The 72,089-nt window shown below is 38.2% G+C and overlaps 1 protein-coding gene across 2 annotated transcripts; it reads left to right on the top strand.

The window, feature by feature from the left end:
• The first annotated feature begins 25,537 nt into the window (after positions 1 to 25,537).
• Positions 25,538 to 47,171, top strand: LOC131906153 (T-cell surface glycoprotein YE1/48-like). 2 transcript variants are annotated; one of them, XM_059256949.1, is made up of 6 exons: positions 25,538 to 25,649; positions 27,125 to 27,205; positions 28,086 to 28,307; positions 30,280 to 30,422; positions 31,984 to 32,087; positions 47,018 to 47,171. In XM_059256949.1, exons 1-6 carry the CDS (start codon positions 25,538 to 25,540, stop codon positions 47,169 to 47,171), a joined length of 816 nt encoding a protein of 271 aa, XP_059112932.1. The 2 variants fall into 2 exon arrangements, with proteins under 2 accessions (XP_059112932.1, XP_059112931.1); XM_059256948.1 differs by having other exon boundaries at positions 27,116 to 27,205.
• The last annotated feature ends 24,918 nt before the right edge of the window (positions 47,172 to 72,089 follow it).

Genomic DNA, 72,089 nt, shown 5'->3' with positions numbered 1-72,089 from the left:
TGGTCTGGGGGTGGGTAATGGAGGGCAAGGAACAGGGTATGAGAGCTTAGGGGAGCAGGAGATGAGATGGAAGGGGAACGGAGTGGGAGAGCAAAGAAAGAGATACCATGATAAATGAAGACACCATGAGATTAGGGAGAAGCAGAGTGCTAGGGAGGTGCCCAGGAATCCACAAGGATGAATTCCACGATAGATCACTGACAATAGTTGAGAGAGTGCCTGAGCTGGCCTGCTCTGGTGATCGGATGGCTGAATACTCTGTCATCATAGAACCCTCATCCAGTGACCCATGGAAGCAGATGCAGAGATCCACGGCTGGGTCTCAGACGGAGCTCCAGGAGTCCAATCAATGAGAGAGAGGAAGGATTCTATGAGCAAGGGACATCAAGACCATGATGGGAAAAAGTACACAGACAACTAGTCAAACTAGTGGAAACACATGTACTGTGGACCAGTAGCCGAGGAGCCCCCATGGAGACCTTGCCTTGGAGCAAGTAGGAATGGGGGGTGGGAGGACAGAGGACATGGAAATCTGTGGTTGATATGTAAAATGAATAGAAAAATCTCTTAATAAAAAAGAAATAAATAAATAAAAATGAAGGCTACTCACAGACACCTTTGAGATGATTGTAGGCTTAGGTCCCGATTTCGGAGTTTGTCTTTGTTACATGGGCATTTTGTTCCTTGGTTTCTGTTTCTGTTTTTGGTCTTCTCATTTTTGTTTTCTGGATTTCTGGTGGCCAGTGAGACCTCTGATCTAATAGGGAGTCTCTGCCCTAGTTGGGATCTGGCCTTCTGGTGCTTAGGTTTCCCTTTGCTGTAGCACGGGGTGGGGGAGTCTCTGTTCTGACTAGTGCAGCCTGATTTTCTGACGGGTAGGGTCTACACCTCAGCAGTGGGATTCTGCCAGAGTTGGAGGCAGGGCTCCACAGTAGTGCTGCTGAATAGGTGGGCGGGAGAGGACCTCAGGAACAGAATCTGGGAAGTGGTGCAATCCAGCCGGCAAGAAGGTCACTCATCTGTTCTTCAGACTGGTGTGGACTATACCTGAGCCAATGAATTCTGATGGTGTTGGCAAGGATTTTCATCTTAATGAATTTGGCTTGAAAACAGAGGGGGTCACTGAAGATGAACACTTTCCACATGCCTCTGTAGTCTTCTGGAATGTGCACTTGAATAATTTCACAGAATGTCAGACTTACGTAAGGAGTCAAGTATGCAATGTGAATTTAAGGGTCTGAAACAGGAAGATTGTGAATTCAAGGTCAGCCTCGGCTACACAGTGTGACTTTTTCTGAAAAACACAGTCACAAAACATTTCATGAATCCAGTATATCTAGCCACATAAAGTTTCCTTTTTAAATAACATGAAACTGACATTGGTTTTGGCATAAATGAGCTACTAGTGGGAAATCACTTTAAAAATGAACTTGGAGGAACTGAAGAGTTGGAGGACAGGACAGCAGAGAACTGACATAAGAATAGCTAGGACCTGTTGTATTGTTCTTTACACACAAAACAGAGGGAAATTTTATCATCAGATGTGTTTTTTTCCCTTACAGAAGTTCCTTCAGCCCAAAATTAAGCCAAACAGTTACTGGATTGGATTATCATATAACAAAACAAAACAAACAAACAAACAAAGCAAACGGCAATGGATTGGTGACGGCCCATCTAAACTGTGAGTTTCCTGAGCCCTGACTCTCTAACACTAGGGCACAGTTGGGAGGATTGTGTGCAGAGGCTTTTCTCTCATTTCACAATGCTTTTCTCTTTGTCAATGGAGCTCACAGGTAAGGACAAGATGCACAAGGTAATGTTTGAGCAAGCATTAGACAGGGAAGAGGAGTGGTCAAAAAACTGACTGCTATAGATGTAATCCTGAGCACAGCTCAGGATTGTGTGCTCTAAGATGCACAGGGCATCAGCAAATCAATAGCTTAAGATGACATGATGTGACTGGATCATCCTGACAGATACTATGAGTATCTCAAACTTTTACTTGACTTGTTTCTGTAGTTAGTGTATATGAATGTTTGTTACTTATAAATATAAGAACATATTAACATGTATATATGTATAGCCACTTTCTATTTCAAAGTGTTGTAGTGTATAATTAGCTCTAAGGTTATTGATTTCTAGTCTAGTAGAAAGCTATTCACTGATTTTCTTAATTAATAATATTTCTTGAAAATATCATAACATACAGAATGAAATATGATCATATCCACCTTCTACTCCCAACCTTTCCCCTACTGTACCCTAATGTGTTCACTTTTAACTCAAGTTTTCTTAATTGATACTGTCCGTTGGTGCATGGTTATAGGCCATTCACTGGAGCAAGCAATCCAACCACTGACCACACCCCTAATAAAGAATAAATCTTCCATATCCAACAGCTGTCATCTAACAATAGTGATTATTAAAGGGTAGAAGGCAGCTCCCCATCTATGCTGGAATTTTGACTTTCTTAATCTTGTTTGGGTTGCATATAGGTAACCACAGCTGCTGTGAGTTTGTTAGTGAGATAGCCTTGTCATGTTCAGAAGACAGCATTTCACAGAGCTTTTCCACATCAACTGGGTCTTGTATTTTTTCCATTTCCTCTTCCCTGACGTTCCCTGAGTCTTGGGAGTGGTGCTGAGGGGAGGGAGTTGATGAAGATGTCACCGTAGGGCTGAACACATATTTCTCTTCTTCAGCACTTTGAGCAGTCCTGCCTCTCTGTACCGCCCACTGAATAAACTTCTCTGACCAAGGTTGAGAGAAGTCCTGATATAGGGCATAAACACAAATGTCAGAAGTGCAAATTGAGCACCTGACTGCTTAGTAAAGTGATTGTAGCAGCTTCTACCCTAGGCCCTGTGACCTCCCCAGCCATGCACTTTTAATTTGGATTATAATACCGAACATGACATCCTTCGTGTGGTAAAGACCTCATGTCCAAAATGAAAGTAATTAGTCATCCTATAAGAATAGCTTGATGGGGCACATCTTGCCTAGCATGTCAGTATTGCGGCGTGCAGGATCTAGTGCTGGGAAAGACCATTCATATCTTTTCTCCCTTTGAAGCCTGTAAAGCACCTTCTGACTGTTTGAAAGCTAGCCCAAGGGAAGATATTTCTTGATTGGCTTGAGATTGATTTCTCTATGTCCTGATGTCAAGGTGTATGGTCTCTTCAGCACTAGGGGCTTACCATGTACTTATGGTGAATAACCAAGGGCAGTAGCAGCAGCTAGTACTGTTTTGAACACTTCTGTGTTCTCCCTGACCAGTAATTCCTGCCTTGTACTTTGATTTTCATTTAAAACTCACTCATGTCTTCTTTGGTTCTTTTCTTATAGTTACATTTTGATTTTTAATTACACTTTCCATAGAATATACTTTGATCAGATTTCCCACCTCTAACACCTCTAAGATCCTCCACACCTCCCTACTCACCTAATTTCATGTTCTTTATCTTTCTCTCTCCCCAAAATAAAAACAAAAGTGAAAAATCAAATCAAACATCCAATCAGAGAAAAAAGGCTAATAGCAAACAAATATATATATAAAGATCTCATCATAGAAACATGGAGCCCGTTTTGTGTTATCAACTACAAGCTTACTATACATTTTTAATTTTGTTTAATACACACTTGATCCTCTCCTGCCCCTTATTTCCCAATACTATCCCCATTTGATCTTTAATCCTCAGAATTTCCCCTCTGTTTTCATATTCCTCCTGCTTACTGAAGTTTTTGGAAATATGAAATACTGAAATTTCCCCCATAGGAATTCTATGTTTGTCCACAAATAACTTTGATAACTAGTTCTACTTTTAAGTTATCTTTTATATTATTTAAAAATCACTTTAATTTTTATTGTTCTTTGTTGTTTTTAATAGAGATTTATGTCAGCAAGGCTTGCCTTGAAATCCTGATCCTTATGTCTCTATCTCTCAGATGCAGGGACTACAAGTGCCTGTCCTGTCCCTTTTCTACTGAAAGATATCGACCACACTTACTTTACACACATAGGTGGTTATCCTAATGTCTGAGGTTCTGTGGTTTAATGTACTGTTTCTGTGGATGTTGCTCATGATGCCATTTTCTTCGTGATATCTCTTGAATTTCTTCTTCAGCAGCTGCAGAAACTATCTGAAGCTTAGTATTCACAGTGGTAACTTTCATTCTCTGTCTGGGAACAAAGCAAGTCTGACACACTTCAGTTCTCAATGTGACCCCATGTGGATGACAGCTAGGTATCAAATATTCAGGAAAATAACTTCCTTTCTCTTCTCCAAGGGAATTCTCAAATAGGCTGTCACAGAGGTGGCCAAGCTGTAACACAGGTGGTCAGAAAACAGAAGGCCTTATAGGTTATATCTATATGTTCAAAGCACACACATTATTATTATTAATTCTGTTTTTCTCTATGTAGTATCACTTCATAATGGCTAGCTCAACTACTCCTGCCTCTACCTCTCAAGGACTAGAATTGATGGCATTCACCATGAATGACCACAGAGTTAATAAATTTGTTTGTATCCTACAGCACCGTACAGAGTGAAATGGGCAGGTGGTGACATTTAAAGTGAGGTGCAGGGGCTGAGAGGATGCCTGCATCCAGGTTAAGTGATCTTTGTAGACCTTGACTATGCTGCGGAACTGTTTTCTGATGGTGGTATGATTACTAGGGCCAGGCATGAGGATTCAGTAAGAGAGTCTGGTGTTCAGAAGGTTTCTGTGGATTCAACGAGCATATTCTCCAGTGGGAAAATGCAGTAGCTTGGACACTTGCTTATAATGTTAGCTTCTAATGAACCTAATGAGTTGCTGTGAGATTAACTTGTGTTTCTTGGTTAGAGGACTAAATGGGCATCAACATGGAGGTAAAAGATAAGAGCTCATGATGCATAATATGAGTTTTATGTATATTTTGTGTATAGTTAATTGCTGTGGATATCACTCTATATGCTGTGAATGTGTTGCTCTGATTTGGTTGATAAATAAAACGTTGATTGGCCAGTAGCCAGGCAGGAAGTATATTATGGGCAGGACAAGCAGAGAGAAGAATTCTGGGAACAGGAAGGCTGAGTCAGGAGATGCTGCCAGCTGCCGCCTGCTGGGTCCTTTCCTCTTTGCCCATGTTCAACACGCAAGCTTTATTGTTTGTATCCATAATCCTATCTCATGGCTAGCCAACATGCATACTCATTTCTACTGTACATTATCTGTTCTGTCTGTGATCCATGGGCCATGTACTTTCATTTATCTTTCTTTTCTGTTCCTAGGGTAAATCTGAATACTCTATTTCCATATAACTTAAATTCAGGGCTCAAAGAAAGTTATCTTTTGTTGAAGATTTATCTGTTTGCACTCTCAGCCCCAAGGGGCTCTATGGATTTTATTCTCTTTCTGCTATTCTTTGATGCAGATTCTCATCAGGCTAGCCAGGATAAAACTCTCTATATTGCCCAAGCCATGATACCTTAACCTGTGTGCCACATATGTTCGAGTCTCTTATCAGTTTTCTGCAGGAAATCACAGCCAGGCCTAACATCAACTGAAGTCTCCAGGAAGAAGATGGGGCCCCACAACAACAACAATTCCACGTGGACAATAATAACATCACTAAGCTGACAAACATCATCTACAGATCATCTTTGAACTACAAAGTGCTCAGAGCAATTTTGAGAGGGCTAGCTGAAATGATCCAGTCTCAAAGACTACTTGAATAAGGATTTGAGATAAACCCTGAACTTTGGCATTATACACAGACTGGATAACGAAGGATATAGTTACCTTTCCTAGAATTTGACAATTAACCTAAAATTTTTCTTTTCAGGATAAAGATACCTTCGCCCATATCCAGCAGGAAGCAATTTTAAGAATACGATGCCCACATTCCCAAAGAGGTGGTGTGGGGTGGGTGTTTTTTTTTTTGTGTGTCTGGGATAATTTTCATTGACTACGGGGGTCAGTTACAAGTTGTTGTCAAGGGTTAGGAAAAGGGCTAAGCAAAGGAGATTAGATTTAAGGTTCTTGTTTAAAAAAAAAGAAAGAAAAGAAAAGAAAAGAAAAAGACAATTACTAGTTTTAAATACTTTACATTGGATTGGATTGTTTTATATTGTATACAAAATACATATATTGAAATTTATATTGTTAGAAAATGCTATATGTGTATTTCTAACTGTATTTATACCATTCATTTAACAATGTAATACAATTTTCTGATCCTTGAATGTTATTATTACCAACTATTAGAATATAAAGAAATGAAAGTTAGTAGTTAGACATTATAATAGAACTTGTAGTCATCTTAGGTATGTTTTCAAGATTGAGCAGATATATTTTAGATAGACAGGTCATCTTCAAAACCTTCAGAGATCTACAGAATATGACATTTAAAATGTTTTAATAACTTAGAAAATTTTTCTTTTTTGTTATTACTATGAGACATGTCCGCTCCTGGCAGTACCAATCTACTTCAGAGAAAATATGGGCATTGAAGAAACTGCAATTGGAGTTAACTTTCATTGTGGCAAAAGTTAGCCACTGGACAACAAAGTATCCTCGACTTTGTATCAACTACTGACAAACAGGACAGACAGGACATGAAACAAAGGACTACTGATTCTTGCCAAAACAAGTGTGGTTATGGCTTTATCAAAAGGCATCTTCTGAGGCCAGGACAATATGGCACCATCCCTGAAGTGGCCTTCTCAATCCAGAAAAGGTACAGTGCCCTTTTCTTCGAAGGCAGCTGAACAGGCAGTGGGCCAATGGCTTATGATGTGCAATGGAACAGCAGCTGAAACAGTTATTCTTGAAGAGTAACTGAGCTCACACCACTCAATAGTAGACTGGCATTTAATAGAGGGATGTGGAGAAGAACGGGATGCTGAGATGAAGCCACAGACACACATAGCCAAGAAGAATGGACAGCTGATTTCAAAAAAACATCAACAATTTCCAGAATTTAAAATCTTGAATCATGACATGACACTAGTGGAATTCAGGTGTTTCTGGTATATAGACTGCTGTCACCCAATGTGAGGTTGAACTGTTGACCTGTGTACATCCTACTTCACAAATGAGTCTGTCAGATACGCTAAGCCTATAGGCTGAAGATGATGCCCCAACACTGTGGAGAAACCTCAGATGACTGTCCAAGCAGTTGGTTGTTTCTCTCAACTCACAATTTTTTGGAAGTTACTTGCATGCACTTCCTGTTTTTATTTTTGTTAGGTAATATTATTTCCTTCTTGGGTCTCTGAGGGAGTTGAAGATTAGTTAGTTATAGTTAAAGATTAATCAGGATAGAAAGTGAATTAGATACAATAGGATAGATAATGGAATTATTTTCTCTGAATTTGTCAAATACAAATGAACTATACATTGTTTAGGTATTTATTACTTGTATATATTGTATATAGTTATTGTACTTTTGTATATAGTTTTTCTTATGTAGTTATAAGCTTTTTCCTTTTTTCTTTTTATTAAGATAGAAAAGGGGAAATATGGTGATATTTTATTTATACTAAAATGTTATTTGTATGTTAATAAATAAAGTTGCCCAGGGGTCAGAGCTATTAGCAAGCCATAGGAAAGCCAGGCGGTGGTGGCGCATGCCTTTAATCCCAGCACTTGGTAGGCAGAGCTAGGTAAGTCTCTGTGTGTTCAGGGATACAGCCAGCATTGGATACATACGCCTTTAATCTCAATACCAACCATAGAAGACCTGGAGGTCTATACAGACAGACAGTGATGAGGCGGTCATGTGGTTGGGTTTACAATCAATGAGAAGGCAGAACAGAAAGTCTATTTAGACTCTAACACAGGAAGTAGCTCTCTTTCAGAGAGGTAGGACCACCGCAGGAGGAAGGGTAAAGTTTTAGCTCTTAGCTCTGACCTCTTGGCTTTCTTCTTTGCATTGGTTCTGTGTTTCTTATTTAATAAGACGGTATTGGTGAAATTATTAAGGCTACTCCACATAGTTAAAATGAGATTTATTTAATGGCGTAACTTACAAGTTAAGGGATAGGTAGGTCACAGGGTCTGGGGAAGGTGTATCGCAGTCCAGCGGTGTTCTCTGGAGCTCTGCTTGGCCCACCTCCACCATCCAGGGTCCCAGACCAGAGAGAGCGCTGGTCCATCCAGATCTCGGGTCTCCAGGCTCTCCCTTGGCCCCGCCTTGTAGGTGTGACAGTTGCCGAAGTCTCAATGGGGGTTGGAACTTCCAGATCAAAGCTGGAATGGCTACCCACTACAAGACGGTTGGTTACATCTACACACATACATTCATTTTTTCTTGTTTTTTAAAGTGTCTTCATAGAAAAAGTATTGTAGTAAATCAACCTTTTTTATATGTATTTTTATTTTATAATTAACTTAATTTCACATATCAGCCATGGATTCCCCCGTCCTCCCTCCTGCCACCCCCAGCCCTTCCCCCATATCTACCCCCATTCCCACCTCCTCCAAGGCAAGGTCTCTTCTGGGGAGTCAGCCCAGCCTGGTAGACTCAGCTGAGGAAGGTCCAGTTCCCTCCTCCCTATACCAAGGCTGAGCAAAGTGTCCCACCATAGGCCCCAGGCTCCAAAAAGCCAGCCCATGCACCAAGGACAGGTGCTGGCTCCACTGCCTGGGGGCCTCCCAAACAAGCTAATCAATAGTCCCACTTATCCAGAGCACACAGTCCAGTTCCATGGGTGCTTCTCAGCCATTGGTTCACAATTCATTCATTTCCACTAGTTTGGATATTTGTCCCTGTGATTTTTCCAGTCAGGAAATCAACTTTAGTGTAAAAATATTCCTTAGCAATCTCAAAACTTAATTTTACTTAATGATGAAAAATTAACAGTGTAGAACATATAAAGATTACTCAAGAAAATTATCAAGTGATAAATTGTGATCAAGAAATGATTTTCCTGTTTATTTCTTATTACTTTTAAAAAGTTTTCTGTGAATGTATGCACATTTGTGTGACCATGTTACAGCATATCCATAGCCAGAGGGCATTTGAAGGAGTCACTTCACTCCTTCTACTTGTGGTGTATGAGGGTTAAATTCAGGTTGGCAGGTTTCATGGCAATGGCTTCTACCCACTGAACCATGTCACTGGCCCAAGATCATTTTCTTTGAGTTCTGAGAAAACAAAACCCTTTAGTAAAACACAATTGGTTCTATATTCTGTATATTTTGGCAAATAAACTTTGTTTTTAAAGTCATGGTTTGCATCAATATAAGCTTCAAATATTAATAACTGTCCATTATATGTTTTGTTTTATAGTAATATGATGACAGTGAAATCATTGAAGGAAAGTGGAGGCTGTGCATATCTCAGTTTTACAGGTATACATCATGATGACTGTGATAGAATCCACCTTTGTATCTGTGAAAGAGAATGGATAAATTCCTTGATTCAGTGTGCAATATGAAGGAAAAGTAAAAATGGAATACTTTGCCATCTTTGATGGTTTCCTGGGATGATTTCTGTCTACTTAGTGAATGAATGTATTAACTACAGGACTCCATCAACCAAGCAAACAGGGTAAGGAATGGCAAAGGGAAGAAATATTCTTCTGAAACCTGACTTAAAACAGCAGAAGCCATCTTACTTCTTGTGAACACAGCAGCTTATGTCTGTAGAATGGATTCCATTTGTTCGAAGCCTGCAGTATCATTCTCTTTGTTTCCTGGATGACACACAGATCCAAATACAGAACCATAAAAAACAGCACACACATCTCCTTCTCACTAGGATAATCCATATCTATACTCCATTGCTCTGACTCCACAATTAAGGACTGAGGTGCAGCTGTAGGTTTCTGTTTGTTAGTTGGTTGGTGTTCATTATTTTTTGTATGTAGAGGAATTTATTTTTAAGAAGCATTCTTTTGCTGTAAAATATATTTCCAGATTTGGTGAATAGTTCCTAGGCTAATTCAAGGAACTCATACAACTATCCATAGCCCATATGTGTTCTCATCCTCGCTCTGTCTTATTAATTTGCTGTTAAGTTGAGACCACATAGATACAGTAATATTAATTGAAGACAGATGGATGTCTTGGCTCAAACTTATAATCTTATAGGTATATGAGTTGTGATGTAGCCTAATCTGCATAATAAGTTTGAGGTTATTGTGGGCTAGAGTGATACTTTCTCATTAAGCATGATAATAATGATGATGACAATAATTAAACTATCCATAGATATTTCCTAGGGACAAGCAGTTTCTTTTATAGCATCATACTAAAACTATAAAACTAGAGAAATTTAGTGTTGACTAAGTAATATGCTCTATTCCATAACCCATATTCATATTTGTCAGTTTTCTGCATCATATCACTGTCAATATTTCCTCATATTCACTATTGTCAATGAATTCACTTGTAATGTCCTTTAGATCTAAAATTGTTATTGACTTATGATGTCTGTTTTTGGACCTTGATATTAAAAAAATAAAATTTTACCTTGTAGTATGTAGGTAACAAAACATACCTACTCTAAGTCATCAGCAATATGTTTTAAAAACTATGTACATTTCTTCAAGAACCATGTGCAGGCTATTTTTATGTCAACTTGACACAAGTTAGATATATCTGAGAGGGGGAACCTCAATTGAGAAAATGCATCAATAAAATCTGGCTGTAGGCAAGACTATAGGAAATTTTATCAATTAGCAGTTGATTGGGTGGACCCAGGTTATTGTGGGTGGAGTAAACCCTGGGCTGGTGTTCTTGGGTTCCATAAGAAATGAGGCTGAGCAAACCATGGGAATCTTCCAGTAACCAGTACTCCTACATGGTCTCTGAATCAGCTTCTGCCTCGTGGTTCCTGCCAGGTTTTAGTGCCTGTCCTGACTTCTTTCAGTGATGGTCTGTTATTTGGAATGTTAACAAAACAATCACTTTTCTCTCCAAGTTGTTTTGGTTATGGTGTTTCATCACAGCAATAGACACACTAAAAGAACAATAAAACCCTGAGGGACATTTTTTTTAACCACCCAAAGTTCTTTTCTGCCCCTTTGCCTCCCCACCTGTGCCCAGGTAAGCAGGTATATGCTCTTGTACTGTGAATTAATAAGGAACATTCCATAGTTTCATATACTAAATTGAGATTTGTGATTAACTCCATATTTTTTTGCATCTCTTTTTTTTTTTTTTTTCGAGACAGGGTTTCTCTGTGTAGCTTTGTGCCTTTCCTGGGACTCACTTGGTAGTCCAGGCTGGCCTCGAACTCACAGAGATCTGCCTGGCTCTGCCTCCCGTGTGCTGGGATTAAAGGCATGCGCCACCACCGCCCGGCTTCTTTGCATCTCTTACTATTATTACTATCATCATTTTTTAGCTAACCCAAGCTTTTTTCAAGGATCAGTGGTTCACTGTTTAGGTTACAAAGCACTTTTCTATTACTCAAATGTTTCACAATATTTTGGCATTCACATGTGAATAGATTATGTGTTTCTAAATTTTAACAATTAAAAAAACATTCTTACGCTAATAGTGTTAGTCACTGTGTGAACATATGTTTAATTCTTTTTAGTACACATCCAGAACTCTGATACTTTAATCCTTGTGTTAAGTACCATTTCATTTCACAAGAAACTTCTAGTATGTTTCACATGGCTTATATCATCTTACTTTCTCTGCAACATGAGAGAGCTCCCTTTGCCCCTTCATCTGTACCAACACTTGATATTATCAATGCTTTGGACTTTTACCATTGTGATGAATAAAGGAATTCACATTTATCTAAGAACTAGTGATAGTAACCATCTTTTATCAAGTACTTATTGGTTACTGATATGTTTTCCTTTATCAAATATCTGTTTATATTTTCTCACTTTCTATTGTTTTGTTGTCCTCTAATTATAATATTGTAAGAGGTTTGTGTATCAACATAATATGTATATGTTGCATTTGATAAATTATGTGTTAAATATTTTCTACTGTCTAGTCTTCATGTTCTGAAATAAATCATTCAATAATATAAAATTTAACATTTCATTCAAGCTTGACTTATTACTTTTTATGCTTTCGTAATAAGCTTTATTATGGAAAATTTCTTATTTCCTATTCACAGAGATTCTAACAGTGTTATTTTCCTAAATATTATAAAGTTTCAACTTACACATTTAGCTCAAGGTAACTTTATTTTCTTTTTCTTTGGATCTTTTATTTATGTGTTTCTGTGTGTGTATATCTGTGTGTGTGTGTGTGTGTGTGTGTGTGTGCATGCGTGTGTGTGTGTGTGTGTGTGTGTGTCTGTGTCTGTGTCTGTGTCTGTGTCTGTGTTATCATATACTATGTGTATATGGGTATTTGAGAGGCCAGAAGAGGGCATTGAGTCCCCTGGACTTGCTCTTTCAGGAGGTTGTGACTACTAAGATTATGAAAACTGAACTTAGGTCCTCTGTAAAAGTAGCATGTTCCCTCCTCTCTTTTAAAAATCATAACAACAGACACTTACTGTATACTTCCTGTTTGCCTGTCAATGCACTGGGCCTTTACAACAACTTTACTCTTCGGAGAGATATGCTTAACTGAATATCATTATGAATATATTTTTAATGGAAATAAATATTTTAATACAATCTATTCTGTCTGTGGTTTCCCCTCCCACATCTCTTCCTAGATCCTCCCTAATTCCTTCACCCATCCAAATTCACACTCTTTCCTTCTCTCTCCATTTTGAATACAAACTTGCATCTAAATAATAATAATAATATTAACAATAATAAAATCAAGTTAGATAAAATTAAAGAACAAATACTATGGGGCAAAATAAACGGAATAAAAAGAGCCAAAGAAAAAGCACAAGAAACTCATACAGACACAGAGACACATATGCACACACAGAAATCCCATAACAGCACAGAAGAGGAAACAGTAATATGTATGCAATGGACCTATAAGAAAAACAAAAGCTCCGACAAAGCATTACCAGACAAAGAACCTCCAAAAATGCCAGAGAATTTATTTTGTGTTGATCTTCTACTGCTGGCCATGGGGCCTGGCCATAAGAGTGGTTTGTGGTAAAATCTTAGAGTATTTTTAATTTGCAGTTCCCTGATGGCCAAGGACACTGAAAATGTCTTTAAGGGCATCTAGGCCTTTGGAGATTCCTCTGTTGAGAATTCTCTATTTAAATCTGTACTCCATTTTTTAATTGGATTATTTGGTATTTTGTTGTCTAGTTTCTCCAGTTCTATACATATTTTGAAGATCAGCCTTCCGTCAGATGTAGAGTTGGTGAAGATCTTTTCCCATTCTGTAGGCTGCCTTTTGTCTTATTGACAGTGTCCTTTGCCTTGAATTGCAAATCAAAATGACTCTGAGATACCATTTTACCTGTCAGAATGGCTAAGATCACAAACATTAATGGCAGCCTATGTTGGAGAGGATAAGGACTAACGGAAACACTCCTCTATTTCTGGTGGGAGTGCAAACTCGTACGGCCACTTTGGAAATTGGTATGATGGTTTCTCAGGAAACTGGGAATCAATCTACCTCAAGATCCAGCTATACCAATCTTGGGCATATACCCAAAGGATGGTCAATCGTACCACAAGACACTTGCTCAACTATATTCATAACAGCATTATTCATAATAGCCAGAACCTGGAAACAACATAGATGCCCCTCAACCTGAGAAGGCAAGGGAGCCAGACCAGGACCATCGAAGTCTTCTAGGACAAGGCCTCAGTTTTGGTTTACTGGAGTTGACTGGAGCTGAGTAAGCAGTTTTCAGGAAAACCACAACTCAGGGACAACCAATCAGCAGATGTGCCAAAGTCTTTTGCTAGCTAAAGATAGCTTTCTCTACCCTGTTGCTGGAGAGCCCTTAACCACTAGAGCCAAGTATCAGTTCTATAACAACCCATAAACATTTTGTTTAAACCCACCAATCAGAACCCAGACTAACGTCTCCTCCCTGGAGTTTTCCTAATCCTGCCTAAAATGAGCCTACTAGCTTTTCTTGGGGTTGCCCATTTGCCACTTCGTCAGATGGCTTGACCCAGCATACTGGCAATTTTTAATAAATGCTCTTGTTAATTGCCTACATGGGTGGTGGTCTTTTATGGAACTTCTTATGCACCCTAACAAACCAAAGAATGGCTAAAGAAAATGTGGTATATTTATACAATGAAGTATTACTCAGTAGTAAAAAAAAACAATGACATGAAATTTGCAGGCTAATGGACGGAAATGGAAAAAATTATCCTGAGTGAGGTAACTCAGACCCAGAAAGAAAAACACAGTATGCACGCACTCATAAGTGGATATTAGCTGTTAAGTAAAGGATAACCAGACTATAATTCACTGCTGGAGAGAAGTTAGGTAACAAGGAAGGGCCAAAGATGGATGCATGGATTTCCCTGGGAGGGGGGAATAGATGAGAACTCAGTTAAACTGGGGGTTGGGAGAGATGGAAGGATGAGAATATGAGGGATCAGGTTGGGCAGTTGGGTATGGGATCAAGGTGGGAGAGTAATGAAAGAGATATCTTGAAAGGGTTGGTCATTTGAAGATTTAGCAAAAACTTGGTACCAGGGAATCTCCCAGGAATCCACAAAGATGAACCCAGCAAAGACCCCTAGCAATAGTGGAGAGGGTGTCTGAAGTGTTCTTCTGTAGATTGGCAACTACCCTAATTGTCCTCAGAGAGACTTCATTTAGTAACTGATGGAAGCAGATGCAGAGATTCATAGCCAAGCACTGAGCTGAGCTCTAGGAGTACTGTTGAAGAGAGGGAAGAGGAATTGTATGAGTCAGGGGGGTTAAGATCATGATGGGGAAACCCACAGAGACAGCTGACTTGGGTTCTTGGGAGCTCAGGGACTCTGGACCAAGAGCTAGAGAACCGGCATGAGACTGACCTAGGCCCTCTGCATATGGGTGACAATGTGTAGCTTTTTGTGTTTGTGGGGCTCCTAGCAGTGGGATCAGACTCTATCTCTGGCACTTGAGCTGGCATTTGTGAACCTGTTCCCCATGCTGGGATGCCTTGCCTAGCCTTGATGCAGGGGGAAGAGCTTGGTCCTGCCTCAACTTGATATGCCATGGTTTTTTGACACCTATAGGAAGCCTGTTCATTTCTGAGACAGAGGAGTGGATGAGGAGGGGTAAATGGGAGGTGGGGGGATGGAACTAGAGGACATGAGGGATGGGATATTGTAGTTAGTATGTACAATAAATGAAAACATTTAATAAAAAACATTGCAAGATGTCAATGACAAAAAAAAGTGTTGTTTGTGTACCCAGTGAGACTCTGTCAGAGAAAACTATTTTTTCATTTACAAGTGGTTTTCTATTGGAGAGAGCCTTTTGCTAGGGATATGAGCTTGTGTCCACTTCCCCTTTTGGTACTGGGATCCCATGAGGGCCAGGCCTGTTCGGGCACTGTGCATGATTCCATAGTCTCATTGAGTTCATATATGCATCAGTTCTCCTGTGTTTGCAAGACCTTGTTTCCTTGGTGTCCTCCATCATCTGTGGCTCTTACACTCTTTCTGCCTTTTCTTTCATAGGGTTCCCTAAGCCTTGAGGGGAGGTATTTGTTGGAGACATCTCATGTGGAATGGAGTGTCCCAAGGTCTCTCACGCTCTGCATATTGTGTAGACGTGGGTCTCTGTATTGTTCGCATCAGCTGTAGGAGAAAGTTTCTCTGATAATTGCTGAGCAAGGCACAGATAATTGAGTATAGCAGAATGTCATAATGATTCATTTTATAGCTATGCTCTTTTAGCAGAAAGTTGTATTTGGTTTTCCTCTACGTCCCTAGTCTCAGGTTGTTGGCAACCTAAGCAGCATTGGTTATTGGTTATATTTCATGGAGTGGGCCTTAACTCCAATTGGATATTGGTTGGTTACTCCACCAAGCTTTGTACCACTATTATACCAGCATATCTTACAGGTCAGTTGCTCTTTAGAATGAAGGATTTGCAGCTGTGTTGGTGTTTATCTTTCTCCTTTGGTAGCATATAGAGTACCTTCCAGTATAATCAACACTAGTCAGAAGTGGTGAAGTTCTAGGTAGGCACCAGCTAGAATTCTCCATTTTTGATAAGTTGTGTAGGTGTTATCATTAACAATGGGCCTTACCATCAGTTTGTGGAGAGCAACCAATAGCTTGTACAATAGCCTGAGTTGTTTGGGGAATCCTATGTTGCCCCTTTGCCCAACAACTTGATTATATAAAACCCATTCCAACGACTGGATGCTTCATATGTTAATGAGAGATGTTCAGTTGGGGCTCCAACTTCCCCATTATTTGGCTATTCCATTTAAATCACCTGAATATAAATGTGTGTGTGTGTGTGTGTGTGTGTGTGTGTGTGTGTGTGTGTAAGCTTCTGTTGTATTATATTTACATACCCCTTGTTGGCCCTTAGTTTTCACTGTCTGTACTCATATTTCCTCTGTCACCATCCTCTTTCTTCCTTATCATCAATTGGTCTTCCCAGTCCGATTCCCCCATCCATCTATAAGTATCTATTCTATTTACATTTCTGAGGTTGATTTAACCCTTCCTCACTCCCTTACTCTATATCTAACCTATGTGGTTATAGAATTATAGCCTGCATATTGCCTACATTCACAGCTAACATTCACATATAAGCAAATACATACCATGTTTGTTCCTTGGGTCTGAGTTATCTCACTCTGAATGACTTTTTTCTAGATACATTCATTTAACTGTGGATTTCAAGATTTCAGTTTTTAACAGCCTAATATATTTCCTTGTATGAATGTACCATATTTTCTTTGATAAAAAGCCAGAACTACACAGTATAAAAAGATAACATCTTCAAGAAACAGTGCTGGTCAAACTGGATGTCTTTCACAGAAAAATGCAAATAGATACAAACTTATTAACCTGCACAAGACTCAATTACAAATGAATCAAAGACCTCAACATGTAGTCAGATAGTTATACTTAATCTGATATCAATGATAGTGTGGATATTCTTGAACTCATAAGCACAGAAAAAGACTTTCTGAATAAAGCAACAAGAGCACATTCACTACAAAAACAATTAATACATGAGAACTCATGAAATTGTAGAGCTGCTGTGTGGCAAAAACATAGTCACTCAGAGAAAATGGCAGGCCACGGAAGGGAATAGTTTTCTACCAAGTATACATTTGATAGAGGGCTAATATCTAAATTACACAACAAGCTCAACAACTGTACATAAAAACAATTAAAAATGGGAACAGATCTTAATAGAGAATTCTCTACAGAGGAATTTCAAATGGCTGAGAAACACTTAAAGAAGTGATAAACATCCTTAATCATCAGAAATGCAAATCAAAACCACTTTGAGATTTCTTCTTACACCTATCTGAATGGTAAGATCAATAAAACAAATGAAAACTCATGCCAGTGATGATGAAGAGTAAGAGGAACACTCATCTGCTGCTGGTGAGAATACAACCTTGTTCAGCTACCCTGGAAATCAGGGCGGTTATCCCTTGAGAAGGTGAGAAACCAAGCAGTGATGGCACACACCATTAATCCCAGTACTTGGAAAACAGAGGCAGGCAGATATACATGAGTTTGAGGCCAGCCTGGTCTACAGAGTGAGTTATAGGACAGCCAGGGTTCTTACACAAAGAAACCCTGTCTTAAAAAAGCAAAAAATAGAATAAAAAAGATCCAGCTATATCACACTTCAGTATATACCCAAAGGACTCTACCTCTAATTCCAGAGACACTTGTTCAATCATGTTTTTTGCTGCTCTCTTCATAATAGCCATCAATTAGAAACAGACTACCTGTCCAGCAACAGATGGATAAACAGAGACAATTTGGATTCATGATAAAATTGAGTGAAAAATAGTTTTCATACCCTTAACTGTTTAGTCATTTTTTCAGTTCCCTCAAGCTAATATTTTTTTAGCAAAGAGTTTAGTGTCACAATTACTTTGTGTGGGTTAATTTTGAAATTCTCTGCTCTGTCTCAAAGGAGATGTCCAAATGTGGAGTGACACATGTTCCCCTTTACATGTCTAGCACCACACAGTGGAATTACCAATCCTCTGTGTTGTGTTCCACTGTCCTTCACTCTCAAAAGCTCTTCAAAATGCTGCAGGGGATTTCACTGAATACATAGTGTGGGGATTGTTTTTGTCCTCCCAGTACTGCTAGAACTCATGGCTATATTTTTGCTCATTATTTGTTGAGGTCTTCATTTCTCTCAATATTTTGAAAAATACTTTAACTTACTGATAATTTTACAATACTTCTTTATTTAGTTTTGATAGTTATATGTTCAGTTATGAAACTAATTTTTTTTTCAACTTGACTCCTATGCTTATACTTTGCTAAATTTACTCATTATTTTCAGTATTTTCTTCAATAGATTCCTCAGGATGTTTGTTCTCTGTTGTCACAATCACATCTTCTGAGTAGAAAAAGTTCTATTTTCCCTCCTTTTTTTTTCTTGTTCTTGTTTCATTGTCCTGGCTGTGACCTCAACTGTAGTGTTATGGGCAATGAAGATAAGGTGGTTTCCTTTTCTTGTACCCAGTATTTTAGAGAACATCTTTAGTCTCTCACTGTGAATGGAGGGGCCAGCTGTAGCTTTGCTCACAGGACCTCTTGATTATGTGGAGGAAGTCTGCACCTAGCACACTGTTTTCTTAGGAAAGAGAGTTGACTTTTATGATTTTGTGCATGAAGTGGAATGATTATATAGGATTCTCTCTTCTCACTGTCATTGTTGTATGTGGTTTGTCTCCTGTAAGTTCCCGTGTTGGAGTCTTGCTCCTCAGGTGCAGAGGGCAGACATGGTCAAATCTTCAGGAGGTTCAGCTCCAGTCTTGTACTCAGTTATTAGATCTTTATAGGTACTGCCCTAAAGTGGGATTAACACTGCTCCTGATGAGTGACTGAGTTCTCCAGAAACAGGCTGCAGTGAAAACCACAGAGATCCTTCACCACTTTCAGTTTCCTTTCTTCACCATGTGATTTCTCCCTTTTCCATATATTTCCATGTGGTTCCTTCATAATGCCATCTATCATGTTGATGAGCAGACGGGGCTGCCAAGTCGTGCACCTCCAACCTCTGAGACTATGAACATATTATATTACTTATCTTTAGAAATCAACCAGCCTTAGATGTCTTATTACAGCAACAGAAATCTGATACTTTTATTAAATTTAGTAAATTGCATTGACTTCTTTCCCCTTTTCCATCTCAAAAAATTTAAATAGATCTGACAGTTTCATATCTGTGTCAAATGCATTCTGATTAATCTCATCCTCATTCTTTTATGTTCTAAAGAGTGCTCTCCTACAGAGACTGCTCCTTCTGTGATAAGCTAAATCTTACTCCATGTTTTTCTGTATACCATAAGCACTACCTACTTGTTCAGCTGCATGCAATAACTCTGTCTTCTTGTTTAATTCTGTATTGTAAACAAGCCATGCTTCCAGGGTTCCACATCTCCTCCATTACAGAGCCCAGACCACCGGATCACAACTTTGCTTTGTCTTTCTTCTGTTCTTTTGCTCACTGCCCCAATTAGGTCAATCCTTGGAGACTGCAGGGTGCAGGTGAAGAACTATATCCATAGAGTCTGGTGTGTTCACTCATAGGGACAAAAGGGAAGACAATAATTATCCCTCTCCCAGCATTTGTCAATACCAATAGTTTCCTAGGGAGGGATAATGTCCCATGAATCTTTTCCCCACCCAAGACTGACTGTTGACAGACTGAAACTTGTGTGGCACGGTACTGGCAACTGTAGCTGAATGGAAGTACTTTGTGATTATTGATAATGGCAATTCCAGAAGACACAGGGCATCAAAGAAAATTCCCAGTGAAGAAGTAGGATAATTCCTGGAAACAGCACAGGATATTGATTTGCTTCCAGTTTTTCACCAGAACTGTATTATAAGATGCTATTGCTGAACACCTAGTTTGTAGGGCATTGCAAAATCAAGTTGGAAAACACCTGAAAGCTTTCTTGCTGCTGGCTGGTGGACACAGAGACAGGAGTTGACATAGGCTATGGAGGGAGAAAATCCACCAACATTCTTATGCAGCTGTAAACCTTATAGCTAGAAAACAATCTGCCAGGGCAAGTTACGTCCATTTGTGCAATAGTGTTATAACTGTTATGGAGGCAAACAGTTCCTCACTGCTGTAGATCTCTCAGTTCCTCACTGGCTTACATACCCTCTGCATCCTGTTCTTCCAAACACCTGCACTCTTTGACAAGGTCAGGTAGGAAAGCTAGCTCAATTTGTGTCCTAGAGAAGCTTCTGGAGGCTAGAATGCTCAAAAAAAAATTTTTTTTAATCTAAGGGTTTCTGTCTATATTCCTGATGGCAGTTACTCCAGCCCTGGAGGTAGGTGACACACTCCCAATGACCACATGATAAAAGTCTTTAAGATTCAGTGTTTTGCTCAATTTCTATGGCAAGGAAAGACTGGAGTCTTGGACTTCAAATAACAATGTTTAATGTTGAACATAAGTGTATTTATCCATTTACCAGGTTATGATCATAAACTTTATTTGTGAAGCTTGGTGTGTTAACTCACACCTTTAATCCCAGCACTTTTGGGGCAAAGGCAGGTGATCTCTTGAAATTTAGACCAACCAGGTGCACATAGTGAGTTCCAGACCAGCCAGTACTCCATAGTGATACTCTGCCTCAAACAAAAAGCTATTTGTATATCCTATTAAAAAAATTCACAGCAACTCTGAAGAGAAATTATACTTTTGTTTACTGTGGTCAAAGACTTTGTGAATGATGGTACTTACCTGAAGTCACAGGAGCTTGGTGTTTCCACTCATGTCTTCCTAGCTCCCAGATTCATATAAACCTGATGAAATCCCTAAATTTGACCAATGGTAGAAGAAAGAAAGAAACCAACTCCTCAAAATTTTCCCCTGACAGGCATGAAAACTTCGTGGCATGGATGCATTCGAACTCTTACACACACACAAACACACACACACACACACACACACACACACACACACACACGACACAATAATAATAAGTATGAAAGTTTTTTTTAAGTTCAAACAAGGAACAATATAGAAGATAGAGTCTGGTCATATAAGACACAAGCTGTACAACCTAGTGGTGAGAACATGGGTAGACTGTGAAGCAGTTAGAAGAAAATTTTGTAAGTGGGAGTGAATGAAGGCTAAGAGTGATGAATAAGGGCTGGCTAGAAGTTCGTAAAGGAAGGGAGAAGCAGGAAGTTCTCCTCTGGCCTTGTCAAGTGGAGCTCACCCTTGCCACTGCATCCTCAGTTCCTCTTCTCTTCTCCAGCCCATTCCCCATCCCCCAGTGCCCCATTAACCTCTGTCACTTGTTGAAATAACAATTTAAATTGGTGTCATCAAAAACAAGCAGCAAGATGGAAAAACTACAATAAAATGAAAGTAAAGCTTAGTGAGAGATTTCAATGTATTCTGCCAAGGGTTAGCTCATGGCAACAGATTAGAAATCAAATAGTCTTTTACTTCCTCCCTTTCCCCCATTATTATTATTTTTTGTTGATTTTGCTATCATTGTTGTTGCTATTATAATTGCTTTATTATCATCATTATAATGATATATACTTAATTTTTTTAAGTCTACAAAAAGAAGAATGCCAGGAGATATTTGTATTCAAGCCTGGGCCTTTGCAAATGCCATTCAAGGACCTTTTCTTTTTTTTTTTTTTTTTTTTTTTTTTTTTTGAGACAGGGTTTCTCTGTGTAGCTTTGCGCCTTTCCTGGAACTCACTTGGTAGCCCAGGTTGGCCTTGAACTCACAGAGATCCGCCTGGCTCTGCCTCCCGAGTGCTGGGATTAAAGGCGTGCGCCACCACCGCCCGGCCAAGGACCTTTTCTGTACTGTATCTCCAGTCTCAATGAAGTTTCTAAAGTCTTCAGCATTCAGTGTTAGAGTGTGAGACCTCACTGGAAATATGCACAGCAAGAGCTTTGAATGGAGATCTGCTGATATAAAAACAGTTTTCACCTTAGAGGGAATAACAGTAGTTTATTCTAGAACCATTTTAAATGACCCTAGCTCCATGTTCAAGGTGGAAACAGTTTCATGGAGTTTTGTAGTTTTACAGAACTGAGAAAGTTCTAAATCAAAGCAAATTTAACATATATTGGTGGGTACACCCGAGAGGTGGTTATAGAAAGATGGAGGAAAATGTATAGGCCATCAGATGACATTCTTAGCTTTCAGGTTGGTGGAACTCAGTGGTCTGTTAATAGATTTCATGAAGTCTTTATCTATTAGTCACAGGACATTAGTTCTGACATAGGTGGGCAAGAAATGGCTATTTAAAGGGCTAGAGATATTTTTTGGTAAGCTAATGCAGCTAGATCTACAACATTCCAACTCTCCCCAGCACTGTGGTTTTAATCAGTAAATCAGTGTTTGTTGACACAGTTTTTTTCCCCAGGAATTCTCATTCACAAACCTATGGGCAGAATTCACATAGAAGAAAATTAACCTTATCTCATCTTTAAAAAAATAAATTATGAATATTTTCACACACAACTGGTAGACTATAAATGAACTAGAGAGATTGTGATAATCTTGTGACTTCAAGGCATAAAATGTCTTTCTAAGTATATTCTAATGTATATCCCATGTAGTTTTTAAACTAACAACAACAAAATTTTGTAAAACAACTTAGATGTTCAGCAGTAGAGATTAATTTGTGCTATATACAAGTGATTAATAGCTATAGTTAGCTTTAAAAAGCGCATAGACCAGTATTTATAAAACATAGAAATGCTTTTCATTTAATAGGAACTATCAACCAGAATCATGGTGTAAATTTGTGTGGTGGTATATAGCTGTAATCCCAGCAGTGAAGAAACTGAATCAAGAGTCCTGTGAGTTTGGGGCCAGCCTGGGCTACATAGCAAGTATGATACAACAATTGTCTCAAAAGAAACAAACCAAAACAAAACAAATACAAAAACAAACAAACAAAAAGCAAAAAACCAGAATCAAAGCCCAAGTCTCTAGCTCACTGATAAAGTATTTGTGGAGCATGCTCAGTGTCTTAGATTTGATATCCTAGCACCATGAAAATATCAGCAATAGACTACTCCATATGGTATGAAATCAGTGTTCACAGTAAACATTATATATGAATAAAAAGCCAGAAGTGTTTACAATAAGTTTCACAGTGGAAATGTGAGTGCTTTAAAGGCACCCTAAAACACACAGGTATAATAAGCAGAATTCAAAAAACAGGAAATAACTTTTTTTTCCTATTGGTAACATATGGGAAAATTTCCAACAGTCTGCCACAAAATTAGGAGTGGGGGAATGTCAGTCATTTCTTTGTACTAGTGTTTTTTGCTAACACACTGATTTTACTTTCTCCACAGATGTATTGTATTTTAGTATTCAAATATCAACTATGAACGTGATTGCAGCATCTGACATGATACATTGTTTCTTTCCTTTGACATCAGAATCTGCTTTCATCATGCAATTTCCTCTTTTCAGTTTGGTTAAGAGGAGGGGCAAAAAGTCCTGAGCTTAAGTATCACCCAGAGGCGATTCAGTTCTGCCTTTTCTCTTGGAGCCTCTGAGAGGATCAGTCCAGGGAAGGCCAACTTGTTCCCCCACCTGGGCGATAAATTCCCTGCAACAAAATCACTTCTGGGTCGAGAACAGGTAACAGCTGCTTTTATTGTTTTTCTATCAGATGTTGTGATAACAGACTGGAATTGCTGGGGAAACCGTGTTGGTTTTGGTAGATCGGGTTGACTATGGCAGTATGTGAAAACTGGAGTTTAGCACAGGTTGTTTTCTTTTTGAGTGGGCTATGACTTCTGCTGTGTGCTAAGAGAGTTAGGTAGAAGGTTCTATGGAGTTCATTGCTCTGCAGCTGGGTCAAATGTTTATATATTATCCATCTTAAAGAAGTTATAACAGGAACCGTGTATGATGGCTTAGTGTGTAAAGTACTCACTACATGCTACAGAAGCCTGACTGACTATCTGAGTTTGATCTTTGGGACTCACGTAACGGTGGAATAAGAGGACTCACTTGGTAAAGCTGTCCTCTGGACACATGAACCTCCGCTCAGGCATCCCCTTCCCCCCAAAAAAACCCCCCAATAATAATAAATAAAGATTTTGAAAAAGAATTCTGTAATAGAAAGTTTCCTTTTTCTCAGCAAATAAGGGAAACTTTGAATAATTTCAGAAGACTTCATAGATTAAAAAACTAGAGAGGAATGAATACATGTACTATTTGTTTTCTCTATTATCTTTTGGGTACCATCTCAGTTATGAATGTAAAGGGCAAGGTGAGTTACACATATTTACTATTTAATAATTATTGATATCTGTAATCAGATTGAATCCTTCATGGGCATTAGCTAATTCTTCTTTACAGTGACAAAATGCATTTTTACACAGGGTCCTATGGCAACATCATATACTAGAATATAATATGTGAAATAATCATATACATGGAATGATTTGAAATTAAAATTTCAGGACTTTTCCTGCTATGCCCCTCTCTATTGCTCCCACACCCCACCCCTGCAATACCCGTTTATCTTCCTGGTTGCTGCAGTCACTTCAAGTTATGTAGCATGTCTGAAGTGTTGGAGCCAGGAACCTCAGATGTGAGAGAACAAGCTGCATTTTCTTTCTGTATATGGATTACCCCATGCAGTAGGATCTTTCCTAGTTCCATGCATTTACCAGGCCTGACCCTGGAGATGAATGTGTAGTCTAAATCTGGGTGGAGAGTTTGGATAGCTTAGGTGCTTGGACTTAACCCAAGAAATATTTATGTTTATGGAGCCCAAAATGGTAATTACCTGCAGTATTAACCTTCATATACTGTTTTGGAGGTGGTGTCTGGGAAATTCTGAGAGTCAATGCAATTGAAAAGACTACAAGAATTTTCCTTTTATATTTGAATATTTATCAAAATGTATAAATAAGTTGGGCAGTGGTGGCACACGCCTTTAATACCAGCGCTCGGGAGGCAGAGTCAGATGGATCTCTGTGAGTTTGAGGCCAGCCTGGTTTACAGAGCAAGATCCAGGATAGGCACCAAAACTACACAGAGAAACCCTGTCTCAAATAAATGTATAAATTTTTATATATTCAGAAATCTCTGACTGTTGTTGAATTGGTAGTTTAAAAATACTTCAAAGATTTGCAGTGGTACCAATTATGCCTAACGTATTTTACATGTTAAATATTTTAAACAAATAGGCTGTGCTAATATTACAATAACGTAATAGTAAATTTTTAATTCTTTTTGAATTTCCTAATAATAAGTGCTGTGAACATTAGAAGTATAAATGACAGAAAACTTCAAAAACTTCTCATGTCTAGTGGAAATCAGGATAAATACATGTGATTTAGGGTGTTTGGATCTTTAGGGGAATGAATCAGACACTGTCCCTTCCCACCCCACTGCAGAATCTGATCCAGGTACCTTCCTAAAGGTGGACATTTTAACTTTTTCTTTAGAAATCACTGAAGACAGATTTTAACACAGACCGTACTTCACTTACTCCCAAGATGAGTGATGAGGAGATTACTTACACAACTGTGAGGTTCCATAAATCTTCAGACTTGCAGAATCCAGAAAGGGCTAATGAGACACAAGGGCCCAGAGAAGCTGGGCACAGGGGTAAGTGCTTTAAGTGTCTAAATTCACCTGTTTTATGCATTCTAACTTTTGACCTTTGAAAACAATATCCTACTGGCTTCTATGGAAAACAAAAACCCTCCATTTTAGCTGGGCTTGGTGATGCACGGGGGAGGGGGGAGATAAATGAGTATGAGTGAGGGAGTAATCATGTAGAAAATTGTTCAAAAATAAGTTTAAAAATTAAGTAATCATTTTTAAAAGAAAAAGAAGAAAACTATAACTCTATTTTTAACTGTTAGCTGGTAACAGAGAAAGCCAGATGGATAGAGGAGGTCAATAGACATCTCTGAGTAAACAGTTCTTGAAAATTGACAAGTGAGAAGCGAATACATTTCATCAAATTTGAGAAACTATTGGGAGGTTTTTATTATTTAGTCTAGTCAAGAAGAATTCTGAAACCTTTAAAAGTGAAAAACCAGAGTCTGAAGAAACACCAAATGTCCTAGAGAAATGAAACCTTAAAGAAATGCAAAGTATGCATTAGAAACAATACTTTCCCTTTAGCAGAAGATGTTTTAATCATCTTAAATATTCCCAATATCTAATGCAATGAAGCAGAAAAATAGTTCATCAGATGATGAAGTGTATTCTGAGGAGAAGCTGCAGAGGAAGAGAGGGGATGAAAGAGGGTAGTGGGGATGGGGATGACTAAACCACATTATGTATTCGCAGAAATGTCAAAGAATAGTTAAGTTTATTAATGAAAAAGATGAAATCTCACTTTTCTATTCTCTTTTTCTGCTTACCCTGAATGAACTGTAACAGCTGAACTCCAAGCTGATAACTTTAATTTCTTTGATACAGTGATAATCAGAGGCTTGGCTTTCAGATTCCCAACACCTCAGACACACAAAGATGTTTAGGGTTGTCTAGAAAATATGGAAATTATGGAAAAAAAAAGAGTTGACTTCTGGCCCCAGAAAGTATGGACTTGTATACAGGTCAGCTCCATAACAACTATGGTCCCTACAGTTCTCAAGAACATCCATCCCTCCTTCCTTCCTCTCATCCTCACTTATGCATCCTTGGTTGACTGTATGCTCTAGTTTGGAATTGTCTACCTGGACTATGTCTGTGCCTCCAGTGCTTTCTGAAGGATGCACCTTTGATCCTGGAGAACTGGGTGAAAGGGCAGGTGCCTGTTATCTAGCTACTCTAGTCTGAAGTAGGAGGATTGATAATATAAGACCAAAGTTAAAAGAAGTTTGAAATCCTGTGAAACTTCACACATGTAGGATTTCTACAGTGGGTGCATTTTAGGTAGATGTGCTACAAATTTTGAAAGCACGTGTTCAGTCAGCTTGTATGATAGGCTTCTGTAAAACTGTTAGAGACCAATATCCCCTCATTTCTGTGCTACACAAAATTATAACCAGTATTGTGACGTGCTCTTTTCATAGTGATTATTTTCTTGCTTTGCTTTTTTTTTGTTTGTTTTGATTAAGAGTGTTCAGTCCCCTGGCACCTCATTGCAATACCTCTGGGAGTCCTTTGTTCCATTCTGCTGGTGACAGTTGCAGTGTTGGTGACACACAGTGAGTAACTGGTATACATCTACCTAAGTAATAACTTTAGATACTAATTATGCATTTAACACTCTCTGTCCATTGTTCTGCCTATAATCAGAGGATGTGCCAGATAGCTCTGGATTTTGTTTTTGTTTGTTTGTTTTATTTTGTATTTTTTTTTTGGGGGGGGTGCTGACACACTGTAGTGTCTTGTTCCCATACATACCTATTCTATTAACTCTGGGGCTGTTGGGAACTGCCTTTTTCTGTCTCATTATTGGTATTGTTTCTTTTGAGGATTTAATGGTAGTCTGCTTTCTGAGCTTAGGTGATTGTGAATTGTATGTAAAAATTCTGCAAGAAACAGCAAAATAGATGATAATGTTCTTTTCATTTTCTTCGGTGTATATTAAGGACATGGTTAAGTGAAAAGACTTAAGCTTTATTGGATTCCTTCACATTTTTAGAGGAAATCACTCCCAGGCTGGTTAAGACATGGAAACCTATCTGGATATTTTGTTTCCCTCTGGTCCAACGAGAATTGTGCCATTTCTTAATGGTTCTAAGTTCACATTCTCATGCTGTGTTAAGTATTCACTGAATATTTTACTTATGTGTGTTTTTGAAAGTTTTTGCTGTGAAAAACTAAATAACTGGAAGTTGTGGTACATCCACCATAATTCTATTCAGCTGTATTGTTTGCTTTACATTAATGTTACCCTGATAGAGAGAAATTTGTGTTTCCATTCCTACAGTGAGTTAATTGAGGTGTTACTTTCTAAATGTCAAAGTACCAGTTCCAGTAATAATATGTGTTAGTTGTCAATTTGGGCTTTCTCTGTTATCTTAAATTTCAGTATTTACTCCTTATAAGCATTTTTGGTGTTATAACTGCTACTAATTTTAGTTTTTCAGTATAGTCAAGAAAAACACGAATTGCAGAAAACTCTAAATAATCCCCATCAAGAGAACAGCACCATGCAAAATGACAGGTACTTAATGGAAGAAATGTTGAAAAATAAGTCTATAGATTATGAGGCCCTCAAACAGGATCTGGACACACTCAACAGAACACTGAACAGATGCTACCAGGAAACTAAATTTGTTGTAGATTCCAAACAGCACAGAGGTAAGGAGAGGATCCTGAATAAAGAATTGCTTTATTCTCTAATGTTTCCTCCCCCAGAAGATTTGAAGTCCAACTAGCAGCTTAAAATGCTGGTGATTTGTGGGTTAATGGCTTGGGGTTTTGTTATCTCATGGAGTTGCCTGGACCCCCAGATATCCCTGTTTGAATTTGGAGAATCTTATAGCTTCGAGAAACTCAGTGGCTGTTCTGGCTTCTACTGCTCTAAGAGGATGTAATTGTAAGTCAGCACAGCTGACAATTCAGGTTCTTTTTGTCTGTGGGCAAGTTCAAATCTCCAGCTTTGTTGCTGACAGAATATGGAAGTTTCCATTAAGAGTGCATTCACCAAATTCTTAGGCTGAAATGGACTCAGAGCATTTACATGGATGCAGTCATAAAAATAATTGTGTGTGTGTTTTCCTTCTGCCTTGGTATGAGAGAGTTGGCATGTTTGTGACCATAGTGAAGTTCACTGCAGCATATTATGAAACTTCAAAATGGTGTCCACACTTGTGTAACTGTCAGTGACACAGTGAATGAGGCCAGAAAGATGAAAATATCAAGCTTTACAAGGAAACTTTCTTACTGTGTATTGTGACTGGTTAACGTTAATTGACACAGTTTATCATTCATTATTAAATATTACTTTCAGAATTTAGAATTGACAAAGAGCTTTTGCATATGATCTCACTACACCATGGTAGGGGTTAAAAATCATTACTATGCAAGGAATAATAATATCTTTCAACTGCTACATTATAAAATATGATAGGAAAAGTGCCAAAAATTTTTGAAATATTTCAGACCCATGAAAAATATTATGTCTTATTTTTAAAAATAACTTTATCATCTCTAAATGATAGCATATTGCTGTAGTCCCTGTCCTTAGGAGGCTGAGACAGGAGGATTATAAATTTAATGACAATCTGGACAGCTCAGCAAATTCCAGGCTAGCATGAGATACACAACGATACCTCTTCACAGGAAAAAAAAAGGTTGTAGATAAAGTTTGATAATAGAGCATGGACATCCTCAGTCCCTCACTAAACAAAATAATCATACTGAGGTATTATTGCTACACAAATCGCACACATTTTAATGTATTCAACTTGACGTATTTGGGTATGTGGGTTTATCACTGAAGGCATCAACATAATCAGGAGAGTAGACTAACACCTTCAAAAGCTCTCTCATGTGTCTCTTATTTCTCTTAAGGTAAGAGCATCTAACACGGACCACAGCACATCCTTAAGTGCACAGTATGTGAGGATGAACTGGGAATACAGTGCATTGCTGCAGGTCTAGAATTCAGTCATCCTTGTAACTGCCTCTGTGCAGCAAGTGTTTGTTCCCCGTACTCCAGCTCTGGTATCTCACAAGCCTCTGCTTCTTAGAGTTGGGCTGTGTTAAAACCTCATCTGAGTTGAGCCATAAAGTATGGTCCTGGGCCTGACTTTTTCACTTTGCACTCCATCCTCCAGTTCATCCATGCTCGTCATTTGGTTGAGCACCTCTTTTAAAGTGTTTAGGTGTTAGACATGGTTTCAATCTGTAGCCCAGGCTTTATTAAAATCTACTTTATAGCCAAGGCTGACATGGAAGTCACTACTTAGCCTAGGCTGGCCTCAAACTGGTGCTGATCCTCCTGTCTCACTCTGTGTAGTGCTCAGGTTATAGGCATAAGTCTTCATGCTCAGCCAATTTAAAGGATAAATAATATTTTTTTTGTGTGCATGTGCTATGTTTTTTTCTACTGATTTATCCACAGTGGACACATCAGCTGTTTCTATATATCTACTGCTATAAAAAGCACTCCATAGAGCATGGGTGTAAAGGGTCTCTTAACATTCTGGAATTTAAATTTCTTAGAGCTCTGAAATTTTACTTAGTTATTGACGTTTAATTAAAAAAGTGCTCTAATAATAAAATATTAGAAAATAAGAATTTTCACCATCTACCTTCTCTGTTGTAGGCAAACGGGTTGAAGGAGACTGGTTCTGCTGTGGCATAAAATGTTATTATTTCATCATGGACAAAAAACTCTGGAGTGGATGTAAACAGACCTGCCGGGACTGCAGCTTATCCCTATTGACAATAGATGATGATGATGAATTGGTACTGTAGACTCTTAACATGTCCATTTCTTATCTTAGACTCTGCATTAATCCTTGGATAGTGAGATGCTGAGCCCGGGCAGGTTTACTGAAAGAGAGACGGCTGAGTGTTGTTCATGGTTTGCCTGTAACGTGATCAAAAACTGTGCAGTAAGAGTATCCTAGGCTACTCCTTCCTGCTGCTCACTTAGTGTCAGGACACAGGGTCCGTTATGAGAAGACTCATTAAAGAAACAGCCATGTCTTTGTAATCTCCTATTTTACAGGAGTCTGCAAGAGAGTCCCTCAGACAAGCATGTTTTCCCAAAATAAGTTTAAACCTTTGGTACAGTACATCCTGTGAGTGACAGTTGTGTATCTCCATAGAGTGCCAACTACACCCAGTGACATCTTGGTCTAGGGCTTGCTTTCTGGGGATGTGAGACTGCCTGAGATGAGGAATTGGATGAAAATAGAGAAAGTAACTGACCTCTGGGGCAATTTGCAAAGTGGAAATTCTATGAGAACTGTGAAACTCAGTAGTTTTACCAGGTAGCTCCAATGGGATTGTCAGTGAAACTCTCCATAATCTTTACTTCGTATGATTTTTTGTTTTTTTAAAAGATGTCTATTTTCAGAAATGAATAATTAAATGAAAACAGGTGCTAAGATGTGGACATTTTCTATTTAAATTATTCCTAACAAAATCTCTTCCAATATGAAGACAATATTTTTCTAGAGAAATGCTCGCAGGATCAGCTTGAAAACTTTGTCATATAGAACATTTTACAAAATTTGTACAGCAATTTAATACATGTATAAAAATTACAACAAAATAATTATTAATGTCAAATAATTATGTGATTTGCCATTTGATATATTAATCATAATTAAATTTATAATTAAATTTAAACTCATTTTAAGATATGTTCAAAAATTTAAGTAGATATCATGCCACTTGTATGTCACATGTAAGACACTAAATTTTTCCAAATATCTGTCCCTTTCCTCCTCAATTTCTGTCACTTCCAAGTCTAAACTTCAGAACAGCTTCTTCTCTGGAGCATGGAGCTTAATGAATAGCTTTTCACACAGTACTTTTCCTCTTAATGAATTTGCTATGAAGACAGGGCATTACTTACCATATGAACACTTCCCACATGCCTCTGTGGTCTTTGGGAATGCACATTGAATAATTTCATATAGTGTCAGAAATTATTTAATGAGCCATGTATGCAGTGTGCTGGTTTATAGGAGTCACAGCAGTAATATTGTGAATTCAGGGTCAACCTTGGTTATATAGTGAGACTTGGTCTAAAGACATAAATTATTTCATGAACCTAGTATCCCTAGACACCTGAGGTTTTTCATTTTAAATAACTTACATAACTAACATTGGTTTTGACATAAATGAGCTACTCATTTATGGGAAATCACTTTAAAAATGAGCTTGGAGAGACTGAAGTGCTGGAGGACAGGACAGCAGAGAACTGACATAGAATAGCAGGGACCTGTTATGTTGCTCTTTTTTCACCAGCCACGGGGAAATTTTATCATCAGATGAGTTCTTTTTTTTCTTACAGAAGTTCCTTCAGCTCCAAATTAAGCCGAACAGTTACTGGATCGGGTTATCATATGACACAAGAACAAGGAAATGGCAATGGATTGACGATGGCCCATCTAAACTGTGAGTTTCCTGAGCCTTCATACTCTAACTTGGTGCAGAATTGAAAGGATTGTGTGCAAAGGCTTTTCTCTCATTTCACAATGCTATTCTCTTTTTCAATAGAGCTTACAGTTAAGGATAAGATGCACAAGGCAGTGTTTGAGCAAGCATTAGACAGGGAAGAGGAACAGAACAGTCTAGAAGCTGACTGCTAGTGATGTAATAATGAACACAGCTAAGGATTGTGTGGTCTAAGATGCAGAGAACACAAGCAAATCAACAACTTAAGATCACTTGAAAGTGACTAGATCATCCTGATAGACAGTATAAGTACGAATATTTGAAATTTTCACTTCATTTGTTTCAGGATTTAGTTTATATAAATTGCTTCTTATTTATAAATATAAGAACATTTTTTGCATATCTATATGTATATATGTATATTTACCTTCCATTTCAAGATGTCATATTGAAGACTCCAAGTGTTATGTTAATTTATAATCTGGTAGGAAACTATTCATTGATTATCTTTATTAAGAATATTTCTTTTTTCTTGAATATATCTCATATACATAAAATAAAATATGATTATATCCTTCCCTAAACCCCCAAGCTTCCTCTGCTTCTGTTTAACATATGCCTCTCTAACTCCTGTTTTCTTAATTGCTGCTGTCCCTAGGTGCATGGTAGGGCATCCACTGGAGAAAGGATACATACCGGTGGCCACCCCCCCTCCCGAGCCCATCGCCCCACCCCACCCCAACCCCCAACCCCACCCCCGCAAAAGAGTGAATCTCCCTTTTCCAGCAGCCGTCACCTAACAATATTAATTCCTTACGTGGTAGTATATGCCTCCTCATCTGTGCAGGAATTTTGTCATGTCCAAAACATGCTTTTCACAGTGCTTTTTTCCTTCTCTGGTTCTTACAACCTTTCTGTTTCCTCTTCTTTCCTATTTCCTGCGTGGTAGTGGTAGTTTTGGGGGAAAGAGGTTTATGAAGATGACCCCTTTAAAGGGGAGCACATATGCTCTTCTCCTAAGCACTTTGACCAGTTCTGCTTCTCTGCAATGACCACTGACCACTGCCAAAAGAAACTTCTCTGATGGAGGTTGAGAGCAATGCAGGTCCAGGCCATAAATATAAATATTAAAAATGAAACTTGGCTATGTGACCACTTAGCAAAATGATAGTAGTAGGTTCCATACTAGAGCCAATGACCTCTGCAATCGTGGGCTTTTGATTTGGATTACAGTATCAAATATGACATATTGCCTAGCAGGTCAGTATTGTGGCATGCAAGGTCCAGTGCTGGGTAAGACCATTCAAATCTTTTCTCCCTTTGGAAGTATGAATGTAATTGGCCCACATAATCTCATAGGGAGTGGCACTATTAGTAGGTGTGGCTTTTTTTGGAGTGGGTGGGGTCTTATTGGAGAAAATGTCTCACTGTGGGAGTGGGCTTTGAGGTTTCCTATGCTCTGGATACTGCTGAGTGTGTCAGCAGACTTCCTGTAGCCTGTATATCAAGAGCCACCAAGTCTGCCTGCACAATTGCATGCTCCCCACCATGATGATAATGGACTGAAGCACTGAAACTGTAAGGGAGACACCCCAGTGAGATGTTTCTTTATAAGAGTAGCTGAGGTCAAGTGTCTTTTCACAGCAATAAAAACCCTAGCTAAGGCACTACGTAGTAACCTGCACAGGACTTTTGAACCATTGAAAGATAGCCTAAGGGAAGATATTTCCTCATTGGTTTGAGACTGATTTCTCTATGTCCTGATGCCAAGTATGTGGTGTCTTTAGAAATAGGGTGTTTCCAGGAGTTATGGTGGAAAACCAAGGGCACAGCCGCAGCCTGGTTGTTTGGAGGCATCTGTGGTCTCCCTGACTGGTGATTCCTTTGGAGGTATCCTTTGCCTTCCACTTTGATTTTCACTTAATAACTCATATTTTCTGTGGATCTAACTCTTTTTAAATTATATTTTGATGTTTTTAAATTATGTTTCTATAGAATATATTTTGATCAGGTTTTCCTCTCCCCCTTAATACCCAGTTCCCCCCCAAACTCCCTTCCTATGCACTCAATTTTGTGTTAATTCTCTCTCTCTCTCTCTCTCTCTCTCTCTCTCTCTCTCTCTCTCTCTCTCTCCAAAACAAAAACAAAACAAAAAAGGAAAATAAAATCAAACTAAAAAAAAAAATCCAGCAAGACAAAAATTGCCTAAAACAAACAAAAAAGCAACACACAAAAGTTCCCAAACCACACACACACACAAAAGGGAGTCTGTTTTGTGTAGGTCAGCTAGTGGGTCTCCGTAAGGTCTTTTATACATCCTTAGTTTTGGTTGATCCATCCTTTATTCTCTCCTGTCCATTATTTTCTAGTACTCATTCACATTTTATCCTTTAATCCTCAGAACCCCCTCTCTGCTTTCATATCACATATTCATCATTTTTCCTGATTATTGATTTTTTTTTAGAAATACAAATTTTAAAAAAATCCCCTAATAATTCTGTGTTTGTCCCTTAGAAACTTTGTTAGCTAGTTACATTTCAAGTTGCCTTTTATAATTATTTAAAAATAAATTAATTTTTATCGTTTTGTTGTTGTTTTGAAAGAGATTTGTGTCCCCAGGCTGGTATTGAACTCTTGATCCTTGTATTTCCATCTCTCAAGTGCTGAGACTACAGGCAGGTGTGACTATCTTATATCCCTTTAAAGATATCAAACATACTTATTTTACATGTGTTAGTTGGTAATCCTATTGTCTGTACTTTTGTGGGCTTAACATACTGTTTCTGCTGGATTTTGTTTGTTATGACATTTTTTTTTTTTTTTGTGGTATGCAGTGAATACTATCTGAGGCATCAACAGTGGTAACTTTCTCAGGAACCTTTCATTCAGTGCCTGAGAACATGGCAGGTCTGGCTCACTTCTATTTATTTATTTATTTATTTATTTATTTATTTATTTATTTATTTATTTATTTATTTATTTTAGTTTTTATTTTTATTTTGCAATACAATTCAGTTCTACATATCAGCCACGGATTCCCTTGTTCTCCCCACTCCGGCTCCCCTCGCCTTCCCCCCAGCCCAACCCCCATTCCCACCTCCTCCAGGGCAAAGCCTCCCCCGCGGACTGAGATCAACCTGGTAGATTCAGTCCAGGCAGGTCCAGTACCCCTCCCAGGCCGAGCCAAGCGATCCTGCGTAGGCCCCAGGTTTCAGCCAACTCATGCAATGAGCACAGGACCCGGTCCCACTGCCTGGATGCCTCCCAAACAGATCAAGCCAATCAACTGTCTCACCCATTCAGAGGGCCTGATCCAGTTGGGGACCCCTCAGCCTTGGTTCCTAGTTCATGTGTTTCCATTCGTTTGGCTATTTGTCCCTGTGCTTTATCGAACCTTGGTCTCAACAATTCTCGCTCATATAAACCCTCCTCATTCTCACTAATTTAAACGTGGTCCTGCCAGTGTGGACAGCTAGGTTTCAAATCTGCAGAAAGATAACTTCCTCTTTTGTCCAAGGGAACTCTCAAGCAGGCTGTCACAGAGGTGGCTGGACTGTCACAGAGGTGGCTGGACTGTCACAGAGGTGGCTGGACTGTCACAGAGGTGACCAGGCTGTCACAGAGGTGGCCAGAGGACAGAAGACCTTACATGATGTATTAATATGTACAAATCATCCAGATTATCACTATTGTTATTAATTTGTTTTTTCTATAGGAAGTATCATTTCATACAGGAGAAACTGTGAGCTTGTGTTTCTTGGTAGAAGTCCAGGAAGGCATCACCATGGAGGGAAAGTTAAGAGCTCATGATGTAGAATATGTGCTCCATGTGTATCTTGTGAATAGTTAATGTATCCTGTGTCTTTCCCACTTTGCCCATGTTCAACACACATGCTTTACTGATTGTACCATAATCATATCTTATGGCTGACTAATGTATATACCCATTCCTGCTGTACCTTACCTGTTCTTTATATGATCCATGGGCCACTTAGTTTCATTTATCTTCCTATTGTAAATCTAAATCCATTATTTCCACCAGGCTTAAATCCAATGTTCAGTGAAGGCGATTTTCTGTTAAAGTTTTATTCCTTTGCTGTTTTAGTCCCATGAAGTTTGTTGGATTTCATTCTCTGTCTGGTGTTCTTTGACATAGATTCTCATTAGGCTAGCCTGAGTCAAACTCACTGTGTTTCCCTAACTGGCCTTGAACTCCTTATACTCCTGGATGCATTATTTGGTGTTTGAATGATCATTTTCTGTAGAGTCACTATTTATCTTACCCTGCCTATTAGTAGAAAGACTGGCTGTCATGTTTAATGATGTTTTGGGAGTCTTAGCTTTACTGAAGCCTCAGACTGTATAGGAATCTGCTTTCTGCCTGTTCATAAATGAACTGAATTCAGTTTTAGTTGATCAGGGTCTTGCTCCATAGCCCACTCTATTCTGGCTTATAATCCTCTAAATCAGCCTCCCTAGAGCTAGGTTATAGTCATGTATCATCTTTCTTTTTTTTTTTCTTTTGATTTTTCAATAGGGTTTCTCTCTGTAGTCTTGGCTATCCTGGAACTCTCTCTGTAAACCAGGTTGGCCTTGAACTCACAGAGATCCACCTGCCTTTGCCTCCCAAGGGCTGGGACTAAAGGCATGTGCCCCCACCTCCAGGCATTGTGTTTTAGTTTTTATTTAACATTTTGAATTATCTTTCACAGGAAGGTAGTTGAGGATTTAGTATTCATCGTCTATCAGAGATGGCAATTGTGTTGCACACAGGGAAGTCAGAGGATCACCAAGCTTCAGGGAAGTCCCAATAGCTCTGAAGAGGGGGAGGAAAGAGAAAAATCAACCAAAACAGTCACAAACCCTCTTCTGTGACAATTCTATAAATGTCCCTTTCTTCTCAAAATGTGTGCATATAAGACTGTGTCCTGTGTGCCACATGCATTTATTTCTTCTTTTTAAACTGTCTTTATTGTAAAAAAAAATATCAGAGGAAAACATTTTAGTGTAAAATTGTTCCATGGAAATACTGAAAATTAATTTGACTTGCTCACACACACACACACACACACACAAAAAATAACAGTGTGAAGTAGATAAGAACCTGAGTTGTGATCAAAAGATCATTTTTATTTTTCATTTTATTCCATTTATTTTTGTGCATATATTCACATGTACTGTGACATACAGGTCACAGCACAAGTGTAGCTAGAGGAGTGTTGAAAAAGTCATTTCTCTCCTATTGTGTGGGATCTAAGGTCTGAATTCTGGTTGTCTGGTCTGATGCCAATGGCCTCCACCCACTGAGCCATGACATTGGCCCAAAACCAATTGTATGCATTTAGAGAAAACGGAAATCTTTTATTGATATTCTTATGATTAATGCCATATTCTGTACATTTTGGTAAATAAATCTTGTTTTGAAGACTTTGGCCTGAATCAATATGATTTGAATTTAAATAATTTCCCATTTCATTTAATAGTGATTTGACAGTAATGGGATCACCACATAAGACAGGAGGCAGTGCATTTTTCATTTCAACAGGTGTAGATAATGATGACTGTGTTAGAACTCACTTCTGTATCTGCGAAAAGAAAGCAGATAAATTATCTAATTTAGTGTGCAGTGTGTAGGAAAGTTAAAAATGGAATGGGGTCATCTTTGTTGGCTTCTTGTGGTGATCTGTGACTACTTAAGGACCAAATTTTTTTTTATTTTATTTTACAATATAATTTAATTCTATATATCAGCCACGGATTCCCTTGTTCTCCCCCCTCCCCCCCCCGCCTTACCCCCAGCCCACCCCCTATTCCCATCTCCTCCAGGGCAAAGACTCCCCCAGGATTGAGATCAACCTGGTAGACCCAGTCCAGGCAGGTCCAGTACCCTCCTCCCAGGCTGAGTAAGTGTCCCTGCGTAAACCCCAGGTTTCAAACAGCCAACTCAGGCACTGAGCACAGGACCTGGTCCCACTGCCTGGATGCCTCCCAAACATATCAAAGGACCAAATGTTTTAACCACAGGTCTCAGTCTGCTGTGCAAATAGGGTGATGAGCTGGAAAGGGAAGAAATATTCTTCTGAAAACTAACTTAACAGAGCAGAAGCCATTTTCCTTCCTTGTAAAACACAGCAGCTTGTGTCTGTAGAATGGATGCCTTTGGTCCAGGGCCCTAAGGAATCACTCTCTTTTTTTTCCTGAATGACACATGGAACTTAATACAGAACTCTAATAAATAGCACACATATTTTATCATCACTAGAACAAACCGTTCCAACATCCATGGCTTTGACAGCACAGTTAAGAACTAGGGTGCACTTGTGGGTTTCTGTTTGTTTGTTAGTTGGTTAGCTACTGTTTGACACTTTTTGTATGGAGAAGAATTTATCATCTTTAGAGTGCATTTATTTGCTGCAAAAAATAATTTCAGACATAGTGAATAGTTTCCAGACTAATTTAATACACTCATTCAACCCTCCATAATCCATATGTATTCTCATTCTGTCTCTCTTTTTGATCCATTTGATGATGAGTTGAAACTCCATAGATACAGTAATATTCATTGAGGCCAGCTGCATGTGAAAGTTCAAGACTTATAATATTTTTTTCTTTTTCTTTTTATTAAGAAATTTCTATTCATTTTCCATACCAACCACAGATCTCCTCCCCTCCCTTCTCCCACCCCTGTCTTCCCCCCTTCCCAACCCCCATTTCGAGATCATCCAAAGCAAGGCCTCCCGTGGGGAGTTAGCAGAGCCTGATACACTCAGTTGAGGCAGGTCCAAGCCTGTTCCCCTGGTCCAAGGCTGTGTAAGCTGTCTCACCATAGGGAGTGGGCTCCAAAAAACCCACTCATGCCCTAGGGATGGATCCTGATCCCACTGCCAGGGGGCCTCTTAAGCAGATCAATTTACATAACTGTCTTGCCTAGGCAGAGGGCCTAGTCCAGTCTCATAGGGGCTCCACAGTTATTGGTCCACAGCTCATGAGTTCCCACTAGTTTGGTTTGGTTAAGACTTATAATCTCATAGGTAAATGAGTTTGAAGGTAGCCTTAGGCTACATAGTATGTTTGAGGTCATTGTGTGCTACAGAGTAAGATTCTGTCTCATGAAGCCAATAATAATAATGGTAATAATAATAATAATAATAATAATAATAATAATAATAATAAGCCATCCACAAATATTTTGTAGGGACAAGCAATTTCTTTTACATCATACTGAAATAATTAAACTCAATAAACATAGATGATTTATTAATATGTTTTAATCAATAATCCATCGTTTTATTAGTCACTTTTGTCAGTTTTCTGGATCATGTCACTGTTGATATTTCTTTGTATTCAGTATCATGCAGTGCATTCATGTGTAATATCCTTAGTTCTGAAACGGTTTGACTGGTGATTGTTTTCTTACTTCCTTTTTTCCTTTCTTTCTTTCTTTCTTTCTTTCTTTCTTTCTTTCTTTCTTTCTTTCTTTCTTTCTTTCTTCTTTCTTTCTTTCTTTCTTCCTTCCTTCCTTCCTTCCTTCCTTTCTTTCTTTCCTCTCCTTCCTTCCTTTCTTCATTCTTTCCTTTCTTCCTTTACTCCTTCATTTCTTCCTTCTTTCTAACTTTCTCTCTTTCTTTGGTTCTTTCCTTCTCTCTTTCTTTCGTTCATTCTGTTGACAATTATATTTAAAAAACAATCAAACCTTGAAGTTAGAGTGTGCATGTGATAAAATGCACCCACTGTAAGTCATGAGAAATGAGTTTTCGCAAATATGTATACCTTTGCAAGCACCATTATGCAAATTAGTTTTATGTCAACTTGACACAAGCTAGATTCCTCTGAGAAAAGGGAACCTCAAGTGAGAAAGTGCCTCAATAACAAACATCTGACTATAGGCAAATGCCAACTGTATGGCATTTTCTTAATTAGTGACTGATATGGGAGGCCCTAGGGCATTGTAGGTGATATCACTGCTAGGCTGATAGTCTTGGGGAGTATAAGAATTTAGGCTAAGCAAAATTTGGGGTAGCAGGCTAGTAAGCTGCATTCCTCTGTGACATATACATCTACCACTGCCTGGGGTTCAGCTTCCAGCAGTGTAGGTCTTGAAAGAAATCCACAGAGTAGGCAAAATTCGACTTTTTTTTTTTTTTAATCTGAGGGGGTAGAGAAAAAGACATTCACACTCTCTCTTGATAGTTTTCTTCTTCTGTATTCTTTATTCTGGGTTCTCTCTTCTGTATTCTATGATTTTATATTTCCTCTACAGCTTATATACCCCAACAAAATCTTCCAGGCAATTTAAAAATTACAATGTGGTTACTGTAGATGGACAACTTTCTCCTGCCTGCCTGTTCCTGAATAACCAGTCAGAGGCTTAATATTAATTATAAACTGGCCTATTGCTCAGGCTTATTTTTAACTAGCTCTTACAACTTAAATTAACCTATTTCTATTAATCTATGTTTTGCCACATGTCTCATGGCAAATGTTTCGTGTGTTCTAGCACATCTTGCTCCTCTGGTGGCTGGCTGGCATCTGCTTCAGCTCTGCCCTCCTTTCTCCCTGTATTCAATTTGTATTTCCAGCCTAGCTATATTCTGCCTGGCTATAGGCCAAATCATCTTAATTTATCATCCAATGGGAATAACATATATTCATAGCATACAGAAAGACATGCCATAGCACTTTTCCTTTTCTGCCTAATCAAAAGGAAGGTTTTAACTTTAATATAGGAAAATTACATGTAACAAAACAGTTATCAAGCAAGAATTACAGTAACAGTATCTAGTCTATTTGTATTTGGCAATATTTAAAAAATACTCTGTCATCTATCCTATTTTAATTAGTCTAAAGTTTCACCTCTAATTTACCTCTTATCATAAGTAAGAAAAACTACAATTATAACTATCTAGACTTCAACTCCATCAAAGACCCCAGAGGATATTTACCTGAGTAAACAGAAAATACATTGCAAGCAACTTCCAACATTTTAGATATAACAGAGACACCTGGCTGCCTGAACAGTCACCCAAAGTTCTTGTGTAATGTTGGGACATCCATCCTCAGACTACAGGCCCATAGTATCTGGCAGACATTAAGCAGTAAATTTGAAGGTCTGTCCTGCCTATATTGGCAGCATTCATCAGTTGCTTTCCTCTGTGTCTTGCAGAATGTCTGTAGTTTCTTCTGTGAAGCTGGAACCTGAAGGACCATCCTGCCTTGTTTTGGCAAAGTTCAGTGGTTCCTTTCCTATAGGTCCTGCCTGTCCAGTTTATACAACAAATTGTCAAGCAGTCCAGGAAAGAGCAGTTTCTCACCCAAATGGCTAGCCTTTGCTACAATAAAAGCAAACTCCATAAGGAGTTTCTTTGATGCTCATCATCCTTTTTGAAGTAATTGGTGCTGCCAGGAGCAGACATGTCTCAATGTCCAGAAAAGTCTAAGTTCTTAAAACACTTTAAATGCTATATTTTGTAGGTATTTGAAGTGTTTAAAGATTACTCTATCTATCTGAAATATATCTCTGCATATCTAGAAAACCTAACTAATATGATTATAAGTTTCACTATTATAGATAACTACTAATTTGCATTTTTAACTATATATTACCTTTTTAAATGAGTTGTATAAACATAATACCTTAAACAAGAGTGGAAATATACATAAAGTACAACAAAATTGACCTTATATTTTTTTATCAATAAACCAAAATCCCTACCAATGTAAAATATTTTGAGATTAACAGTTATTTTTTGGATTAAAGTAGATTCAATAATCTACCATTTTCTTATAATTACTATACCATAGACCCCTTTTTTCTTTAGAGAGAGACTGACTATGACCATTAACTATTTATAATAAACCCCCTTTCAATGAAAATAAACATTAATAAACCATATTTTGGGAATTTGGGCATAATTTTCTATACTACTTCCTGCTGATTGGAGGCACTGGTAATCTTATGAGAATCTTGAGAAAATTTGAGATAATGGTCAAGTTCTGGGAAGATCAGCTATAACCTTTGTTGATATATACCATTTGTCAAGGTTCAGGAGGCCTCGCTTGATCAAATCTGATCCATCTTAACCTGAAACGAATCCACAGCCTCTTGCTTCCTGTAGAAACAAAAGCAGAGCCTCTTTCCCAAAGCAATGTGTCCTTAGACCCAAATTTTGAAGTCAAGATACCTCTAAAATATTTTTGAACATACTGTGACACATTTAGAGGTTTTTCCATCTGAATTTGTCTTCATTGTATATCTGTAATCCTTTTCTGACTACTACTTTAAACTGCTAAGCACTAGGACCAAAGCAGCAGCTTTGGCGGCTGACTCTGACACATTTCTTTGTTCCCTGAGTGCCTAGCTTCAGAGCAGAGGTACCAGTGGGAGCCGCATTTATTACCCCAACTCTGGGAAGCAGTATTAAGTATCATGCAGCTGTGTTCTTAAGCCCGCAGGCAGCAGCTGAAGAAGTCTCTTTATACCTCAGCCTGTGAGAGACTGCAGGAGTCAACCATGTTCAGGTGAGGCCCACCATGGCCAGGGGATGCAATTCTGTCCCTCGGCCTGTAAGTGAGAGACATGAACTAGGAAACTGCTCCTGGTTCTGTTTTAGTCTCTCTCTCTCTCTCTCTCTCTCTCTCTCTCTCTCTCTCTCTCTCTCTCTCTCTCTCTCTGTCTCTTTTAAGCTCTCTCAGGTATTATGTAGAAAAACTTGCCAAACACCTAGGCACCAAATGTAGGCAGATGAATCTCTCCCGCCTGCCTTTTCCTGAATACCCATTCAGAGGCTTAATATAATTACAAACTCTTTGGTCTGTAGCTCATGCTTATTACTAGCTAGCTCTTACATCTTAATTTAACGTATTTCTGTTAATCTATGTATCACCACGTGGCTGATGACTTACTGATACTTTAACATCTTGCTTCTTAGGCAGTTCACTGGCTTCTCCTAGACTCTGCCCTCTTCTCCCTGTATCTCTGCATCTTCTTTATTAACTAATGGTAATAAAACATATTCACAGCATACGGAAAGACATCCCACAGCAGGTTACATTCTATTCTTCAAGTGAATGATTATATTGAATACAGGAAAAAAGTTTTTCATCTCTCTTACATAATTAAAACAAAGACATCCCAAGAACTCGCATATATCTACATCTAAGTAACTTGTCATAGATTAACAGGGTATGAGCAACCATGGTATTTTTCTCAGCCAGTTCTTTTGCTGGCAGGCTGCATATTGTGGTTACAGAGAAAGAATCAATCACTTTTACTACTTATATTAAAATATAATCTTCTAAGGAATTTTAAAAGAATCACAAACCTAAGCTTTTACATATGGAATACAATCAATTAGCCCTACTTTAAATATTTAGGGTACAAAAATATTAGGGTACATAGGTTTTTTTTAAAAAAAATCAGGAGATTGGGGGTAGAAATGTGTACAAAGAATTATCTAACATCTTTGATCAAAATCAAGCCTAGCAAGGAAAGGACTTCAGCTAGTAATAATTGGGCTGCTTTATTTTTTAATTACTAAAAGCTGTGTCCTTGTGAACTTTACATTGTTGTCTAGGGTTTTTCATTTCAAAGCTATTATCAAAACATCTTTCTTTAACCTCAAGTTATTTTAAGGCTTTGTTTCCGTTATGATGCACACTGAAACCTGTGAGCCATCTCTCTACATTAAGATGAAAAGAATTTAAGTTATCTGGGCTACTGGGACTCAATTGTTTTACTTAATCTTAAGGTTAGCCACAGTCCATATGGCTCCTCAATTGAAACTCGTGTGTTTTGGCTGTGTGACACTTTCTTGTTATATTTCTTATTTTCTATAGCCTCTGCTTTATCAGAGGCAGGGGCAACATTTTATCCTGCCTTTACCTATGTTAATTTTTCCACTAAAATACTCTCCATCATAATGTCTTACTATATTTATTAAAGACCCTCAATCATCAAATTCCATTCAAACTGACACTATTATTGTATAAAATCATTACTTGAGTTAAACAGTACAGCTTAGGAGGATATCATCTCCAAAACAATCCTCAGGTAAAAATGCCCAGTAGAATGGGATATTTCTAAGAGATGATCATACTGCATTAAGGGAAGTGGGGATCTCCCCATGCCCATTCATACCATGCCAGATACCAGAGGAAGATGGCAGCAGCCAACATGTGAAGGTCCAGCAGAAGCAAAAGACTTTCTGGGGTCTGGGGTCTCAAGGCCTTTTCTATCCAAAATTTACCCATCAAGGTTTTGTTTCCTGATGGCCAATCCCCTGAAGTCAATTGCCATCTGCTGCTCTTCTGTTATTGCCAATGGCATGCATGAGATTGTGCTCCTGCTCTGTTTGATTCTTCCCTCACTTTCTCACTCTACATTCATCTCTCTTCTACACATCTCTCTTTCACATATCTCCACACACATCTTTATACAGATATTGCTCTATCTCTCTACACAGCTCTCTCTTCTTCATAACTACTCATTTTCCTCTCCACACAGCTCTCTCTTATAGGTCTCTCTCTCACAGCTCCTCTACATAGCAGCAGTTCTCGCTGAGAAAAAAATTCTGAACAAATATATGAGCTACATTATGAGGGTCAGAGCCATTCAATAACATATGAGAATCATAGTTTCTTTCAGGCTAGTAATGTCACATTAACCAGCCAGTCAGTGAGTGGCAATGCATGGCTGTCAGCCAATTTGCTTGGTGAGCACATAGGCTGAGTGGTCAGCATTTCCCAACAGAAAGTGACATTGAAAATCAGGACTTAAACAATAAACAATTCGATGGCTGAACCTTGAGTCTTGTGTCATAAACTGAGGTTGGAAGTGTGTTCAGAGAGTCAATTGCTGAGAGAACTATATGTACTAAAGTTGCTTTGTGCTTGATTTTAGTTCAACAGTCACTTGGGAACTTGTACTTGTGCCTATTTTGCAGGGGCAACTAGTTCATTTTGAATTTGCTCTAAGGTTTAAAATCAGCTAAAAAAAAAAAGCTTTCTTTGCAGCTGAGAATACTGTTACTTTCCTATGGAGTCTGAGTTATGAAAAATATCCTGGTATTATTTCTAGTCATTAAAATTATACAGCTATATGTGCCCATAAGATTGAGATATAATCATGAGATTAAATATATACAACCCATGAGATTACTCATTACAGTGCAGGTATTAGGGAGATTCCACAGCTGTTTTTGCACATGTAACATTACAGACAGAAGTAACAGTGTTCAGAGTTTGTGGCACCATTACCTTTGCTTGAACAGGGTTCTTCCATTAGAAAATTTTTCATCTGGTGTGTTAACACTTGAACTTTCAGTTGCTATCTGTTGTATAATGCCATGGCTCTTAGTATTCAAAAACCTGTGATTCATTCTTTTTGTTACAAAGCACTTTATTATTATACAAATATACCACAATATTTCTCCATATGTGAACATATGGTGTGTTTCTAAGTTTTGACAGTTATGAGTTATTGCAATTATGAAAGTTATCATGCCAATTTGTGTACAAGTCACTGTGTAAGCATACATTTTTCTTTTTAGTAAATATCTTTTTTATTTATTTAGTGAACAGTTGGTATCTTCTGTGTCATTTCTTCCCTTTGTACATTAAAGGCACATACATGATTTTCTGACTGTACCCATGAGCATGTCTCATGGTTGTCTAATGTATATTCTATTCCTAAATTATCTAACCTTTCCTATCTGTGTCCCATAAACTTGGTTTCATTTATCTTTGTTTCTTCTAAATTTCTGTGGTAAATTTGAATATTTCATTTCTCTTCATCTTAAATCCAGCATTCAAAGAATGTGATTTATTTTGCTAAAAACTGATTGCTTTGAAGTCTCAGTTCTATGTGTAATATGAATGGGTTTCATTCTTTGTCTGACATTCTTTGTCAGAGTCTTATCAGCCCACACTAGCTTCAAACTCCTTATATATTGAAGTGTGCCTCAAATCCCTATGTCTTGAACTGTGATTCTTCTACCTTCATCTCCAAAACACTGGAACTATAATTGTGCCCAACTATGCTGGGCTGGATTTATTATTGAAGATCTTCATTTTGAATTCATTCTGTAGTCAGCTTCCTCTATCCATTAGGGAGAAAACAGGCTACAATTCTTCCCTGACCATTTGAGATATTTTTCAACTTCAGCTAACACCTCAGCCTGAGCAGGAATCTGACTTCTGTCAGTTTTTACAAGATGATCTTAATTATTATTAATTAATTACTTCTTGATTTCTGTTTTTGTTACATAGCTCAGGTTGAACTGGAACTAACAGTCCTTCTGTTTTAGCTTGTGTACTAATTTACTCTGTTTTCTAATTTTTTAATATGTTTTTTATTTTGCATTTATTTTTTTCTTTTTTTAAGAAGGGTAGTTATGGCTTCTAATATACAATCCTATAGAAATTGTAGTTGTGTTGCATACGAGGAATTCAGTAGATTATCATGTTTCAGAGGAGACCCATTAACTATGAGATGGGGGAAGAAGAAAGGGAAAATAGCCCAAAATATTAGTTATAAGCCTTTATGTGTGACTGTATTCCAAATCTTCCCTCTCTCGTTAAAACACAGCATATGAGACCTCGTTCTGTGTGCTACATGCACTTGTTTATACCTAGCATATTTATTGACAAAATATAAGTGGGAAAGAAGATTTAGCATAAAATAATTCCTTGGAAATATTAAAAATCAGTTTTACCTGATGATCAAAAATTGCAAGTGTGGAATAAGATGGGGATTTTGATATGATCAAGAAATCATTGCTTTTCAATGAGCTTAGACAATAAAAACATTTTATTGATGAACTTATGATTAATAGTTCCATATTCTGTATATTTTGCCGAATAGAAAATTTAAAATCATGACATTTCAGTGAATGTTCAAAATTAAATAATTGGCTATTGTTTTTGTACTTTAGTGACTTGAACACAGCGAAATTCGATCATTATACTGGAACATGTGCATTTTTATCTAAAACAAGACTCGATAATGATAACTGTGATCAACTCTACCCCTGTATCTGTGAGAAGAGACTGGATAAATTCGCTGATTCACTCTTCAGCAGGAGCTAAATGTAAAATGGAGTGTGCTGACCCTCATTTGTTTCCTGTAATAATTTATGACTCCTTATGAACAAGTGCTTTGGTCACAGGACTGGGTTCTCTGTGTAAACAGGGAGATGAGCTGGAAGAGGTTGAAAACACTCTCCCAAATCCGACTTGGCAGAGCAGAGGCCATCTTTCTTCCTGGAAGACACAGAACACATCCTCTCTGGTGCATGGACACCCTTTGCCCCAGCCCTGAAGAATCTGCTCTTTCTGTTTACTTAAACACCCATAGAACTAAATAAAGAACCCTAAAAAACAGCCTGACTATTTCATTATCAATAAGATAAATCGTCTCAATTGAAAGCACACTTAAGAATTATAGTGTAGTTGTAAGCTTCAGTTTCTTAGTTGTTAGTTGATTGCTGTTCTGTTTTATTTTGTGTGTTTTGTTTCACATAGAAGTTTTGTTTTCTTCAGTATTATAAACATTTCACTTGCCCATAAAATTTAGTTTCAAATTTGGTAAACATTTGCAAGTATAGTTCAAAGAACCACTGAATACATTTTATCCAAAACATCAGTTTATCCCATCCTTCTTTGAACCATCTATGATAATTGAAACCTTATAGAAATGGTGGTAATAATTGAAGTTTGCTAGATGTAGTGGCTTACACTTGTAATCTTAGCAATTAGGAGGCTAAGACAAGATTGCTGAAAAAATTAATACAGTGAGAGCCTTTGTCAAGGAACCAAACAAAACAAACAAAATTGAGGCCCAAAAGTTCCTAAGTATTTTCCAGGGACATCACTTTATCTTATACAACCATACCCAAGAAATAAAACTTAGGACATTTAGTATTGATACAGTAACTTGTTCTAATCTAGGATCCATGTACTCATCTACTGAATGGATAATGCCACTCTAGGTATTTCCTTCATGTTCAGGTTGACGTGCATTCAGTGCTGATGTCATTTTTGTGTTCTTTAGTCTTGCATAGTTTTTTATGGTTTTTGGTGGTGGTAGTTTTTTGTTTGTTTCTTTCTTTTTTTGAAGACAGGGTTTCTCTGTGTTACCCTGTCTGTCCCAGAATTCTCTCTGTATAGCAGGCTCACCTGACACTTAGAGATTTGACTTCCTCTGCCACCTGAGTATTGAGATTAAAGATATATATATATATATATATATATATATATATATATATATATATATATATATATACACACACACACACACACGCACGCATGCTAGCCTTGGCCACCCTAAATCTTGTTATATAGACAAGATTGACCTCTAACTCATGGAGATATGCTTACTTTTGCCCCCCAAGTGCTGGGGTTAAAGACATACAATACCACGTCCAGCTGAGAAATATGGACTTTAATAAGTACACTACTTATCCTCCATTAAATCTAAGCAGAACATTTTCATCTCCTCTCAAAGTTTTTTCTTGTCCCCAGCTGTACTCTCTTACACAGTTAGTTGGTTCTATTTCCATTACAACTTCGTATCTGCTTTCTTTTTGCTTACCATGCTTTTAACATTAACCAACAACTTCTTCTTTTTAAAATATTATTTTTATTAATTCTTTGATAATTTCATGCCATATTTTTTAATCACATTCACTTCCCCTGGTTAATTCCTTCCAGTTCACTCCACCTCCCTACCCACTCAACTCCCCTGTTTTTTTTTCTCTTTTTCTTTTTAAAACCCATTGAGTCCAGTTGTGTTGGTCAGCTACCTTAGGGTATTGGGCTTGCCCTGGAGTTGGTTCACTGAAAATACTAACAAAATTGACAAACCTTTGGCCAAATTAACTAAAATATACAGAGAGGATCCAAATTAATAAAGTCAGAGATGAAAAGGGAGACATGATGGACACTGAGAAAATTTAGAGAATCATAAGGACATACCTTAAAAAAAAATCTGTATTCTACTCATGTGAAAACTGGCTGCCCCTAACCTTGAAGCACACAGGGGGAGCACTTCCAAATTCTTTTTATGACACCAGCAAATGTTTATTGGAATCTCCTCCTGATGGAATTTTCCTTTAGTGAGTATGAAATGACCTCCCCTGCTGCTTCTCACTAGTTTTGGTTTGAAGTCTATTTTGTCATATAATAGAATAGGTACGCCTTCTTGTTTTTTAGTTCTGTTTGCTTGGAATATTTTTTCCACTCATTCCTCCTAAGTTCGTAAAACAGAGACATGGTGGAAGAAATAACTGAGAGCTTACATCTCAAATCACATACAGGAAGCAGAGCAAGCTAACTCTAAATGTAGTGAAATCTTTTGAAACATCATAGCCTACCCCCTCTGACATGTTTCATCCAGGAAGACTATACCTCCTAATCTTCCCCAAATAGCCACCAATTTGGAACCAAGTATTCAAATACCTGAAATTTATAGGGTAAATCTCATTTAAATCATCATTGGTGGTATCCACAAGTTAGTCTTTTTCTTGAAGGCTTATTAAAGAGACTAGTATAGTGAAAAGCAGAGAAAAGAGATGTGTTCAATGTGACTTCACTGAGAACAGAAAAAAAAAACAGTTCAGTGAACTCCAAGTGTGGTGGTATTGTGTTCCCCAAAATATTGTGTACCCTAATAAACTTATCTGGGGTCATAGAACAGAAAAGCCACTAGATACTTAGGATAGGCAATGGTAGCACATGCCTTTAATCCTAGCATTCCAGAGGCAGAAATCCATCTGTTCAAGGATACAGCCAAGCATGGTGACTCATGCCTTTAATCCCAGAAAGCGAGCCTTTAATCCCAGGGAGTTGTGGTAGAAAGCAGAAAGGTATATAAGGCGTGAGGACCAGAAACTAGAAGCATTTGACTGGTTAAGCATTTGACTGGTTAAGCTTTTGACTGGTTAAGCATTTGGCTGATTAAGCTTTCAGGCTTTCGAGCAGCAGTTCAGCTGAGATCCATTCTGGATGAGGATTCAGAGGCTTCTAGTCTGAGGAAAGAAGATCAGCTAAGAAGTTGGCCAGGTGAGGTAGCTGTGGCTTGTTTTGTTTTCCTGCTGTTTTTTGCTGTTCCTGGCATGAGGCTTAGGTTTAAAGAGAGCCCAAGAGATATGCATAAATAATTAGTACTGTCCATGTGTGGGTACAACTATCACTGAAGTCTTTGCTTCAGTCCCTTTGCAAGAAGTTTATAGAACCCTTTGCCATAATTGTAATCTGCTGTGGGATGTCTTTCGGTATGCTGTGAATATGTGTTGCTCTGATAGGTTGATTAATAAAGCTACATTGGCCTATGGCAGGGCAGGATGGAGCCATGCAGAAAAATCGAAGAGAGATAGGAGAGAAGAAAGGAGAGTGGGGCAGATGCTGTTAGCCACTGCCAGGAGAAACAAGATGTAAAGTACCAGTAAGCCACAAGCTACATGGCAAGTTATAGATATGTAGAAGTTGGTTAATTTAAGATATAAGAGCTAGCTAGCAAGAAGCCTGCCATGGCCAGAGTTTGAAAATAATATGTTTAAGCCTCTGTATGTTTATTTGGGTCTGAGCAGCTACAGAACTGAGCAGGACACAGAAAAACTTTCAACTACAGTAATCTGCATAAAGAAAATGTAGGCATAAACTGAATTAGACCATTATTTAAAGCTGTCGATCCAATATGGTGGCCTCTGGTCACCTGTAGCAACTGAGTCCCTGGGAAGTTAGTGACTTAGATAATAGCTATAAGAGTTAACTCTATGGAAAGATTAAAACAAACAAAAAGTGAAAGATTCTGTGTAGTTTCAAACTATGTTTTCAATCTCTTGATTTGAGTCCCATAAACTCAGAACTCCTTCATTCCCACATGAAGCTGTCAGACGCCAAGAAATCCCTTCCTGACATCTAAGATAGGATTTTTCCAATTCTCTCTTTAAATTTCCTCTTATACAATTACTTTGTTTCCCTTTCTTAGACTAATACTTACTACAAGAAACCAAGCGGAGGATAAGAATACTACAGAAATAACACAGTATAAGGTTTCTCTTTTTCATATTCTGGAAGGGCCTCAAAATTTTAGTGGTGTTTGGTTGAATCTTACATAACCATTATCGTAAGCTGGCAGCAACTTTTAGTTAAAACCACCCAAAAGACATTTTCTTCTGCCATCCCTACCAGTTATTCACTCTTCCAGATGCCTCATTGCCCTCATGGCCACTGATACCACCTCTCCTGTGAAAACCAATTAAAAGTTGGCTGCAGATTTTCTGGATGCCTTGCATTCTCCTGACTTTTATTTTAGCTATCTTGACCTGTACTAAGGCAGGCATACTGTAGCCACACATTGTCAGAAACACAAGAACCAAAAATTAGGGAGATTTAGAAACCCAGTGGTCTTGAAATGCTTTTGAGCCCTGGGTGGAACAGACTTTTCATTATATGTGTACAAATGCATACTAAAGGACTACATACTTATAGTTGTTATGAGTTTCAGTGGGCTTCTGAAAACAGAAAAATTTAACAATACATGCAACTTCTAGAAGTAGGAATGGCCTTAAAGGCAAAGTAAAGCATTTGGATCCCTCATAATCATTCTGGATTTATCATCCCTGTAGCTATAAAATTTGGCCTTATTTCCTGGCAGTGCAGTATGTTGATAAGATACCACAGTGCAAATAAGATGATCTACGATGAAAAACAACACACAGCAGATGGCAATCTAAAGGAAATTTTTGTGGTTTGTTGCTGTGGGATGTATGGCAAATGTGTTGCTGATTAATCAATAAAACATTGATTGGCCGTTGGCTAAGCAGGAAGTATAGGCGGGACAAGGAGGAGAATAAAGCTGGGAAGTGGAAGGCTGAGTCAGAGAGACACTGCCAGCCTCCACGATGACAAACAGCATATGAAGATGCCGGTAAGCCACGAGCCATGTGGCAAGGTATAGATTAATGGAAATGGATTAATTTAAGATGTAAGAACAGTTAGCAAGAAGCCTGCCACGGCCATACAGTTTGTAATCAATATAAGTCTCTGTGTTTACTTGGTTGGGTCTGAGGGCTGTGGGACTGGCAGGTGAGAGAGATTTGTCCTGACTGTGGGCCAGGCAGGAAAACTCTAGCTACAAATGGCGTCCAACGTGGTGGCAAGAGTTTCCACCTAAAAACTGAGAAAAAAGATTCTAAAATGGAGCTAAAACCAGCTTCCTAACTGTCTCTCTCAAATGAGCAGCAGCTACGAGTTTGAGCTACTGGTGGGTTTCTAACGTGCATGCTTGACCTGCAGTATGTCGAGAATGAGGCCTCTGCAAGTGGCACATTAAGCTGCATGGTGGATTTAGCCTTTGCTAGTACAAAACAAAAAAAGAGGTTTCTGGGCTACACGCTGCTTGGATAAAAGCATAAACCCATGATAGCTTCCAGAGCTGGTGGAAAACATACTACCACCATGTTGGGAAGCTGAGGTGGGCGGAGCCAGCAGTCACAGCTGATGTAGTTTAAAGCAATAGATTCACAATAAGACAGATTCAGATGTAATAGTTTACAATGTGTGTAAAAATGTATGTAGGCTTGAAAGAGAAAGAAAAAGGAATGTATACAGTTATATAAAGAAATAGTTTTTAAAAATAAAGTCTTTAAAGAGACAGTAAAGGTAGTATAAAAAAAAGCCATGTAAAAATGGATATTACACAGATAATCTGGATTGTGTTGTCTTTGGGATTTTTAACTGCAGAAAAACATTTGATTGTAAAAGCTGTTGAGTTATGCCAAAATGTATACTTTAAAGATACCTTGACTTCAAAATTTGGATATAAGGATATGTTGCTTTGGAAAAGAGTCTCTTTTGTTCCCACAGAAAGCCAAAGGCTATGGATTTGTTCCAGATTAAGATACATCAGGTTTGACCAGCCAAGACCCCCTGAAAGGTCTCCGATGACACCATGGCCCAGATGATCCAAAATCCGGAATGGTTTGAAGGCATCTGGCTCAGAAGATACAGCCTCATGGACTATTCCATAATTCTAAAATTTTCTTTGTTTCCCCATAAGATACAGCACCCCCTTCCAGCAGGAAGTAGTAAGAGAAGCTACGCCCAAATTCCCAAATGATATGTAATTTTACTTTGTTAAGGTTAAAACATTCCTTTTTGAAAAAAAAAAAGGGGGAAGTGCTGTGGGATGTATGGCAAATGTGTTGCTGATTAATCAATAAAACATTGATTGGCCATTGGCTAGGCAGGAAGTGTAGGCGGGACAAGGAGGAGAATAAAGCTGGGAAGTGGAAGGCTGAGTCAGAGAGACACTGCCAGCCTCCACGATGACAAACAGCATATGAAGATGCCGGTAAGCCACGAGCCATGTGGCAAGGTATAGATTAATGGAAATGGATTAATTTAAGATGTAAGAACAGTTAGCAAGAAGCCTGCCATGGCCATACAGTTTGTAATCAATATAAGTCTCTGTGTTTACTTGGTTGGGTCTGAGGGCTGTGGGATTGGCAGGTGAGAGAGATTTGTCCTGACTGTGGGCCAGGCAGGAAAACTCTAGCTACAGTTTGTGATTAAAGAATTAACGGGACCCTAGGTCTCCCAGGCCTTCAAAGCTGCAGAACTCTGGTTTCTTCCTGAGATCTCTGTTTTATGTATACTGTCTTGTCATTTTTAATTTTTTTCTGCCCTTAGAAGGAGAAGAATTTCTTTGAAGTGATAACATCTTAAAATTTTGTTTCTTTGAACATAAAGAACTTTTCATCCATCACCAACAGACATCATTGCTCAAGCCTGCAAACACAGAGGGTAGGGAACGCTGAAGTAGTTTTACTTTAAAAGGCCCCTCAGAGGAATTCTTTAGATGGAGAAGAAAATCTATGGGAAAAAAATGGTTTTTACTAACCACTTTATGTGACACATTGTGTGGGTATGGGTGCTATGATGTTTACTGGGAAGTCTTTGTGACGTACAGTGTGGATGTGTGTGTGCTATGTGCTATGATTTTTACTAGGAACTCCATGTGACACACATTGTGGATGTGGTGCTGTGTTATTTTTCCTGCACTTCTGTACAGGAAGATCTCCTACCTTTTTTTTTTCTATCTCATTGCTTTTCTCTCCTCTTCAGAAATGGTTAAGGAGGGTGTTCTCACAGCGGTAAAACCTCATGACAATAGTAGAAGCTAATATAATCCCCAAATTCTGATAGTTGATGCTATTCCTGTTTTAATAAATATCATGCCTAAAGAATCATTAGCTTAGAACAGGACCTCACAAGCCCAACCATCCAGAAAATCTGTATATTTCTCTTTACAGCTTAACTACTAAGTATTTATCAGCCATGCTTCCCCCTGCATTTGATACACACAAATGCTACTTGGAGTCTTTAAGTGGTGAAGAAGTGATACTCAAAATATCCATGGTGATTTTCAAGGCAGAGTCCAACATCTCCAAATAAGAGGACCATCTCTTTGATCTGTCAACTGCTAACATACACAAAACACAAGAAAGATCTATTTTATTTGACACAGATTTCAATAGAGTTAGTTCAAGCCCTTGCTATTATGAAGACAATAATGTTGGCAGTTTTATCCAGTTACATTTGGACCCATATTGCCATTCCCAACTCTCACTGTGTTTTCTTTTATTGTACCCAATGATCCCAGTAGCTTCTTCTTGCTGGATCTTTCTATTTTACCACCCCACAAATGTTTGCTATGTCAACAGCCAGCCATCCTGGTAAAAACACTGAAAGGAACTACCTTGTCTTTTATGGCCCTGGGAAGCTTCAAAACATCTTGTATATGAAAAGTCTTATTTGTAATCAATTTTACTAACAAAGACTTAGAGGTTGTTTAAAATACCAAAGAAAAGGGAACAAAAATGTGCTTTCAGTGAAGGAAATTTAGAACTTTGATTTAGGGTATAAGAGTCAAGTAATTCCACTTTAATGACTGATTAAAAATTTATATTCTATACAGTACCCATTTACTACTAAATACTTGGTAGATGTTAGACTTACTTGCAAATATGTGTGTGAATACTCTACACACATGCATGGTATGTCTTTATGAAAAGATTTTTGTTTTGTTTTGTGGTTTTTGAGACAGGATTTTCTATGTGCCTCAGTTTGGACTCAAACTCTTAATCCTCCAGCCACTGTCTTCTGAGTAACAAAATTCATATTGGGCTACCATAGCCATCATGAAAACTCACATCAGAACCACACAGTGGCATGCCAAGGGGTGCTGTGATGATGATTGGTGGTGGCTGTTTTAGAGCTGCCAACAATAACTATATCCTGTACATTTTATAAAGGGTGGATAATTACACACATAAACAAAAGTCCTTGGTCAAGCCTTTTAATTATACATTCACTGGAGTTACCTCCTTAAACTGTAAAGTAAATGAGTGGAAAACCCATCATGTGGAAGGTGCTTTAGGAATCCAGGTATAATGGATGAATAATGAGAACCATGCGATGAAGTTTGTAACATGACTTTAAATGGCTTTTGGGAATTTTTCAATCCAAATAGGAAGTATGTCTTTTGAACCTGTGAGACCTGTACTGTTTATCCACTTTTGTGTTAAACTTGCTCACCAGACTTTGTGACTTTTGCACAGTGGCCACCAGAGGGCATCTACAATAAATCATATAAACTCAAGGCTCAGAAATTTGGAAATGAGTCTTAGTAATTTATTATCAGGTGCTGCAATTGGGAATATTAGTAGACTATTACTGCACATAAACTTAGCAAAATATGTTATTACCTTAAAAATGAAAAGTAAATTTTGAAATCCTTCTTCAGAATATAACATATATTACAAAATGTCCATATTTCTTCCCCTTAGCATCTGTTATATTGCCAAATGCCAGATAATACCTGTGCCCAACAGTACAGTAAAGGTTAAGAGTATTTGATAGGGTCTATCATAGTGTTTATATCCACAACCCCAGCACTTGGGCAGCTGAGGCAGGATGATCATCATGAGTTTGAGAACAGCCTCAGCTAAAGAGTGATATCCTATCTCAAAAAGCTAAAACTATGCTGGGCATTGCTGTGTGATGTCTTTCTGTATACTGTGAATATGTGTTGCTACCATTGGCTAATAAATAAAGCTGCTTTGGTCTATGGTAAGGCAGGGTAAGAGCCAGGTGGGAATTCTAAGCAGAGACACAGGAAGAAGAAGGGGGTGTCAGGGCAAATGCCATTCAGCCACCCAAGGAACAAGATGCTAGCAGACTGGTAATGCCATGGCCACATGGCAATATATAGATTGATAGAAATCTGTTAATTTAAGATGTAATAGCTAGCTAGCAGTAATCCTGAGCCATAGACCAAAGAGTTTGTAATTAATATTAAGTCTCTGCGTGATTATTTTAAAAATACCTGCTGCCTGGGTAGAACAGAGTTGGACCGAGAAACTTCAGTCTACATTGAACACCCTATATGGGGCATGAACCCACAACCCTGAGATTAAGAGTCTCATGCTCTACTGACTGACTGAGCTACCTAGAAAAGGATTATAGATACACACAGGAAAACTTCTAGCTACATTTGGCACCCAGACGTAGTGGCAAGTGTTTCCACCTAAAACCTGAGAGAACTTAAAAAGAGATTCTAAAATGAAGCTAAAATCAGCTTTCTAGTTCATGTCTCTCATTTTCAGCCACAGTATAGAGATGCATTCCCTGGCCACAGTGGGCTTCAGCAGCAACATGGCAAGCTCCTGTGGTCTCTCACAGGCTGAGATACAAAGAGGCTTCTCCCAGCTGCTTCCTGAAGGCTTGGGAGCATGGCTACAGGCTTAAAAACACAGGCATACTACTTAATACCGCTTCCCAGAATTAAGGAGGTAAACGTTACTTCTTGATTCCTGCACCATGTTGGAAAGCTGATCAGGGCAGAGCAGCAGCCAGGAATAATACTTTTTTCATACTAGCCAAGAAATTTAACAGTTTAAAAACTCTCCTGGTTATAAAAGGAGTACAGATACACAATAAGAAAGATTGAGATAAAAAACAAAACCAACTCTGAACAGCTTACATGATGTTTAAAAATATACATAGGCTTGGAAGACGTAAGTAAAGGTGTATAGGCAGTTATGTAAAGAAATAAACATTCTTAAAAAGTAAAGTCTTTAAAGAAACAGTGAAAATAATGTGGAAGTTAAGCCATGTAAGGATGGAAAATACACAGATAGTCTGGATTATATATATTATTGTGTTTTCTTTGAATTTTTTCCTGTTAATGAACTAACTACAGAAAGACATTTGATTGCAAAGGCTGCTGAGTTAAACAAACATACATGTCTTAAATATATTTTGGCTTCAAAATTTGGGTCTAAGGATATGTTGCTTTGGAAAGAGGTTCTGCTTTTGTTTCCACAGAAGATGAGAACTTGTGGATTGCTTCCAGGCTACTATGGTTTGATCAACCTAGATCTCTTGAAAAGTTTCCAATGACAGCCATGGCTCAGATGATCCAACATCCAAAACAGCTTAAGGCAACTGGCTGAGATGATATGGCCTCACAGACTATTACAGCCAAGATTTAACTATAATTCTAAATTTTCTCAGGATCCCCATAAGACTGCCAGCACCCCAAATCAGCAGGAAATAGTATGGAAAGCTATGCCTAAATTCCCAAAATATTGTTTATTAAGGTTTATTTTTATTTTAAGGGGGTTGACTATAAATACAATCTCTTTCTAAAGAAGAAAAGAGGATATAGATATGATAGGATAAAAGGGTAGATTATTGAATTTTTTTTAAAGCAACAACTTATTTGAAATATTTTACATTGCTATAGATTTTAGTTTTTGATACAAATTTAAAGTTAATTTTGTTATATTATATGTATGTTTCTAGTCTTGTTTAATGTATTATGCTTATGCAACTCATTTAAAATTGTAATATATAATTAAGAAATTCAGATTAATAGTCATCTATGATAATCAAACTTTTAGTCATGTTAGTAAGATTTTTAGTTATACAAAGGTATATTTCAATTAGGTAGGTAATCATTAAACACTTTAAAAACCTACAGAATATGCCACTTTAAATGTTTTAAGAACATAGACTTTTTTGTATAGTGAGACATGTCTGCGGCTGGCAGCACCAATCTACTTCAGAAAAGATGATAGGCATCAAAGAAACTCCATATGGAGTTTGCTTTATGTCAAAAATTAACCATTTGAGCAAGAAACTGCTCTTGTCTGGACTGCTTCACAATATGTTGTATAACCTGGACATGCAGAACCCATGGGAAAATGACCAGTGAACTTTGCCAAAAGAAGGCAAGATGTGATGGTCCTTAAGGTTCCTGCTTCACAGAGGCAACTACCAGACATTCTTCAGGTGGCAGGTGAGACAATTCTTCAAATTTTTTGCTTCACTGAAGTGTCTGCTAGACCCAGGTCTATAGGCTGAAGATGGATGCCCCAATGTTACAGAAGAACTTTGAGTGACTGTCCAGGTAGTCAGATGCCTCTGTCATTTCTAGAATTTTGGAGGTTGCTTACAATGCACATCCTGTTTACTTTAGTAATGTTATATCCTCCTAAGGTGTTTGAGGGAGCTAAAGACTAGATAGTTACAATTATAGTTTTCCTTATTAATGATAAAAGATAAATTTGATATAAAACTTTAGACTCATAAAATTAGGATAGATGATGGAATATTTTCTTTAATTTTGCCAAATACAAATAAACTAAATATTATAACTGTAATTCTTGCTTGATAATTGTTTTGTTATATGTAATTTTACTATGCTTAAAATGAAAACCTTCATTTTTGATTAGACAGAAAAGGGGAAATACTGTGGGATGGTCTTTCTTTATGCCAAGAATATTTGTTGCTCCCATTGGTTAATAAATAATGCTGCTTTGGCCTATGGTAAGGCAGGATAAGAGCCAGGTGAAAATTCCAAGCAGAGACACAGGGAGAAGAAGGGCAGAGTCAGGACAGATGCATCCAGCCACCCATGGAGCAAGATGCCAGCATACTGGTAACAACATGGCCAAGTGGTAATATATAGATTAATTTAATATGTGATAGCTAGCTAGCAATAAGCCTGATCTATAGACCAAAGAGTTTGTAATTAATATCAAGCCTCTGAGTGATTATTTTAAAAATGACTGCTGCCTAGGCTGAACAGAACAGGACTGAGTGGGACCAAGAAACTTCAGTCAACAGGGTGTGCTCTCATACATGTTTATTTCCAGCAGTTGGGAAGCAGAGACAGATGGATTTCTGAGTTTGAGGCCAGTCTGGGCTACAGAGCAAGTTTCAGTTCCAGGAAAACGAGGTCTACAAAGAGAAATCCTGTGTTGAAAAACAATAAACAATGAGAAGTGGCAGATTCTGCTTCTCAGAAAGCCACTCTTGGTCTAATCAGGGCTGGCAGATTCCATCTCCTGAGTTTACTCTTGGTCCAATGATAGCTCTTTGTCCAATGAGAGGTCTCTCTTTCTCTGGGCCAGGTGGGAGCTCTCTAGGTCAGATGGGAGCTCTCTGGGCTGGATGGGAGCTCTCTGGGCCAGATGGGACCAGGGGGTTGGTTTCTAAGTCTCAGGAAGTGATGGAGGTCTTGGGCAGATGGGTGTGGGGGCAGGGCGTGTAGATTTCAGGGTCCACTGGGGGGGGTCTTGAAGAAGGGGAACCTTCCCACAGGGGTCCTGCCCACTAGCCGGCAACTGGGGCCGAGTTGTGAGGGTCTTCTCCGGAATGTCTGGTGCCCAGGGATGGGACCTAGGGGCAGGCCTCCCTGGGTATGACCCCAGACACTCACCTCTGGTACAGATGGGAGCTCTGGGCTGGATAGGAGGTGGCGGCTGGTCTCCAGGTCTCAGGAAGTGGGGGAGGGGTCTCAGACGGAGGGTGTATAGATTGCAGGGTCTGCTGGGGGTCTTGGAGAAGGGGAACCTTCCCACGGGAGCCCTGCCCAATGGCCAGCAACTGGGCCAAGTTGGGCGGGTCTTCCCCAGGTACTGGTAATGGTCCAGAGAAAGTCCAAACTGACCTACTCTGGTGATTGGATGGCCAAACACTCTAACTGTTGTGCTAGAAATCTCATCCAATGACTGATGGAAGCTGATGCAGAGATCCATGGTCAGGCCCCAGGTGGAGTTCCACGAGTCCAATCTGCGAGAAAGAGGAGGGATTGTATGAGCGAGAATTGTTGAAACCATGATTGGAAAAAGCACAGAGACAAATAGCCAAACTAGTGGAAAGACGTGAACTGTGAACCAATAGCTGAGGAGCCCCCAACTGGATCAGGCCCTCTGGATAAGTGAGACAGTCAATGGTTAGCTTGAACTGTTTGGGAGGCCCCCAGGCAGTGGGACCCGGACCTGTCCTTAGTGCATGAGCTAGCTGTTTGGAGTCTGGGGCCTATGCTGGGACACTTTGCTCAGCCTGGGAGGAGGGAGGAGGGGACTAGACCTGCCTCAACTGAATCTACCAGGCTGAGCTGAATCCCCAGGGGAGTCCTTGCCTTGGAGGAGGTGGGAATGGGGGGTGGATTGGGGGGAGGGCGGGAATGGGTGGGAGGAGGGAGGACAGGGGAATCCGTGGCTGATATGTAAAATTAAATTAAATTATAAAATAAATAAATAAATGAATAAATAAATAAATAAAATTAAAAAAAGAAAAACAACAAACAAAAATCTGCAACCAAGAAAACAATAATAATAACAATAACACAAAAAGCAAAATTAAAAACTAAAATCTCAACCAAATAAACAAACAAAAAAAGAGTATTTGATGAAATCATACAATTGATAAGGATAAAAATTTAAAATAAATAATCAATACTTTAATAGAAACATCTGATATGATGTTAATTAGAAAGCAAGGTTACAAAGCAATGTGAAACTCTTGCTGTGTTCTGTAGAGGAAAGAAAGGAGATATATTTGTATAATTTTGTAGCAATATTCCAAAAGCTTTTCTGTCATTTTCCCTCATTGCTCCTATTTCCTTTTCTTTTAACTTTTTATTATTTCAGTGTTCACTATTGACCTTCATCCCTTATCTACAAAAAAAACAAACAGGTGTGCAACACAAATATTAGATGTGTATTTACCCATTGATGATACTATCATTAGCCACCTAATATTCCTAAATTTCAGATTTTTCTCACTAAGAAATGATAATAACACCCCTACTATCCAGTTGGTGGAAAATCAGGATAATGATTTATGTCTAACAGCAATGATAGAAAGATAAAACAACCCTAGCCCTCCCCTAAACCAAACTATTTAGATCGTGAAGCTGGTACAGACCAGTTTGACTCAGCTCGCAGAGGATGAAATGTGGGGACAGCACCAAGAATGACCCAAGGCTGATTTCTGAAGAGCTGATCATGATGAAAGGATTTGGTTATTTTTTTTCAGTGAAATAGATAATAATAACTCACATGATATAGAATATAAAGTAAAACAATTGTGAAAAATCATTGTAAAAATACTGGGCCTTTTCACTGGAGAGATGGCTCATCAGTTAAGAACACTGATTGCTCTTCCAGAGGACCTAGGTTCAATTCCAGCATCCACATGGCAGCTCACACCTATCTGTAACTCCAGTTCCATGGCTGACACCATCACACAGACTTTTATGTAGACAAAACACCAATGAACATAAAGTAAAAGTAAGTTATGTATTTAAAAAATATACTGAACAGCTCCGATGATCTTTTAAACCCAACAACTCTTGGACTTAAGCACTATATGTTTTTAATTAATTAATTAATTTTTCTGTGTATGGATACTTTGCCTACATATGTGTCTGTATGTCACATATCACATGTGTTCAGTGCCTGTGGAGGCCAGAAGAGTATGTCAGATCTCTAGAACTGGAGGGATAAGCTACCATCTGAATGCTATGAATCCAACTCAGGTTTTCTGGAGGAGTAGTCAGTGCTCTTACCTGCTATGGTGGTTTGAATGAGAAAGGCCTCACAGACTCACATATTTGACTGCTTAGTCTCCAGGTGTTGGAACTGTTTGGGAAGAATTAGGAGGTAAGGCCGTGTTGGAGGAAGTGTGTCACTGGGGGTTGTGGTGGTATTGTGTTCCTCAAAATATTGTGCACCCTAGTAAACTTATCTGGGGTCAGAGAACAGAACAGCCACTAGATACAGAGGCTAAAAAATGGTGGCACTTACACCTTTAATCCTAGTCTTCTGGAGGCATGGATCTCTGTGAGTTCAAGGCCACATTGGAAACAGCCAGGCATGGTGACTCACACCTTTAATCCCAGGGAGTGATGGCAGATAGCAGAAAGGTAAATAAGGCGTGAAGACCAGAAACTAGCAGCATTTGGCTGGTTAAGCTTTTAGGCTTTGAGCAGCACAGTTCAGCTGAGATTCATTGTGGATGAGGACTGAGAAGCTTCCAGTCTGAGGAAACAGGATCAGCTGAGGAACTGGCAAGGTGAGGTAGCTGTGGCTTGTTCTGCTTCTCTGATCTTCCAGCATTCACCCCAATAACTGGCTTCAGGTTTGATTTTATTAATAAGAACTTTGAAGATTTATGGTACGGGGGTGGGCTTTGAGTTTTCAAAAGCACATGTTATTTCCAGTTAGCTTTCTGTCTTGTACTTGTGGATAAGATATAAGTTCTCAGTTATGTCTCTAGCATCATGCTTCCTGCCATGCTCCCCACCATGATGGTCAAAAACCCTATCCCTCTGGAATCATGAGCCCTCGGTTTAAATGCTTTCTTTTATAAATTCCCTTGGTTATGGTGTCTTGTCACAGCAATAGAAAAGTAACTAAGAAAACTGCTAAACCATTGTTCCACCTTCAACAAGCACTATATTTTTAATAATCTAAAACTTTAGTGCAGTTCCACATTCCCTCATGAATGTTACAGTGAACATTTGTGGGAATCTACATCCAAAGAATACAAGTTTGAATCATTCTAAGGATTTAATGTAAGACTTGAATAAATATTATTCATATATTATATACTACTTCTAAAAATTTTAAACCCTTTCTACTGTATGGATGAAAGGGAGAAAAGAGATGGCATTGTAAGGGTCATCTTGCCTCTTCTGTTAAAGTTCTCTGCCCTGGATGTGGAGTATACACACCTGGATTGTGGCTTCCTGTGGGGTTTAGTACAAATGCTTTAAGTCACTCTTTTTCTTTTCTTCTGTTGGGCTAACCTCTCAGGATATACCTGGTCTATTTTTATGTCTTATTTTTATAGAATCAATAATACAATGTTTTATAATGGCCTTCCAATTCTTGTGATGTTGAGGAGTTAGCACAGACAAGCAGTAAGCTGTCTAGAATCCATCAGTTATTTAACTATATGCCATATTTTTCTATTTGTTTAAGTAAACTTTGAGGAAGTAATTGTCCAGTTGTTACTGGAATATCACTCCCAAATCTGCTCATCTCTCTAGTCTCTGTGATCCCTGTTGAATGAATTCAGATGAGACAGGGTGTAGGGTAGAAACAGGCAATGTTTAATACAAAATAACATGAGGGGCTTTTAAGTGTGAGAAGAGCAATGAAGAAAGGAGTCATTACAGAGATCACCTCACCATTCACTAAATCATGGTCAACCCACTAAAAGCATGTGGAGGTCAGAGGACAACTTTTGGGAGTCAGTTTTCTCCTGCCATCATGGGTCCAAGTATCAGCATCAAATCATTAGGCTAGTGGTTCTCAACCTTTCTAATGCTGTGATCCTTTAATATAATTCTTCATGTTGTGGTGACCTCCAGTCATAAATTATTTTGTTGTTATCTAATAACTGTAATTTTGATGCCATTATGAATCATAATGTAACTTATATAGGATATCTGTCTGATATGCAACCCCCAAAGGTGTACCAACCCACAGGTTGAGAACCACTGCTTTAGGCTCAACCATCCTGTCCTCCCTGAAAGAATGAACTTTGCATAGAAAACCTTATTTAGATGTATCTTTAACTTGTCAAAAGAACAGAGTGCATAATTCTTAGAATCCTTGCAGAAATAGACCAAAGGACACTGTTTAGACACTGTCCAGGAGAATGTGTCAATTACAGGAAAGGATTGGCAAATTCTCAAATGAACTGTTATCTAATAAATTGTGACTCACAGAAGCATATAGATTAAAAATGAAACTACAGAATGAGTAGTATTGCTATTAGATAGATACCAAAACCCACTCAGGATATGTTGGTATTTTGTTTATAGGAAACTTACCACTGATGAAAAATATTGGCCACTACTTGTAAAATTGTTAGTGCTACCACATTAAAGACTATGTTGTAGTGTAGAGGAGTTTGACAGTGGGCTAAAATTGTCTCATATCTTTCCAAAATTTCCTTTTTCTTAAAAAACTAATATGGTACATTACTTATTCTAAATACTTAAACATCATTAGTTCTACATACAGTCACTATAAATGTTGTTGAGATAGTTTGCATGCTTTTTAAAAAGCAAATCTTCAATTTTAGTGTGTATTACACATTTATTGCATTTCTAAATCTAGACCAGGCACATTCCAGGTACCAAGTGGCTATGGGTGACCAGAAACCACCATATTGGATAGGCAGCTCTGAGTGTTGGTCGAACTCAGTTCATGTCTATACTTTATTTATGCAGATTACAATTGTGGCAAAGAGTTCTGTAGACTTCTCATGGAGGCCTGTACTTTCTATTCTTCTGTATTTCAGCCTATGTTGCTGTTTGCCTGGTGAGATCTCTGGGCCCTGAAAACAGGGAATGAGGAGATGTAGAGGCAATGACACAGACTCCAGGAGGTTGCAAGCAATCTCATTTATTTTTAGGAAAGTGCAAGCCTTATATACTCTATATACCACATCCTGGGGATGAGGTCTGCCTTAGTGCTCATGGCTAAGTTGATGCTTTCTGATAGGTTCTGGAATCTGTTGGCCATTTCTGGCTTCCAGGTCCCCCTTTTGGCTATTTTTGTAGGATGCCTAGTCATTGTGGGAGCAGTATAGCACATGCTACAGCTTATCCAAAACAGTTCTGCCTGCCTGAAGCCTGTATGCCATATTTTATAACTCCAACTTTAAGACCAGAATGTACATGCAATCATGTGTAATTTTTTTGAGATAGGGTCTTACTATGTAGCTCTAGATGTCCTGGAACTCACTGTGAATTCTAAGTTGGCCTCAAACTCACAGATATCCACCTGTACTTGGCTCACTAGTGCTAAAATTAAAGGCATGTTCCACAACACCCAGCCCCAAAATCGTGTTTTTATTATGATTATATTTTTGCAAATTATATATATATGTGTGTGTGTGTGTGTGTGTGTGTGTGTGTGTGTGTGTAATTCTCTTACTTCTTAAAGTCATAATCTATTCTTGTTCTGAATTGCTTGTAGGGTCCATAACAGTCTCCTTCTTTAGAACTACTAAATCTTATCTTTGTGTAGGAAAGAGAAATGCCAGCTGTAGAAGTCATTGATATTAGGGTTCAGAAAGCTGAACACTTATATCCCTGGCCAGGCTACTCCTCAAAGGAAGACTACAATAAAAGACATCATCCCTTGACAAGATCCAAACCAATCCTCAGGCAGAACGTGGACTGTGTCAAGATGAATTCTATATGAAGAGAATGAAGGTGGGAATGGAAAAAGTTCTTTTTAAAAAGGATTCATTTATTTTAATTTTATGTGTATAAATACTTGGCCTGTGTGTATATATGTGTGCCACATGCATGCCTACTGTTCTCAGAGGCCAGAAAAGGGTGCCAGACCCCTGGAACTGGAGTTACAGATGGTTGTAAGCCACCATATAGGTGCTGTGAACTGAACCAAGTCTTCTTCAGGAGCAGCAGATACATTCAACTAACTCTCCTGCCCCTCCTTGGTGCCTCTTAATCTGTCTCTTATGTAATTCTTTTCTTCATTATCAAGTCCTATCTGAGTCCTACCTCTGGCACTGGGTTGAACATGAATTTCTGAACTGCCAGGACTATTACCGGATTACTATCTAGCAGGGGCTTTCTTGTAAAGAACAAAGACTTCAGTTTTTATGCCTTCCAGAGCCAATCCAATGGGCCTGTTAATCACCTGGGCAGGTAAATGTTCTTCAGGAAAACTATGAGATTTTAGAATAGTACACAGCCTACCCAAGGATGAAGAGTGGGATAGTCTCACTGTGTCATTTAAAAGAAAGAAAGACAAAAACTGGACAGGGAGTTAGTGTAAGTAGAGTTTTTCTGTGTCTGCAGCCACTTCCCAAATAATCACTCAGAGTCTTAGTATTAATTTTAAATGCCCGGCCAATAGCTCAGGCTTGTTGCTAGCTAACTTTGACATTTAAATTAACCCACATTTCTTATCTATGCTTTGCCGTAAATTATGGCTCAGTACCTTTTCTCAGTTTGGAATGCCCATCTTGTTTCTCCCTGCATCTGCTGGTGACTCCTCTGACTCCACACTCCTTCTTCCCAGACTTTGTTTGTCCCACTTATACTTCCTGCCTGGCTACTGGCCAATCAGCTTTTTATTAACAATGAGAGCAATACATTTTCTAGTTTGCAAAGAGTGTTCCACAGCAAGAAAGAGATGGAGATGGGGTCCAGGAAGAAGTAGGGGAAGAAGAGAGGTGTGAATATAACCAAAATACATTCCCTCAAAGAATAAATAAAAATATATTTTAAAAATCTGCAAGTACCTGTAAAGTAATTTAGACCCAATTTATCTTCTTTGAAGAACCAAAATAAACCCAAACTATCTAAATTATACTAAAATTATATCACCATGGTTCCAAATTCATGTTCATATATATATGTGTATAAGATGTATCCAGAGAAATGATGAGACAGAAAGTAGTGTATATGCCCATTGAAGGGTTAGATAAAATCATAAGCATGTAGTTTTTAAAAGATTAAAATTATGAGAAAATTTTATTTTTTCTAATAATATGTTTTTTTCATTTTCAAAACACAAATGAGATTTCAGTTTAGCAATATTTTATCTTTTCTATTTATTTATTTATTTATTTATTTATTTGAGAGTGTTTCGGTATTTTATCTTTTAATCTAATTAGTGTGTACTGATGTCAGAACTTTTAGCTTGCAAATATCAGAAAACACTGGATAACAACTGGATTAGTTACTGTTCTTATTGCTGTGATAAGTACCCTAGACAAGCAACTTCACCAAGGAGGATTATTCTGGCTCACAGTTTGAAAGGGCAGAGGCAAGAAGGCCTGACAAGGGGACAGTAAGGTGGTGGGTCACATGGCACAGTCAGGAAGGTGGCGGGTCACATGGCACAGTCAGGAAGGTGGCGGGTCACGTGGCACAGTCAGGAAGGTGGCGGGTCACGTGGCACAGTCAGGAAGCATAAAGAGAAGAAAGCTGGGCTCAGCTCCCTTTGTCCTTTCCATTCAGTGCAAAACCTCAATGAACGCAATAGGGCTGCCCACATTCTTGGTTCTTCCCTCCTTTGTGGAACAAACCTCTTGGAACAAACTCAGGATGTGCCCAGAGATTTGTCTCCTAGATCTAAATCCCACCAAGATGACAGTTCATTACCATTGTGGTAAATATAGAAACCAAATGCTTTTTGAAGGATTACTTAAATTCAAGTCTGAAAACACGGGTGTCTCCATAACTTGCTGTGGGATGACCTGTGATTAGCTTTAAATGATACAAAGGTAACACTCATTCCTTAGAAATCACACCAAATTTTGCATTTTGACTCTTTCCTTGACCCAAATCACATGAGAGTAATACTGGAGATTCACTTCAGTCCTTGAGTGAAGTGGCCTAAAATTAGGAATCCCTGAGCACTTCCACAAAGAATGAAGCAGAAAACAAGGAACAGAAGAGATTACAAAATGGTGGGTGTAGGAAGAAATCCTTAAAAGGTCAAGATGGATACAGCAGAGAGAACAAGTAGCAGGGTACCTGGGTCCTTGTCTTCTGGAGATTTTACAGAGGTGAGAATGGAAACTCTTCTGCCTAGGATCATGTGAATCATGCGTGTGAAAACTGTCCTCCACTTCTGTGGGCCAACAGAGAAACAAACAATTAACCACTTTCTGTCATCTTGGTTTGACGCAGAAGTCAGTTAAAGGCTACTCTGTAAGGCCAACCACATTTGCTACCTCCAGTACCCCTGTAGCTTTTGCTCGCTGGGGGCCTGGAAGGCACAGTTAGTCTAAGTACTTCTACTAGTTTAAAAGTCAGCTTTGTGGGCAGTTCACGGCCCTAAGCTACTGCTCTGGTTCATTTGGAGCTAAACTGAATATTGCTCAACTGTTAAAAGCTGAAAGTTTTTAGCTGCCTTTTTGAGAACTGATTGGACTGAATGTCCTTCTCTTGTAGCTACTATTTGCCTTAGCTCTGATAATCACACTATTCACATTAATTTAGCTGTATGCAGCTGTCATTCTTCCATGTTCTGATTACTTATTCTATAGTGAATAGCTCTGCCTTCCTTATTTACTCATTCATGTCTCTTTTATGTATTCATCGGTGTTCATCTGGCAGATGGCCTTAACAACCTTATCATTATTTCATTCTATTTCATTTACATTTTTATTTTAATATGGACAAGGCTAGTTGGATATAAGACAGTCAAACACATACATCTTTAAAAGAAAAATTAAAGTTGACATATAAAAGATTTTAGTAATAAATGCATTCTAAGAAGCACTAAAACGCACAGATATTCTGGGTATATGTGTGTGCATGTGTATGTGCGTGTGCATGTGCGTATGCCTGTGCGTGTGTGTGTGTGTGTGTGTGTGTGTGTGTGTGTGTGTGTTTTAAGGACAGGAAATAGTTTTAGTTAATGTGGCTTTATAATCTATATATACTCTGACAATAGTAATGTATGTTTTCACTCACAGTAAATATTATTAGAAAATGTTTAGCTTCATAATTTGCTAGATGTTTTAAAATACTTTGTTTATTGTAATTTAATAAAGCTGGTAGTTTATTGTCAAAATCCAAAGAACTAAAATAGAATTTCTCTTCTTTGGCTATTTGCCATATATTTTAAGGTATTCATATGTAATCCATATGCATATAATATATACATATAATTTATCATATACAAGGCACACATTCTATGTATCTGTTAATTTGATAATACTAAAAATCATAAATGTAAGGCTAGCTAACTTTAAAAAACACAGAAGCAATGTATTACTACAATTGAATTACATGCAAAATTTAAAATCAATTTTCTACTTGCTATTAAAAAAAAGAGAAATTATCATGTCCATAATATTAAAATATGTCTTTTTAAAAAAATGAGAAGTTGAGAGAAAATAAAATATATTTTTAATGGAAAATAAAAGTGGCTGGAGAGGTGCCTCAGAAGGTAAGAGTGCATGCTGCTCTTGCAAAAGACCCAAGTTTGGTTCCCAGTCATCAAGTCAGATGGTTCAAAATGTCCCATAACTCTAGCTCAGAGCATCCAATGTCCTCTTCTGGCCTACTCGGGAAACTGCATACATGTGGCATACATTCTCACAGACATACACAAATACATAAAAATAATTCTAATAAAAATAACTGTTAAACATGAGTCTGTTAAATGACACATATTGGTAGTTACAGACTGAGCTAGGTATCACTCAACAGAGTAATCAATACCTGTGAGTTCAAAGCATGGCTCGTAAAGGTGTCTAAAGACCTGTGCCTATTTTTAAGAGAAACTCTACCTGCCTGGAGAATTCTACAGTGCTTCCTTATTGTTATTACTTCTATTAGAGATTGACTGCCTGAAAAGAATCAATTAGTTCTTATACAGGGGGAGGAGAAAAACAAACAAAAAATAGGCGAAGCCAAAGATAAGTCTACCTTAGAAGAAACTAGAAATCTCTAAAACATTTCTTCTAGTTAATTCTCTGAGTAGTGTTAGTATTCAATACTATCTCAGTACTGTCTGCATTGGTATGTACTATAATTAATTAGATAATCTGGACATGCTCAGGATGGTGGGAAGTTCTGGCTAGAGCTTATACACTCTTCAGTGTTTATGCTTTTACTATAATGAAAAATTGTTGCAGTTTTTTTAGATTCTATAACAATATATAAATCACTCCAGCAGAGAGCATATTTGTAACTCTATCTTTAGTGTTGATCATTTGTAAAATTTAGTTGTTAACTATTTCCCATGCTCATCAAATTCTAAGATTATACCTTTCTCAAACACTCTAAATTCAAGTTTTCAGGAAATAAATGTTTCCTGACATTTACAGGTTTAGGGTTTTGTTTTTTTTTTTTAACTCTAAACTGACACAGAAATTGATGGGAATGTGATCCTGACTTCAGTGAGACGTTTTGACACAGGAATGCGGAGTAACATCATAGACTGTCCTCCGCTATCAGTCCCAGAGACAGTGATACCTATCAACAGGCCCCTCCCAGTGTCACTGTGCAGGTGAAAAGCTAGTAGAACCAGCTCAGTATAGGTCTCAGCTAGCAGCCAGACCAACCCTGCACTCCAGCTGGTGAAAGCCAAAAAGAATACACCCAGGTAAGATCAGAGACTGTGAGTGTGGGGCTGGGACTGTGTTCTCATGCTGTCTGGGACAGAGGGATAAAGCAGATTGCCATAGGAAACTGGGTACAAAGTTCAGAGGGCTTTGAATTGTTGCAGGAGAGAACGGAACTGAGCCTGTGCATTCAATCCCATGTTAACTTCATCCCAGAGGTGAAGGCAAGAATGGACCAAAATGAGAATGTATTTAAAAATTATTCACTGTGTAATGTGCAGATTATTTTTAATTTATTGGATATTTTAGAAAACAATACCCCTGTAGACATTCTAAATATGTATTATACCTAGATGATCAACAGTGAGTTATTCAAAAGGTTATTTCCATATCCTGAAATTCATTGTAAAAGGAAAAGTTTGAATAGCTTGTTGATCCCATTACATATTTATAGGTTGTCTGCTAGCAAACTAATAGAAAATAATAAGTAGAAAAATAGATGACCTTAAATAAGATAACCTTATAATTTAGCATAAAAAGCGATACATTTTACTACTTTTGATAATCATTTAAATGAATTTACTTCAAATTCCCCTCCCCCCCAAATAATCACTTGGTTAGTAATATATTTTAAGAATTCAAGAGTCACATGCTTTTTCATGAACAGTTTGCTAACTCTGTCCTCAAGAATCACTTTGTCCATTTAAATCACTAAATATCCCATATTTCCTCAGTGATTTATTTTGAATTAGTTATGTAGAAATACACCCAAATATTTTGAGACCATGTGGAAAGTTTCATTAAATATAGCAAAATAACATTGTATCTGTTCAAGTAAAAAGCTGTGGAAATAAAGAACATAGATAAAATCAATACTTCCAGAAAGTGTACATTTTACAAACCAACATTTTGTGCTATATTCTGCTTCTTTTATCTTGTTTTATGAATTTGTTTTCCCATTTTTAAATAGATGATTTTCATTTCATACTCTTTCCTCAAATAAGAATATTTCTCCATTACAAACAGTATCCTAAATGTGACTTTTATGATGTACACTAAAATATGAATGCAACGATATGTAAGCACTTCTTATGGGATTCAAGAATTTTCTGTTGCTTTTCTTTCCCCCAGTTCCAGGGATCAAACCCAGCTTTCAAAATACTAGGCAAGTTCTTACCACCAAGCATAATCCCCAGAACCTACTATTCTTAACCTGTAATCTCCTTAAGGCAAAATCTATGTCTTAATTGAGCTTATTTCTTTAGTAGATACGGTTTTAAAGAAATTATAGCTCAATAGACCAGCACATCCCTGTTTCTCTTTATCCATTTTGTTTTCTAGAAGCATTGCTGTTCTGCCGCTAGAGCTCTGGGGTTTCAGGTATGTACTAGCTCTGATAACCTGGTTGTAGCGTCATCTGTCATTATTGCTATTATTTTTCTAATACCTGCTCCTATCTGGGAAGAAAGGGTATATTTTTTTTTCTTATTAGTACTAATTAACTCAGAAGAAATGTTTTTCTATTGATTCAGATTCTTTCCTTGTTTCCTGGGAAAGGAAGCTTATATT

This window comes from Peromyscus eremicus, chromosome 3 (assembly GCF_949786415.1).
Source record: "Peromyscus eremicus chromosome 3, PerEre_H2_v1, whole genome shotgun sequence".
Taxonomy (NCBI): domain Eukaryota; kingdom Metazoa; phylum Chordata; class Mammalia; order Rodentia; family Cricetidae; genus Peromyscus; species Peromyscus eremicus.
This window is presented reverse-complemented; position numbering and strand designations above follow the sequence as displayed.

What these genes read in the sequence shown, in the direction of transcription:
- LOC131906153 (XM_059256948.1), top strand. Translation starts at nt 25,538, where the DNA reads ATGAGTGATGAGGAGATTACTTACACAACTGTGAGGTTCCATAAATCT. An exon ending in TGCAGTGTTGGTGACACACA is followed by an intron (nt 27,206 to 28,085) that starts GTGAGTAACTGG and finishes TACTAATTTTAG; the next exon opens with TTTTTCAGTATAGTCAAGAA. An exon ending in TAGATGATGATGATGAATTG is followed by an intron (nt 30,423 to 31,983) that starts GTACTGTAGACT and finishes TTTTTCTTACAG; the next exon opens with AAGTTCCTTCAGCTCCAAAT.